The 72,089-nt window shown below is 40.2% G+C and overlaps 1 protein-coding gene across 3 annotated transcripts; it reads right to left on the reverse strand.

Annotated features, from left to right (window-relative positions):
• Positions 1 to 18,048: 18,048 nt before the first annotated feature.
• FAM50B (family with sequence similarity 50 member B) lies at positions 18,049 to 40,884 on the reverse strand. 3 transcript variants are annotated; one of them, XM_039869430.1, is made up of 3 exons: positions 40,567 to 40,884; positions 39,517 to 39,745; positions 18,049 to 19,128 (listed from the first exon to the last, which is right to left on the reverse strand). In XM_039869430.1, the coding sequence occupies exon 3, from the start codon at positions 19,067 to 19,069 to the stop codon at positions 18,059 to 18,061; it is 1,011 nt and encodes a 336-aa protein (XP_039725364.1). In that variant the 5' UTR covers positions 19,070 to 19,128; positions 39,517 to 39,745; positions 40,567 to 40,884; the 3' UTR covers positions 18,049 to 18,058. The 3 variants fall into 3 exon arrangements, with proteins under 3 accessions (XP_039725364.1, XP_039725363.1, XP_039725366.1); XM_039869429.1 differs by having other exon boundaries at positions 39,517 to 39,987; XM_039869432.1 differs by lacking the exons at positions 39,517 to 39,745; positions 40,567 to 40,884 and adding exons at positions 22,437 to 22,438; positions 23,140 to 23,150.
• Between the last annotated feature and the right edge of the window lie 31,205 nt (positions 40,885 to 72,089).

Here is a 72,089-nt window from a genome sequence, read left to right on the forward strand (position 1 = left end):
CCTGGGTATAGGTGGAAGCTGCAATACCTTTTATGACCAAACCCCCAAATTTAGACACTGTCATTTTCACCATATTCTATTGGTCACGCAGAGTAGCCCCAATTCCCTGTGGTAGGGGGTTGCACAAGGGTGTGAATACTGGGAGCCATCTTGGAGATTATTTAACATAGCACCCAAGTCTTCAAAGTGGTCATGTTTGTGTGATAGGACTATGAGTGACTTTCCCTCCCTTTCTGCTTGTTTATATTTTCTGAATTTTCCGGAATAAGAATATACATTTATATCATAATAGATACACATAACTTTTATATAATATAAAATAAACATTAAAAACAATCTATTAACTCTATTTAACAGTGCCTAATGCTTTGTGAGATATTATCCACTGAGAATTGTTGGGTCATTGGCCTCAAATAAATTACAATCTAACTAGAGACCACTGTTTCTTGGAAGCAAAGACTATTTGGGTTCTAACAGCTTACCTTGGTATACATTTTCTCTCTAAATCTTATCTCCCTATTTCGACACTTCAAGTAAGACTAAACTACCAAGCAACACTTATAGAAACTTAGCTGACATTATCCACCTATTCCCTCTTATCTCAAAAGGTTATTCAGACTGTCTTTTGACTCAAAAGATAAATTCTCTTCCTCTTGCAAAGTTGGTTGGTTGTCCATTGGTGGTGCACTGGGTCTTCCCTTCTCTGGGGCCGAGCCTCATTAGTCATCTTCCATGCTCTGGTTATCTTCAACCTCTCCCTCATTGTTGTCTCTTTCATTTCAGCTTATAAATACATTAAATCTTTCCATTCTTTAAAATTAAAAGAAAAAGGTATGCAATATCTTCCATCTCTCCCATATCCACCACTAGCTATTGTTCAATTTCTTTCTAAATTTCTTAAAAGTGATATCTGTATTTACTGCCTCCACTTTTTCAACTCCCAAACTTCTTCTCCTCACCAAGGTCAATAGGCTGCTAAAGGCAAAGATTTTCTGCCCAGTATGTCAGAGACTAGGTCCCACTGATTTGCATTAGAATCATCTGGACTTTTAGAGAACTAAATCTCCTAGGGTAGGGACCTGGCAAGACCCTACAGAGCTTCCTGTCACTCTTGCTCACACAGTCCCAAGCTTGTCCTTCAACATGGGCCTCTTAGCTGAGATGCCTCTCCTTTCCACGAATTGTATTTTAGTACCTCTTTCAAAGGCAGAACTAGGTCTGACTTTTAACAGATTCTCATACAAAATGAGAAAGGAAAAAGGAAGTACAAACACATGTTTTGTCCTAAAGAAAATTTTTAAAGTTTATCTCATTTCCTTCCCCACCTCTGGTCCTGCTAGCTCCTTACAATTGAAATTGAAATTAGTCTTGGTTTTTTTCAGACTTTCAGTATGAAGGTGATGGTGGAGAAGATTTGAATGTCTATTGAATAACACAGATCAGAATGACTTCTCTAAAATTTGGCACAGGGAAAGTGTCGAGAGAGGGAAATGATTATGCAAAAACATAAGTAGAGTTAGAAGATTAAAGTGTATATCTCTAACTCTGTCACTTCATACCCTGCAGCCTCAGATTTTATCAGTGACATTAGGTGGTTGATACAGTTAGAAATGTGCTGTCTTGAAAACCATAACTTCTTTATAAAAGCAAAACTAAACAAATGTGTCAAACCAAACCAACATCCTTACTTGTTAAATATTTGCATTTCTTAAATCTGAAGGTTGTAGACAGAGTCCTGGGCTGCAGTTACCATGGAGACATACAGTGTGCAGGAGCTAGATGGCCAATCAGTATTGAGCCTGAGGTCAGCATCATCAGGAAAACACAGACTATTCTCCAGGAAGGAATTCTTGGTAACTTTGACAGTACTCTCAGGCCGTGTCCCTGTCTAAGTCTCCTGTGATTCTGGGCAGGCAGAATGTTGGTGGTTCTGGGCTCCATTTCCTTCCTCAAACAGTCTTTTCCAATCTATCCCTTTTTCTCCATCAGCCCCCACTCCTGATCCCACAGCCTGGCCCTCTGGTGACAGGAAAGAGGAAAAATCCCTGTATTACAGCTCTAATCAGATACAAACATCCTTTCTGGAGAAGATATTGCTTTGCACTGGCTTTCAAAGGCAGCCCCAGCCCTTGGTTCCTATGCATCCATAAGAACAAGGAGGGAGTTGATCTAGTGTCACCTTTTCTCACCCAGGTAAAAACCCCAAACAGCCCACTTGCTGCCTTGTTGAATACACTCAATCAAAGCCACACAAAGGCCCACTTTGAATGACATTTTGTTCTTCCATGTCAGCCTTCTGATGTGTGCCATAAAAATGTCTCAGAGGATCTTTGTGTCCTTATTTCCTCTTGTTGAAGGGTGCCTCATGATAGAGAGAGCGGGTAAAGCTGCCTTTACATTTGGGGTGGTGTTTAGAGGCATTTAAAAATGGTTGGAGTGATTGGAGGAGAAACATTATGCAGTTTATTATGTCATTAACAATAAAGAATGGAGAGATGCCATTTCTGAGCGGGGAGGTGCTCTGTCCTTTGCAGGTGGACTGGGTACAAGTCTCAGCCATCACACCAGGTTTTGAATCAGCTCTTGGAAAAAAACAAAGGAAGTATGGCAGAGTGGGGGTAGGTTTTAATCCTCTTTAAAGAAATAATCAGAATGACATTGTATGTGCATAAGAGTAAACTGGATAGGAAGGAGAGCAGTTTTATAATTGAAAAAACTTTCCTCCCTTACTGCATCCTTCCACCCCCAAATTGAAATTGATTTCTTTCCCCTCTCCTCAATAAAATTAGTTGAATCCAAAAGAACTTCCATTTCATAGTTATTAGGAAGAGTTCCAGAGCTTTCTGTTTGCAAGTTTAAGACAGCTTTGCCTCAGGGTTGGGTGCACTGTGAGTACAAATGATGTTTTAATAGTTCAAGAGAGAAATTTAACCCCATCATTACTTGATTTGCAGATACTTTGCTACTTTCCCCACTTCTAAAAAAAAATAGTGTTTAGATTAGTAGACCTTCAACTTTTTAAAAAGTAGAAAAAGATTTTAAGCCTTTTCCCAGGATATACAAATGCGCATCTAAATTACCACATACAAATGCATAGAGAGACTATTCCCAAAGAGAGAAACTTTATTTCAAAGCAATCATAAAAAAATTAAAAAGAGATCTGTATTTTCTTTGCTTTGACTCATCATTACTGAGGACACTAATTTTAAAAATCTAGTACACCAAAAAATTGTATCTTCTAAATGTTTATAATAATGTATTTTGAAAACATATAAGGAGTGTACATATAATTTTAAGTGAATAAAAAGGAAGAAATTAAAAGTATTTTGTGGGATGTTTTTAAAGACAACATGGGGAAATGCTTCAATATAATAGTAAATTTAACAAGCAGATTCCAAAATTGCACATACGGTTTATGATTAAAATATATATCAAGTATACATACACACCCACATGCTTGGGAAAGATGACTAAAAGAAAAAAATGTCAAAATAATTATAGTGGTCTTCTCTTATTATGATTGTGAGTTATTTATTTCCTTTTTTTGTATTTAAAAAATTTTTACAATAAGCTTGTATCGCATTTATAATATAAAAGATAGAACAATAAATATCATTTAAAAATTATATACAAGCTCTAGAGAACACAAATGAATACAGGTTAAACAACATTCCAGGACAGTAAGGTTAAAGTTTTTAGATTTTTTTTTCATTAGGTACCCATGACTTCACTAATTTTTCTTGCTCTGTGAATTTACCTAATTTACACTCCAGCAATGCCCCCGCTTTTCTCTGTCCTGCATGGGGCAGCAGGTCCCCAGCAGTCTTGAAGTTATTCAAGCTCCATAAACCCACAAATAAGCATGCCCCATTTGTAACTGTGGATGTTAGACACAGCCCATTAGGAGAAGTAAGATGATGCTATAGCATTTCACCCAGGGAAGAATAAAGAAAGCATAAAAAGCCATGGACTTTTCTAAAATAACAAAGAACATTTGTTCTTTAGATTCACAAGGCTGGGTAGACATTTCTAAGAACAAAGCCTTTTGCCATCCTTTCTGGACCATATTTGTTTCTTCTAGACAGAATCTCTTTTCCAGTGTTGGATAGGAACCCCTTTTCCGACTATGTTCACACCTCTGGACAGAGATCTCTGTAGTGGTCAATCTGCTAGCTATTGGTGTCAGGCGGTGAGGTCATCCAGACTCTGTGAAGTTGGCCTTCTCAGGACAAGTCAAAGGGTTCAGGACAGAGACTCAAGTACAAACTTGAGGGCAGGTATGGAACTAATAGGGTCCTAGAGTACCATGTTGGGTTCCTGAAACCAGTGACTTCCTAAAAACCACACTTTCAGTAGTTCTGCAAGAAAGACTTGTCTGAAAAGAATATAGTCTTTCCTCTGCCATCATCTATTCTTCTTCTGCTTTATATCTGGACAGTCGAGACTCACCGAACTCTGTTTTCTTACTCTACATGTTTACCTCTTTACCTACATCCAGGAGGTGACTCTCCTTTGCAGAGGGTGTCTTCATGTATCCTCCCTATTTATAAAGTCTCACAGAGGAGATATAATGAGTTTGGGCTGTTGATTAATTATAGTACACCTTACTATATTATCTAAAAATGATACTCTAAAAATAATAATATCTAGAGTAAAGCATGTCAACCCTCATTATTCTAGAGAAATAGTGTGTTAGGATATTTTTTTGGTGGGAGGAGCTTGGCATAGGTGACTCTACTCATGTTCCTCAGTGTTGACTTCGAAGTTTGCTTGGGAGCATGTGGGTATATTTGCACAGAAGTCAGAGAGCTTTCTGAAAAGAGAGGGATTGAAATTCTGACCCTGTCATCTTTACGAAACATTTATTTTGAATTCCGCTCTTTTTAAATCTAATCAACTATCAATTGTCTAAATCATAACAATTGACTGGAACCTATATAAAGTTTACAGCCTCACTGCTTTGGGTATTCTTTTTCTCTTTCTCATGTAGCAGAGTGTCTTCTCTTTCAAGGAGGACAAACTGTGGAGAGATAAGTCCTAACCTGACAGTTGGGAAGGTCTATTTATTTAACATAAATGCTCTGGTTCCATTTTGTTTTATTAATTACTCTTCAGTTTGCCAATTTAAAAAATATAGGTGTCCCTTGGTATCTGTGGGGGATTGGTTCCAGTACCCCTGTGGGTATCAAAATTTGATAACTCCAGTCCCTTATATAAAATGGTGTATACCTTCATAGGACCCATACACATCCTCCTGCATAATATAAAGCCTCTCTAGATTACTTATAATACCTAATACAATGTAAGTGCTATGTAAATTGTTGTTATACTGTATTGTTGCAAGAAAAAAGTCTGTACATGTTCAGTACTGACACAACCATGGTAGACCTAACTACATAGTACACATCAGCAACAATGTAACATTTTTTTTCCCAAATATTTTCCATTCTTGATTGGTCAAATCCATGATGCAGAATTCATGGATATAGAAGGCCTACTGTAATCAGACTCTGATGATATATCTTAAAATCTCTAATATCCTCCCTGAATATCAGGTTTTTGTTACTTAAAATACTTCTGCAGTTTTTAAAAAAATACAGTCTAAATTTAATATTTTATATTTTAATAGAAAATATATTTACATGGTTTAAAATTCAAAAGGTATAAGTGGCTATTCTATGAAAAATCTTTTTTCCCACTTTTATCTCCTAGTTGTTCTCTTCTATTCTCCAGAGCCAAACAGTAGTTTCTAGAATATTCAGTATTCTTTCAGAGATATTCTAAGTGCAACATATATGAGCAAATACATGCATTATTGTCCCTCTGTCCTCTCCTACACAAACAGTGACGTACAATACATATTGTTTTTCATCTTGGGATTTTTTCCCCCATTTAAAAACAGATCTTGGAGCAGAACAGCAGTGTAAGCAGCTTGAGGAACCCTCCCCCACCCACCACCACCCAGACACCTATTTGACTGGTCAAAATTATGAAAGACAAACATTCAAATTCTTGGGAAATTGATCAATGTGCTTACAACAAATTGAGAAGCACGTATTTAGCAAAACCCACAGAAACGCAGTAAGAACAGTGGGAGGCTGTGGAATTTGGGCACGGAGCTGCACTAATTACCCCACAGTTCTGTGTTGTAGAAAAGCTACTCCAGTGGGGTTTGGCAGTTCCCATATCCCTCAGCTCCTTGAGGTGAAAGAATTATTCCCAGTGGATTCAGCTTTGGCAAATCACATCTCCCAATTCAGTTCCCAATCCCCAACCCCTTGCTGTGGGCTGTGGAAAATCTATATTGCTCTGTGGTGGAGCTAGACAGTGGCACCAGTTCCCAATTCCCTGCCCCGCTGCAACACACACAGCTCCTGCTCTACTGAGGATCCAGGTGGTACAGCTGGTGAAGAGTGAGTTCCCCATCCCCTTGCCTCTCTGATTCCTGATCAAAAGCACAGATATTCTCCTCATGGAAGGGTTGGAATGAGCCTCAAGACAAGCAATAGGATTGATTAAGGGTTTTACTTTTATGAGATCAGACTGTGGAGCAATTTATGCCTCAGGTCATTATTTTAAAAAATGAAGCAATCAAATAGAAATTAGTGGAGGCTAACAACTGGGTGTGATACAAATAGAGGCAGGCTAGCCAAAAGCTTAATGAGGAGATCAAGGAAAAAGACAGTCAAAGAGAGCCCCACTAAATTCACAGACATCCCTGGTGGTCAGGAGCTCTGTGTGCATTTCCAAAGCTGAGACCTCCAAAGAGTGGATGGAGAGAGAATTTCTGAGCTACTAGTCCCTGGAGAAATGTGGGGACAAATTTATAAACTCCCTCAACAGTGAAAGTAATCTCCAAGTCACTCACAGAACCAATGGTAAAAGATAAAAAGCCTTACTGGTTGAAGAGACTTAAACACAACATCTGACCAATAGGAGGCTGATTGATAAGCTATGCTGACCCAGGAGTGACTCGTAGGAAACCAGTCTTAAAATTGAGGGAAAAAAAGCTTGAGCAGAGATACCAGAGGCTGCACAATGCAAGGAAAATAGACTTCACCGAACTAGTCAAACCAAGTCACTAAACAAATAAACAACAACAATAACAATCCCCAGGAGTGGGGGAATTAGTATCCAGAATTGCTATAATATGTAATCTAAAATGTCTAGTTTTCAACAAAAATTATGAGATGTGTAAAAAAACAAAAAAACTCCCAAAAACCCAAACAGGAAATTGTTATCCATGCATTGATACACAGGAGAAAAAACAGGCAATAAAAACTGCCTTTAAGGGGCCCAGATATTGGACTTTTCAGACAAAAACTTTAATGCAGCTATTATAAATATATTCAAAGAACATGAAAACACTGTCTAAAGAACTAAAGAAAGGTATGACGACAATGTCTCATCAAGTAAAAATAATAAGGAGATAGAAGTTACAAAATAGAACCAAATGGAAATTCTATAGTTGAAAATTATAATAACTAAAAATTTTAAAAATGACTAGAGGGATTCAGTAACAGATTTGGGATGGCAGAAGAAAAAATAAGCAAACTGGAAGTTAAATACATAGAAATTACACCATAGGAAGAACAAAGAGAAAAGAAAATGAAAAAGAAATTGAATCTCAGAGAAATGTAGGACATCATTAGACACATCAATATATACATAATGAGTGTACCAAAAAGAAAGGAGAACAAGAAAAGGACAGAAAAAAAAATTCAAAAAAATAATGGCTAAAACTTTCCAAATTTGTTGAAAAGAATTACTCTATGCATCCAAGCAGCTCAATTAATTCTAAGTAGGATTAAATGTTAGAGAGCCACATCCAGGCACATCATAGTTAAAATGTTGAAAGCCAAAAATGAAGACAATATTGAAAGTTACAAGAGTAAAATGACACTTCATGTGCAAGAGAACCTTGATAAGATTAATTGACTTAATCATCAATAAATTGATTTCTCATCAAAAACAATAGAGGTCGTATCTAATATGATGAAGAAAATACTGTGAATCAAAAATCTTATGTTTAGAAAAACTATCTTTTAAAAATGAAGGTGAAAAAAGACATTCCCAGATAAACTAAAAAGTGAGAGAATTTATTGCTTTGAAAAAGAAGAAAAGTTGGAAGGCATATACTTCTCTATTTCAATACTTACTACGAAGCAACTGTAATGAAGACTGTGTAGTTCTGGTATAACGATAGACATATAGATCAATAGAATAAAATCGAGAGTCCAGAAATAAACCCATATATTTATGATCAAATGATTTTTGTCACTTTGATGCCAAGACTATCAAATGGGAAAAGAATAGTCTTTCAACAAATGGTACCGGGACAACTAGATAGCTACATACAAAAGAATAAAGTTGGGCCCTTACCTCACACCATATGTAAAAATTAACCCAAAACACTGCCCTAACTAAATACACTCAGTACCTTGTGATCCCTGAGGCCTGTGAAAGAGCATTTCAAGTTTCTGCTGGAGGTCTGAATGAATACACACACATACACCATGTACATGTGCACACATACATATACACACATGTATAAAACATAAATGTATGAATATGAATACATATGAATAAAAGTAAATAAATATATATGTTACCTTTTAAAAAGTATGAATTTCCAGCACAGGATCGATTTTTCTTCATCTTTCTCTGCCCCAATACCATCTGTTATAACATTTGGTAACAATACCATCTGTTATAACATTGGTAAAACTATATGGGTCCATATGAAATGCCTTTCCTTGCTGCAGTTCTCCAGGTAGGAATGCAGAAATCCTGTTTCTCATGCTGAGGAATCATGAAAAACACAAATGAGACCCTGGCCCTGAGACCCTCTGTGATGGCTTTCAGTTCAATATAGTGGCACCTGCTTGTGTTAGGCTAGTTGAAGTTCTCTTTTGTTTATCTATCAATATATTCCTAAATGACTCAATTAATTAGGGTTTTTGAAGAAGATGGGAGACCTTTTGATGATCCCCAAGAGCTCATCTGTACAAAGGCTTTCTCCTGTGTGATTTTAAAAAATGGACAGTCTGCACCTTGACTCTATGTAAGAGCATTTTTGCCCTTATTACATGACAATTGTTTTGTCTACTCCAAAATCAACTGAAAATAAACCAAGAGCTTTCCAATTGGCAAAAGGAAGGAACACAATAATCCAATGAGTGAATGCAGGAGGTAGAAGAGAGAAAGCAAGGCTCTTTAAAAGTTATGACTTCAGGCCTAAAACTGATGGACTCCTCTTAGTGTCTAATGTCAATATCAGAGAAACCTTTATCCTCTTGATGTGTTTTCATGGGTCATTAGAGAGCTCACCCAATAATAATGCTGGTAAGTCTAGTGATCTTTATATCACACCGATGCCCTTAAGAGGGTAGGAAGGAGGCCGGGCATCAGAGTTCTTAGGTTCCAATACTGGTTTTGACACTAACTAGCTCTGTGATGGTGGGCAAATCACTTCCCTACTGTGGGCTTCATTCTTACTTTGTAACACTAGAGTTGTATTAGCTCTGGGGTTCCCAGACATTGAGATCCAGGGACAATAGGGACTTCCATAGTGTAATTGATTTTTTATGGTGGCCAAATAAAGCTATTGAAGAAAAAAGCTTAGCATCCACAATGACTATAATTTCATTATAAAGAACATTTGACATACTCCCCATCCCCCAGCCCCCAATTAAAAAAAGTACAATCTCAGTGTAAGTATTCTTTTAAACTAAGTTTAAAACTTAACTCAATGTTTCATTTCTCCACAGACCTTCAAAAACCCCATGGAGCAGCATTTGGAAACTGGAGGCTGGCTTTCCAGGATCCCTTTCACTCTGATATCCTAGGACTTTCTCATAGTATATATATCTGTGGCAATATTGGCACTCAGAACTTTCTGGTACCTTAGGGTCTCCTCAAGCGAGCTGTGCGGAACAAGCCTCAGGAAGCAGCTTGGACAAGGCTGCCTAGCCCTTCCCTCAGGGTGCCATTCCATGCCTGAGCCTCCAGGATTCACTCAGCTGCCAGCTCATACCAGATACGTTATTAATTGGTAATGGTACCAAGCATTACTGTTCCAAGTTTTCCCATTTTATTAGGAAAGTAAGACTCCTTAAAAGTTAAATTGAAGGTAGTTCCAGAAGGTTGAAATACCTAGTCAAGTGCACCTAAAGTGCACTTCTTCCTATTTATATGCCTCACCACCTCTCTGCCCTGCTCGATGCTGTTCAGTGCTAGGCCTCGGGAATAATTTACCACCCCTGGCTTAGAATCCTTCCCTGGGTTCTGTGGCTTAAACCCCCTCAGCCACTGGCCAGTGCTATGGATTGATCTATGTTCATCCTAAAATTCATATGCTGAAGCCCCAACCCCCCACATGATGGTATTTGGAGATTGGACCAATGGGAGATAATTAAGGTTAGATGAGATCATGAGGGTGGAGCCTTCATGATGAGATTAGTGCTCTTGAAAAAGAGACACCAGAATATACTAGCTTTCTAGATTTCTCTTTCTCATTCTCTCCCTCCCTCCTCCTCTCCTTTCTCTTTCCCACTCCACACAGTCAAAGAAGAGGTCATGTGAGGATATAAAAGAGGTAATAGCCACCTAAAGCCAGAAAGAGCTTCTCAACAGGAATCAAATTTGCCAGCACCTTGATCTTGGACTTCCCAGACTCCAGAACTGTGAGAAATAAATGTCTATTGTTTAAACCACCCGGTGTGTGGTGGATGTGACAGCCCAAGCAGACTAAGGTACCCAGGCTCCTTAGAGTTTGTTTTCTGCTTAGCTAACTCCCCAACTCCACCTCCTGCTAATTACCCCTAAGTCAGGTTGCAACGTTCACAACCCCTATGTCTCTCTTCACAACTTTCTCTTCACTGGGCTGACTCTCACACATTGTTCATATTTCTCTTTCAATTTAAAGCCCTCTGGGAAGCCTCCCTGGCTGTCTAAGCTGGGCGTATTGCCTCTCCAGGATGCTCCCATGCACACTGCCTCTCTACTTTGCTCATTAAAGGGCAAGGCCTGCATCTTGCTCAATGTCATTTCAACAAAGTGCCTGGCACATGGGAGGTACTCAGTAGCTACTTGATTATTGAGTGGGTAAATAAATGTGCTAATCTAAGCAAAGCAACGTCTTGTGGTGGGAGTTTGGAGACTTGAAAGAAGGAGCTATGCTATGGCTTGACATTCTTCTCTTTCTTGGCTTGGTGCTCCTCAGATCTCCTTGAGCAGGGATTCTTGGGCTTCCACAAGGTCTGAAAATTGGATCTGTCACATTCTGGGCACCAGTAAGAACTAGGGATTTTGAGCCTGGACAAGAATCTTGAGTGTGTGTGTGTGTGTGTGTGTGTGTGTGTGTGTGAAACCACGACATAATAACTATTTTCAGAAATTCTGAACTTTGCCTTGTAATTGGAGCAGAAATTCTACTTCACAGAAGCCAGAACTTTAAAATAAAAGGGAGGTATTTTATACTCCACCCCCAGAAGGAACAACTTTCTACAACCAGTCTGAGGATTCGAGGTGCATATTAACTGAAACTTGCTGTATGTCAGTGCTTCCTAACGAAGGGCACTGCAGTAGCCACATGAGGAAACTTTGACTCAGGCTGAGTGTCAGCTAGAACTTGCAGGAGAGGCACATCTTAGTGGCTCCCTGGTTGCCCACTAGAACACCAAGATCAAAGTCTAGGACTCAGCACGGGGACATCCAAAACCCTCAAGCAATGTCCCCAGGGACTAGTGTCTCCCTGCTTGTTTCTCAGGCTTTCCTCTGTGTCAGCTTCACGTCAAGATGGCCGTCTCCATGTGAGACCTCTGAAAGCTTTGGACACATCATTCTATAAGTTGTGACCCCAGAAGAGAGTTTCTATTTGCCAGTTATTCCCAGAAAATTCCCAGTTTTCATCTGCTTTCCTTAGCCCAGGTCATTCTCATTCCTGAACCAACTATGATGACCAGGAAGATGACAAAGCAGATTGCTAGGTCCAAGGGATGGTATAGCTGTACCTGAGCCACTCAGAGTAAGAGTAGGAATGACAGAGTGGTCCCCAAAAAGGAAATTGAGGGAATATAATTTTTTCTTTTTTTTGCCTGGCAGGAAAAATAGCATTGCAATGCCAGAGAGTTACTTACAGTCATCAAAATGGTTGAACCACCAACCTAAATCCAGGGCTTTGTACAAAAATGAAGACAGTGGAGTGCAGCGGTTTAAATCCCAACTCAGTTCTTACTAGCTGTATAACTGAGGAAATTAAGCCTCTCTGTTTCTGATCTGTAAAGTGGGAGTAACAGAATCTGTCTACCAGGATCTTTATAAGGATCAAATTAGTTAAAATATCTGAAGAGCTTAGCACAGTTTATGGCATATAGTAAGTGCTTGCTGTTATAATGGGTAGTCTGTTACAAGGTTTTACAATCTGAAAAATGAGCAGTTGGCCAATAATACATAGACTAATAAGAGCGGATGCTAAAATGCAGTGCTTCAGTCAGAACACAGACTTTATCTCGGAGGTGGCACTATGACGAGTGTGACCCTGTAGTGTTAGGTTGGGGTCAGAAGCAAGGTGGAAGGGAGATAGGCTGTGTCTTTTGTTCTGTGGAGCCTTAGTATAACCTGAGGTGGTAATAATTTTCCCCTGAATTCATTTGGATGGGAGTCTCTAAAATGATGGCTCATACATCCTGTCTACTTCAGTCATGAATTCCACCCAGAAAAATGGGCCCAACTGAGGTCTGAGCATGTGTACTTATTATGGTTAGGATATCTTAAATTTCATTTTTGTCCAAGTTAATTAACCAAGCAGTTTCTGTGGTCCAAGCACTCTGGGAAGACAAGAATAATAAAGCCTTGACTCCTGGACTCAGACTTTACAAAGGAAAACATGGAGGTTATAGGGGGGAAAGCATAGTGCAGTACAAAATATATGACAAAAACAAATTGTTCTTGAAACAATTAGGGGGTTGGGGAGAACATATATCTGGGTAACAATCTCATGGAGAGAAGACTGTGAAATTAGATGACTCAACAATGGAGAGGTCTCTCCCTTTGAGAAGGAGCCCTCTTTAATGGGGCAGAGCAGAGCAGCTTGAGCATGAAGAGGAAGTAAGGGATGAGAAGAGGGAGGGAAGCTGGTTTCAGCCACTGTTCTATGGAGGATCTAGGATGGTGTTCCTAGGTTTGATGTGACTACTCCTATGCTTGAGTTTCTGCTAAATGCATTCAGTGTAATAGTCAAGAAAGCAAACTATAAGACTATGAAGCAATGCCTATAACATTTTGACATAAAGTGATTTCCAGCTACCAAACTTTCAATCACATAAAAAGGTAAAATAACAATTTTAGATATTCAAGCTCTAAAAACAAATACTTCTTAAATATCCTTAATAATAAACAATGGGAGGATGTCCTCCATCAAAAAGAGGAAGTAAGAAGACCCCAAATTCAGGAAACATGGACTAACATACAAGGGAGATGGAGAGAATTACCAGAATAATGGTGAAGGAAAATTACAGAAGGTCTCTGTGGTTTCACCACAGAGAGAAACCAACCCATACTGAAGCAGGTTGGAAGGCTGCAAGAGATCTGTTTTCAAGAGGCTGAAATTATTAGGATGCTCAATACTTCTAAATATTGAGGATAGGGGACTTCTGGTTTCTAGTCAGGCATATAAGGAGCTTAGAAGTTGTCACTCCATCCTAACAACAAGTAAAAAGTCAAACAAACTGAAAAATCAACAACTCTTCTTATAATGGTTAGAGAAATAAGCAAACTTCCTCCCTCCAAATTGGAGAGACAGACACTTGGATACAGAGCATCTTAATTTACCACAGCATAAACTCATGAACAGAAATCTCAGAAGGAATCAGTGCTGGGACATGGAAACCTAAATCGTATACATATTGCTGGAGGTTCAGCATGGACAACTCTGAGACATAAAATCTCCAAGAAACCCAGCCATGGTGGGAGCATAATTTTGTGAATTTTACCTCCAGGAACTCGACCAATTTCCCACAGTTAATATCAGAGAAAAAATCCTTTCTTGCTTCCAGAGTGGAGAGGGAATAGAAACCATTTTGAACTCCACCAGTGCACCTTGTTCTGGGGTATTGTCAGTGCCTAACTGACCTGGCAGAAGAAAAATATAGGCATATCTCCTTTTATTGCACTTCACTTTATTGCACTTCACTGCTGTTATGTGTTTTATAAATTGATGGCAAGACTATCCAGCAGCAAGAAGATTACAACTTGCTTTATTACAGAGGTCTGGAACCGAACTCATTTCAGAGGTATGCATGTAATCAACTCCAGTCAGCTGTAGCCTTCCACATGGAGAAGGAACATACCCAACTCCAATCCACTCTAGTCATCCTGTTCCACCTAAGTGGGAAAGTGTAAAAAACTGAGAAACTTCTGAAGTTCACAGTTCAGGGGCACAGTTTCACGAAAAGACATCTACCTGGTGTATCATGTCTGACTATTAAGAAAAAATTACAAGAACACATCAGAACCGGACATGACAAGGATGTTAGAATTATCAAATTGAGAATTTAAATATGCTAAGGGCTCTAAAGGATAAAGTAGACAGCATGTGAGAAGCGATGGTCAATACAAGCAGAGAAATAGAAATCCTAATAAAGAACCCCACAAGAAATTCTAAAAGAAATGAAGAATACCTTTGATAGGCTTACTAGTAGATTGAACACTGCTGAGGAGTAAATCTCTAATCTTGATCTTTATTCTCAATAGAAACCTCCAAAACAGAAAAGCAAAGGGAACAAAGACCAAAATAGCCCAGGACTGTGGGACAACTATAAAAGGTGTAACATATGCATAATGGGAATACCAGAAGAGTAAGAAAGAGAGAAAGGAATGGAAGCAATATTTGACATAGTAATGACTGAGAATTTTCCCAAATTAATGCCAGACACCAAACCACAAATCCAGCAAGAAAGATAAATGCTTAAAAGAAACAAACACACAAAACAACAACAAAAATTCTACTTCTGGGCATGCCATTTTCAAAACACAGAATATCAAAGATTAAAAAGATAAAAAAAAAAAAACCCTGAAACAAGCCAGAGGGAAAAAGCACCATACCTATAGAGGAACAAAGACACAAATTACAGCTGACTTCTCCTCAGAAACCTTGCAATCAAGAAGAGAGTGAAATGTTTAAAGCATTGAGAGAAAAAAACCCTACCAACCCAGAATTCTATACCCTACAAAACCATCCTTAAAGTGAAGAATAAACACCTTCTCAAACAAAAATTGGGGGAATTAGTTGTCAGTAGACCTGCCTTGAAAGAAATGTAAAAAGAAGTTCCTCAGAGGGAAGGAAAATTATACAGAACAGAAACTCAAATCTACACAAAGGAAGAGCATCAAAGAAAAAATAAGTAAAGGTAAAGTTAAAATTTTTATTTTTCTTATTCTTAATTGATGTAACAGATTGTTAGAGTGGATCAAAAAGCACAACCCAATTATTTGTTGTCTACAAGAAACCCACTTTAAATATAAAGACACATACAGATTAAAAGTAAAGGGTTGGAAAAAAATATACCATGCTAATCAATAGAAAGCAGGATTAGCAACATTAATTTCAGACAGAGCAGATTTCAAAGCAAGGAAAGTTATCGGGGATAAAGAATGGCATTATATAATGATAAAAGAGTCAATTCTTCAAGAAGACATAACAATCCTTAACATGTATGCACCAAACAACAGAGCATCAAATAGCTAAGGCAAAAACTGAGAGAACTGCAATAATGAATACATAAATCTACTATCATAGTTGGAATTGCATTTTACGTAGTGTAGTGGTTATCATGCTTGCCTCATTATCATAGTTGGAGATTTCAATACCCCTTTACCATAAAATGAACAGAGCCAGAATGTAGATATTCAGCAAGGACATAGTTTAACTCAAGACTCTGTCTTCAAGCTTTCATTGTAGCAGGGTGTGGCCAAGTAACCAAGTTCTGGAAAAAAAGATGTAAACCAAAGTATTATTTGTTGGTTTACAGGAATCCTGAAGACAAGGACATTTCATTTCTTTTGGACTTTCTCCCATCATGTTCCTTCTGTTTTGTTTGTTTGTTTGTTTGTTTGTTTGTTTTGAGAGGGATGTGGATGTGATAGTTGGAACTGGAGCTATTGCCTTAAATTATGAGGTAACTGGCTATGGAGGCCATTTTGATGAAAGAACAAGATGGAAGTAGCCTGGGCCTTTGATGTTATGCAAATTTATCTCTAGGCTTTAATGAGTGAGAGAAATAGGTTTGCTTAAGCCACTGTCACTTCGGAGTTTTTGTCATGTGTGGTTGAACCTAAGGCTAAGTAACACCAAACCAATTAAGAAATAGATGCAGGAGTTAGATTGTGGTTAGCATGTCAATTTTTAAATTAAAGATGGGTTAGAGAATATGGCTTGGACCTGCAACCAAAGACAGGGGATTCTACTATCGGCACCATGTAAGTCTAGGTCTTGAACTAATATATTAGAAAGGCAGACTATGGAGCAGGTATGTAACCAGCCAGAAGTTTCTTAAATCTTAGTGTGCCTATGAATCACCGGGGGATCTTGTTGGAACACACATTCTGACTCGGAAGGTCTGGGGTGGGACTTGAGATTCTGCTCAGATTCTAATAAGCTGATGCTGTTGGACCCCATTGAAGTAAATCAGAGCCAAGAGATAAGGCCCCTGAACATGTCTTGGACCGTAACTTTGGTTCTGACCTTGCATGGAGTCTTAGGGAAGGAGTTAGTAAGAAGTTGAGAGAAGGCAACCTTAGTACATTTGTTCTCAAACCTGAGTGCACATTGAATATCTGGGGAGCTTCAAAACATGCTGATGGCTTCATCCCACCTTCTGAGATCCTGGTTCTTGGTGTGATCTGGGATTTGGGAGGTTTAAAAGTTTCTCAGATGATTCTAAGGGGCATCCAGGGAAGGTACCCACTGCCCTACAGGGCCAGTACTCAGTGGAAGTTCTCATTTATGGGTCGAAACAGGAACTCTGAGAATATCTTTCCTATGTTCCAAGCTGGGACTTGGGTAAGGTGAGCAAGGCATCTGGCTTGGGTGGTAAGGTAAGGGAGGGTGGGGTGGTAGAATCACTCAAAAATTCAGTAATCAAGATAAACATTTTAATACAATATTTTAAAAATCAAAATTAACACAAGGAAATCTACAGTGAATAAAAAATCAAAATTTTAAATAAGGATAGAATCTGTAATATCACCGTGCAGAACTATATTGGAGCTTGAGGCAAAAGCAAAAGCAGTATCCTGACCTACCCTTACCAACTTTCTGTTCTCCTAACCTCTGGGAGTAAACACCCTTCAATCTCCACTCCCTTGATCCTGGGAAAGTGATGGGCAGGTCAACCTCTGCCCTCAGATAGTTCTGCAATGGGTCATAGCAGTCCTTTAAATAAATTAACCAAGACGACGACAACAACAACAACAACAACAACAGACATTTATTGAGTTCTAAGTGCTTTACAAACATTAACTCATTTAATCCTCACACAATTTTATGAGGTAAGCTATTATTATCCCTATTTACAGGTGAGGAAACTGAGGCACAAAGTTTCCATTAGTTTGCCCAAAATTACACAGCGCGTTAAGAAGCTAGCTGAATTGGAAATCAAACGCAGGCCATCTGGCTCCGAAGTCCATGCTCATGATCGCCAGTTCTAATACTGTGACTTAAGTAGGAAATGTACCTCTTATTTTCATTTTTTGTCCCATACCATACCCAGTCATAGTTTCAATATAGTTCACCAGAGCCATATAATAAATCCACACAGTAACAATAATAATAATAATAATAATAATAATGTTAGCAATACCATAAACAAATTTGAATGAGAAACTTTGGTTTTTATTAAATTTCAGGGAGGAAATTAAGGTCACCAAATTAAACTGACAGTTACAGGACACATTTTCCCATGCTGTCACTGTCCTGGGGTGGACAGGAGAATACCAAAGGGACAGAAGGGCTGCGTGGGGTGGGGAGGGCAGTAGGCAGTGGGGCAAAGGGTGGGCGTCATCGGATTGTGTACTTGTCCCACTTCTTCTCCGGGTCGTAGGGCTCCCAGCGGCTGGCGGGGAAGATGTGCTTGTTCTTCTCGTACCAGCTTCTCAGCACCACCTTGCCGGCGTGTGACTCGTCCTTCTCCATGGTGGCGTCGCTCAGCAGCCGCACGTCGTCATGCACGTCGAAGTTGAAGAGTGGCCCGCTCTTGCCTCGGGCCTTGGTGACGATGAAGTCATAGAAGGTGTGGTAGTGGGGCAGGATCAGGTCCTCCTTGATGTACATGAGCTGTTCCACGCTGGCTGCCCGCAGCTCGCGGAAGTCCTTGCGCAGGCCCTGCAGGGCTTTCTTGAGGAATTGCTGCACGGTGCCGCCCTTGTGGATGCGCACCATGCGCCGGTGCCCTGAGCCGTCCCAGTAGCTGAACGTGACCTCCATCTCCTCGCGCTTCACCTGCTCGCGCTTAGCCTCCCATTCCTGCCGCAGCTCCTCCCGCAGCCGGTTTTCCTCCTCCTCTCGGTCGCGGTCAGGCAGAAAACTCGTGTCCACGTCCGGATTCTTCCCTAGGTTTCTTTTCCTCTTGCCCATCACCTTCGATAACTGGGACTGCTCCTCTGCTGCTGAGCCGTCGGTGCCCTCGTCACCCTCGTCGAGCGTGAAGGACAAGCTAGAGATCTGGCGCTTCTGCTTCTGCTTGCGCTCCCTGTCGCGCAGCGCTTCCAGCTGCTGTCTACGCGCCTCCAGCTGCTCCTTCTTGGCCAGCTGCCTCTCGTGCTCCCTCACCAGGGCCTCCTGCTTGGCCTTCATGTCGTTCAGGGTCACCAGACCCACCGTGCTTGACTTCAGCTCGGCCTCCACAGCGTCGTAATGGGCCGAGAATTTCTTGTCCACCTTCGACTTCATGATGGTCTCCTCGGCGATGCGCTGCTTCAGCACCGCCATCTGCTCCTTCTGCTTTTCCCGTTTCTTGATCAGGTGCATGGCCCGGCCGGCCTCGCGCATGGTGCCCTTGTACTGAGCCATGCCTGCAGCTCCGCACGCCCAAAGCCACGCCTGCGAGTTTTGTGGCTAACTTGTAGATTCTGCATCAATGACGAAAAACACAGGAGTTAGATGGGGACCAAAATAACATCTTGACTAATGGTATAGATCAGTGCGTTCTAAAAAACTTTCTGCAGGGATGGAAATGTCCCGTAGCTATGCTAGCTTGGATGTAGCCATGTGAGGCTATTGAGCGCTTGAAATGTGGTTAGTGCCATCAAGGCACTGATTTAATTTTATTTGAATTAACTTAAATTTGATTAGCTACAGATGACTCGTGGCTCTCATACTGGACAGGGCAAGGCTAAGTTTTGGGAGCTACACATGGAGAGGGTTGGTCGACAGAGCAAACTCTTACCTGTCCAGATACCCCTACCTTGTCAAGCACAGACATGCAAAAGTCAGAGCACCAAGAAAGTAGGCCTGCAGTGAACTCGGGCCTGAATTCCGGTGTGTTGACCACAGGAAAACAGAGTCTGTGAGCGAAATGCACCCCCCTACCCCACAACCACCAAGGCTGGCTCTATCTCCTCAATCAGATACATGGCTCCTCCAAGGGACACAGCAAGTGAGGGGAGAAGAGTCAGACAGAATCATCTTCCAGTACTTCCCTAGAGGATAGTAATGTTAGCGAAGTCTCCATTAATATGTTACCGAGGGGACAGGGCCATGTTAGTGCTGTCCCTATCACTTGTTTAAGAATCATTTCTGTAATGAATACTTGTTGAGTCCATCTTGAACCCAATGCCATAGTGTTTAGAAACAGTGTGGGCACAGCCCTGCTTGCTGTGGGAAACAAGGCATAGCGGGAACTGGAGCGGGCAGAGGAGATCTAAGTACAAAACTGCCTTTTTGGTGTTTCAGCCAAAGCAGAGTGAGGCATCCCCAACCATAATTGTATTGAACTCAGCTTGAGCCAACAGTCCATCTCATGCACTGCAGCTCTGTCATCATCTGGACCTTCATCCCGTGAGTGTCCAACCATCCCCCACCCTCCTAAACTTTTCCACAGTCCTCTGGAATGCAGCACCTCATTAGCATACTCTCCTAAATTCTCAGCCACCTCTCCAAACCTTCCCTTTGCCTTCTTGCCTAACAGTGGAACCTGGCTGTTCCCTGTGGAGATCATTTCTCCCTGCAGCTCCCTGAAGTAGAGGTGGTTTTCCTCTGATGTTTCACATCATCTCAAAGTCTAAAATCTAAACGTGTCATGAGTGTCTTTGCTCTTTCAAAAACATTTCTTCTATTTTCTATAAAACCCCTTTAAAGCTCATGTAGTTCCAGCACCACTGGCCATGTTGTTGCTGTCATCTCTGAAATTCCCTGTTCTCTTGAAACCTTGAGGATTAGCACCTGGCTCAGCTGCCTTCCTCCTCCGTCCTCATCCACACAATCCTGGATGTTGTCAGCATGACCTACCCAACACTTTGACCTCCTCACTTCTGATAATCTCTTCCCTTGCCACACCCTAGTCCTTATCACTAAATGCCCCATCTCCAAAATCTTAACTATCACTTCCTTTTCTTTCCGCTTACTTACCTAGTGCCCCAAACTCCAGCTGTCCTCTGATAGCTTGAGCTCTTGCATTCAAAAACCCCATCTCCTCTCTGTTATCATTACACCTTCATATGCTTACTCTCTCCTGACACATCAGAAATAGCACATATTCATAACTCTCATGCTCCTTTCCTTTCCCAGAAAAACCCGAATCCTGGTTAAATCCAGCCCCCGTCTTCTTCGTTCCTAAACCCAGGCTGCTGAAGGTCGCTGGAGAAAATGGCACAATTGGTTCTGTCTAATCTCACTATAAATTCATGACCTCAAACCTCCAAAAGATATTCAAAACTGCCTGCAAATTCTATTATACTGCCCCAGCAGCAAGTCTGTTGTCCTGCTCTTCAAGACAACTATTTCATAACTCCTTCTGTATCTCCTCACACCTCCAAGACGCTCCTGCCTCTCCCCAAACCAAGTTGGCTGGCAAATATTTGCCAGCACACAACTGAATAGAGTTCTTTCTTCTGATTCCAACACAGATATTCTTGGATAATAGAATCCTACATCCCCCTCCCAAACTTCATAGCATAAAAACTGCATTCAATCTAGTTAGAGCTCTTCTATATAGCAGTTTCCCCCAAATATGTGTTCTGTGAAAAGAGGGTTCTAAATTCAGAAAACTAATTCAGAAACTCTGAGTTAAAGAAAATTTAATAGATTCTTTACTGTGAGTCTTTAATATGCCTGTTTCCACTGTGACTCCTCAAGAAGGGTGTAGCATATTCTGTGTTTCCTAAAAGTTTTGGATTATTAAATGTTCTTTCCGCTACAGAGTCTCTTAACATTTCTTGAAACTGGCTTTGAAATAGATGCCCATCTTTTATGGAAACTACATGCCAAGAAGAAATATCATGGTGTTACCACTCACCAAACTGGCCAAAAAAAGAATCTAGTTTTTTTCTGGACTACTGCCCTTCATCTCTCATTTCTCATCACTCATCTTAATTCAGGAATTGTATATATTTTTTTTATTCACCTAAAACCTCCTCATAGGTGCTCTATCATCAGTATATCTTATTCTTGTCTATCTTCTATACAATATCTTCAGTAATCCTTATAAGAAATAAACCTGATAATGTTATTCTCCTACTGGAAAAGTCTCCAGCTCTCCCTTTTATAATCTAATTGGAATCCTTTGTTCTACAAGGTCTCTAATAATGAAACCCACACACTCATTTCCTGACACTTCACACTATGCAGCACCACGCTGAACTTTTTACTGTTCTTGAATAGAACATATTCTTTCAAAACTGTTACCTTTGAGTATAATTTTCCTAGAGAGTCCTGCTCTCCACTGTGCCAGCCCTCAAGATCAGCTCAAATGCCATCTCCTATAGAAAACCTCTACACCCTCCACTGCCTCTAATACCCATAGATACACAAAGTTACCAGTATCTTCTTCTCTCCAGGCTCCCCATATGATTATCTTTATTAGACATTACATAAATCAGATTGTTTTTTCAACTACATAACCCAACCAGCCACACTTTAACCCAATCAACTATAGTAGGTCCATATCTACTATACTTGCCCTTTCTCCAATCTAATGAGAAGGTGAATGTCAATTTAGTCCCTAAACTTCATCACCCTTCCTTTTATTATCTAGCATTCATCCCCTTAACTCAATCATGGCCTCGAAATACCATAGCCAGCCAGCCTCCAGAATTGAAACGGTTAGTCTGAAACTCTTCAAAAAGGTTGATAAGGAGAACAAATAGCAGAAGAAAGCAGACTTATTCTAAGAGTCTGAAAGCCCAATTTTAAGAATTTTTCCAAGTTCCAAAATGATAACCACTTGTGGCCTCGATTCTCAATGAAAAGTACCCTACCAAGATAAACTACTGCTTTAAACACTTTTAAATTTATAATAATAACAATAACAACAAAAGAGGGGAGGGAGCAGCAGTCTGCTCCAGTCAATCTGAAATGCTGATTAAATAGGAAAATTTTAATTTAAAGAAAATTGAACCTCCCCTAGGCTAAGTTACAAGGCAAAACAAATATGCAAACAAATAGCAGCAATTTTTAAGAGCCCACAAAACTCAAAAGCTACTGCTTTAACTGTTTTAACAGAAAAAAAATCAATTTTCATTGCAAACAAAAACAAATCAAAAAGAACACCTTTTGTCATCATTGGGTTTCACATTACCTACTACCAGTTAGAATTCTGATTAAAATTGATAATATTACAAGTGGTAGATATACTCTCCTCTTTAGTGTCAGCCTTAACAGGAGCAGCTGATGGTGGGCTAGTGTCTTTAAAGGGCCAGCCCTACCCAGTCAGCCCAGATTGGGTCTAGATTATGTCTGCTGATGGCATCATCACTGAAGGATCCCTCCAACAACCAACACTGTATTCTGAACTACTTGTCCAAGCAAAGCAACAAGTTACTCTCACGCCCAACCCAGTGCCCCGCGGCGGCAGCCTCACACACACACACACACACACACACACACACACACACCAGTGCATGACCTCTATAGAATTCTGTAACCAGATCAGAAGTACTTTATAGGACATTTTAAAATAAATGTAATGATGATTTTATTGCATGCTTTCTAATGGAGAGTGGTTAAAAGTGTTTTCAAACATTTTTAACCACCCTCCATTAGAAAGCATGCAATAAAATTAATATTTTGACATGCTTCAGGGTTGAGGGAAGAACCTTCATGTGTTCAGAGAGAGGAAAGTGCAAAATATATTACATGGAAAATGCAACCCATAATTTCCATATGTGTTCACTGGGGAAAAAAAATTAACAGGAGATGTCACGATTTCAAAATAGATTCTGTACCATAAATGTCTCTGAGTTCTGTGAGATCTGTTTTTCTCTAGTTTTTATCCAATACATAAGCATGGATTAAAAAAGTAGTACTAAAAAGATTATTTTTACAAACAAAACAAAACAAAACAAAACAAAACAAAACAAAACAAAAGCAAGCAGTTCCCAGTTTAATTACTGTTATTTTCTAGAGGCAACCACTTTAAATTATTTCAGATGTTCCTTCTCGTTATTTTTCAATAATTCTTATATTGCTATTTTATGACTAATCAATTTTACTTTATCTATTGGCTTCTTCTTATGGTGGATGAAGATTTAATTTCTCCCTACCGTAGACTAAAATGTCTGGCCAACTCAGGTGAAGAAGAAGGTATGGTTATTAGTATTTATGCCAGATAAGAAAAATGCAAGAAATTATATACCAATCTTAATTATAAATATAATGGCAAAAATCCCAAATAAAATATTAGCTAGTTGAATCTAGCAGCCTATCAATATACACATGTGAACTGATGAAGTAGGCTTTATTCAAAGATAATTCGACATGAAATCTCTACCTGTGTAATTTACCACATTAATAAATAACATCTCAATGCTTGCATGTGAAACTAAAAAAAAAATTAGCAAACTTGACCTAGAAAAGAAATTCTTTAAGTTGATAAAAGGTATTTTTTGAGAAAACTTTTTCAAATTTCATATGTAATAGTATATTTTATGTCCTTTACAGTTTTATCAAAAAATAGAAGTATGGGGAATTTTAGCTTGTACTTAAATGGCTACAGGCTGGGTGGAGGTAAACAGGGTCTCATGGGTACTTGGTAAGCGAAGGACAGATAGGAGAGGAAGCTTTGAATCTCTCTCAACAGATGTTCATATTTTTGTTTGAGATTGCAAAGCGTCACCTGAAACATAGCTTTTAGAAGTATAGCCAGAGACATGAGGGACATGACAGAAAACTGGGGTGAGAGAGAGGTGGCAAGGAGTTCATGCCCATAGAAAAAAAGTCCCATAGAAAAGTCAGAGAAAAAGAAAAAGTCAGAGGTCTGCCCAATAAATGAATCAGATTTTAAAAAATTGTCTGTAGCTTCTCTTTGTAATATGAATCTATGGTGGAGACAGGATGTTTTCCCTTTCGTTTTTGAAGTTGATTTCAGGGACTGCAGAAAACAAATGAGAGAGCACCACACAGATGCTTCCCTCTGTCACTGGCTTCAATTTACAGTCTCAATAGACACAGACTCCTTGGCACATGCTGAGACAGTTGCAACACAACTGGCAATCGGTGATGTCAATGGTCAGGATACCAGAGGTAGCCTGCCTTGGGGCTTCCTCATGCATCTTCTCAAGACTTGCACAGGTTGCAATTCTACCAAGAAATCCCAGTCTCAGACACACTGTTCATAAGATGTGATGGTTTGCAAGTATATAACATATAGCCATGCTTTCTTTGTTGCCAAAATTAATTAGCTGAGATCTTTGCTGAGCCAGCGGAATAATTGTCCTAAGGGTTAGAACTGGGTCTTGGTGTCTAATTGATAATGCAGCTTGTCCTACCTAGCAAGACTTACCATGAGTGATATAAAGAATGAAAAGATTCCAGTGGTAGATGAAATATAAGAGGTGAAAGCTTCTACACTTCCTGGCTTTCCAGGATTCTTATCAGACTGCTGTCCACAGGGACTACATCCAAGAGTTGATTACAAGTGAATGTTTTCAGAGGGTCTTCAGAAAATTTTGTGTTTTGCAGTGATGTATAATCCTCTGTACAGGGATTGCCAAGACCAAGGGCCAGGAATCTAATGGGCAAGACCAGATTGGCTGGATAAGGATGTATGACTTAAAATTACTGCTAGGTTATCTACCACTGTGTATTTTCATTTCTCCTGCTCTAGGGCCTGGCATATTATACAGACTCAATAAATTTTTGATGAATGAATGAATGCACAAAAGTCATTGATTATATGACATTGAGACAGTGTTGATATTAGAAATACCAGGGATTACAGTAAAAGTGTTCAGAGCTACATCTTTATTTTTAATTCTCTATTTAGAGTGAAGGTGTTTTTATAAACCCCTGAAACTCTGAATTGCTGCAGCTGGAAATGTGGCAGCCCAAGTGTAGAATGACAAAGTGGAAATCATGCCACAAGAGGAGGGCCGGGTTCTCTGAGGGCCCTACAATTTGTTACAGCCTCAGGGAAAGTCACATAACTTCTCTAAGCTTCAGTTTTGCCATCTGAAAAATTACAAACTGAATTGTCTCATCCTTTTGAGTTAAACAGGTCTAGGATTCACTCAAGAGAACTTTCTCGTAACTCATCTAAGTTGATTACAAGACGTGGATCATGGGAGCCTAAAACTTATTTGCATAATTCCTCTTTGCTCCTTGTTAGCTAGAACTCCAAACTCCAGTTCCTGAGAGTAGGGGTGGGGAGATGTCATCTAAGCCAAAAGCATTAGCTCATAGAATCATATCAGACTTTGGCTGGTTGTAGCAGGGCTGATGTATTATCAAGTTAGTCAAAGGCAAATCCAAATGGCTGGGAAGAGATTAGAATAGAAACTCCTGACTGGTGACAGAGGAGTTGGGGCAGCCTCTGGAATTCACAGCCAGAACCTTGCTTGTTCTGGCTACTTCTGGTACTTATCAAGCAATTCTTAACACTTTACGTAGGAGTTTACTCTAGGAGAGTGAATGTAAGAAAACAAATCACCTGGAGCTGGTTGTGAATTTTTTCCATTCCTAGTTTCCTGATTGGGGAAGTTCTATTTTCTTCTCTCATACTTCCCTGTGAACTTTTTCCCTATTACCTTGTCAGCCCTCCAATCACACTTTTTGAACTACTTTGAGATGGTGGAGTGTTTAGATTTCAAAGCTACCCCCTTTCTCCTTCCTTTCACTCTTCCAAAACATGACAGTCACTATCATCAGCCAGACACTTCATTTGCAGTCAGAAGCCAAGAACGAGAGGGATGCATTTCACTGTCAAAGTGGCCACAGATTATCCAACCCAAATTTCTCTCTGATTTGTGCTTATTTAATTATTTATTTTTAAGTATTTTATACTACATGAATTTTGTAAAAACTGTACATAAAATTTTCTCTATGCAGATCCTATGCCTAAGAGATAACCATTATTAATAGTTGACATTTACTTCCAGACTTTAAATATATACGTAAATATATATTTTAATATAAATGGGATCTTTCTGTACACTGTTTAATAACCTCAAACAATATATCATACTACTTTTCATGCTAACACTTAAAGGCCTACCAGATACTTTTTAATAGCCCCAACATATTTCAATATAGGAATATATCATATTTTAGCAATTTTCTATTATTTGAAATTTAAGTTGTTTCATTTTTTTTTTAACTCTATAATGATCATTCTTATACCTACATCTCTGTGAGAAAATATTTATAGTGCCTGGCATTTATTATATATTAGTTATTATAATTACTAGTAATCTTTTTAAACCTGATTGCCCTTCCCTTTTTTTGATCTTAAGTTTAGCATCTTACGTTCTTTACATTTCAAGATCAAATCTTTTATCTATTTTCCTATTGAGATTTCTTCTTTTCTTATTAATTTATAAGAACTCTTTATATATTAAGAATATCAACCTTTCTCTATCATATAAGCTCCAAATATTACCCCCTAGTTTGTTCTTTGCATTTTAACTTTGTTTATAGTTTTTTTTTGCTATCACATAGCAGTTTTTGTATTTTTAGATAGCCCAACCTGACAGTCTTTATTTTTATGACTTGTGAGTTTAATATGTATTTTAAAATGCATTCGGTTCTCTAGGTTTTCTTTAATTTTTAAAATGTATATATTTAATCTAGTTAGGATCTATTTCTGAACACACTGTAGGCAGTGATTTAATTTTTTTCCAAAAGGAGGTACTAAATTAAAATGAAAAGTTAGGAATTTTTATCAACCTATTCCATGGACCATAGGTATTCTTGCTAACTAGTAGTAATACAAATAATAAAAACTAATATTTTTTTAAAGAGATCTATATAGCACAAAGTTTCTATATATTATATCAGTTGGTAAAATTTCTGTTCCAGGTAAAAGAAAGCCTGACTCAAAATGGCTTAAATAGAAGATTTAATGACACACTTATTTGAAAAGACCAGAGGTCATGTGGGCATTGAATGAGGTTTGATTAAGAAGTTCAGTAATCTCACCGTCCCTTTTTTTCTGCTTAAGCCTAACATTCATTAGGGTCAAAAGAGGATGTCTAGCAATTTCCAGAAGTGTCATGCCGTCTCATTTATATCCAGAGCAAAGAGAAATTGTTCCTTCGATTACTTTCTCAGAAGAATGAAGGAGTTTCTTTCTCAGATATCATAACAAAATTTTCCTTGCTTGTTCCAATCATAGTGTTCAGGAAATGATAAATTATCTTTTTACACTTTTCAGTCAGAGCCCACCCTAGAGCCTACCCTAGAGGGTAGGGCAGAGGGGACATTGTGAAGCATTAGATGCATCAGGAAAAGGTGAATATCCATCCAAACAAAAACTGAGATTGCCTAAATAAGAGGAAGAGAGATGAAAGCCAAACACACTAATTAGCAAATGCCAAATTCTGGTCAAGATGGCAGAGTAGACAAATACTGTACTTGCCTCCTCTCGTGACCACATCAAAATTACAACCAAACTACAGAACAACCATCATTAAGAATCACTTAAAGTCTACCTAAACAGAAGTTATATAACTAAGGACATAGAGAAGAAGCCATGTTGAGACTGATAGAGGGGCGGAGATATGGAACAAGCTGGTTCCACATCCCTGTATGGGTTAAAAATCTGGAGGGATATCTCAGCTGCAGAGGTACCCCCTAAGGAGTGAGAGGTCCCAGCCCCACACAAAGGTCCCCAGCCTAGGGCTCCAGTGCTGGGAAGAGAAGTCTGCACAACTTTTGGATGTGAAAACCAGAGGAGATTGTGGCTGACTGAGATGGAGGACTGCTTAAGTCCCAGGTGTTGCTCTCAAAGGGCCTGCACATGCACTTACTCACTGACAAACTCACTTGCTCTGAGCTCCAGCACTGGGGCACAGCTCAAAGAGTGCCAGGGACATGTGGGGAGGACCTGAATTGTCTGGCTTCAGGGTGAGGGCTGGAGGGGGCACCTTTCTCCCAGACAGAAGTGTTAGCTGAATCCATTATTCCTTTGTTGAGCCCTCCTCCAACCCAGTGTTTAGACACAGATGGCCGCCATATCTCAGTCTTCATCAACCTGGGTAACACTGTTGTTCATCATATCCCAGGGATAACCTGAGACCCCACCCCATCCAACTGGCGGGCCCACCCAAGCTGTTTCCAGTGGCATTGCCATAAAAACAGCCTGTCTTGGCTCATGCTGTGGATTTTCCTGAAATCGCTCAAAGATTCTCAAGCCCCAAACAAGCAGCATCTGGTCTCAGCATGCCCTATACCTCTTGCTAAGCAGCCCCAAGCCTAGCACTAGTGGGAGCCAGCCTTGAATAACAGCTTAGCCTCAACCAGACACCTCCAAGGCTAGTACAAGTGGCAACCATTTGCAGATCACTATGTAGTTCATATCAATTGGTCCTGGGCAGGGCACAAGTAGCAGCTGACCTTGTCCTGCAACACAGCCCCTCCCAAAAGGATCCAGAACCAACACACCCAATGGCAGCTTCAAAACACAACAGAGCATCACCCAACCACCTTCATAAACCACACACCCAAAAGACAGATTGGGGAGGCACCAGACCCCTGCTAAAGTGAAACCTGCTCCATAGCGTCAGCCCCTGCACTGCAGCTCCTCCACTGTCATCATGGCCAGTCCTCAGAAACAGTCAACCTAAGGGTCAGCCTCTCTAACTGATGTGCTGACTGTAATTAAGGCTCAACTACAGCAGAAGGGCATACACAGCCCACAAAAGGGACATTCCTGAAACACCTGGCTCAGGTATCAGGGAGTTATGCCACAAGGCCCCACAGGAAACCTACTAAATAAAGCTACACTACTAAGACATAGCAGCTCTACCTAATACATGGAAACAAACACAGAGAGGCAGCCAAAATGTGGAGACAAAGAAACATGTCTCAAATGAAAGAATAGAACAAACCTCCAGAAAAACAACAAAATGGAGACAAACAATCTATTAGATACAGAGTTCAAACCACTGGTTATAAAAATGCTCAATGATCTTAGTGATGGATTCAACAAAGAGATAGAAAACACAAAAATGGAGAGAGAAAACAAAAAAGAGCGGTCAGAAATGAAGAATGCAATGACTGAAATGAAAAATACATTAGAGGGAATCGACAGTAGATTAGTTGAAGCAGAGGACTGAATCAGCAATTTAGAAGATAAGGTAGCAGGAAACACCCAATCAGAAGATCAACAAGAAAAAAGAATCCAAAAAATATAGGATAATTTCAGGGCCCCCTGGGACAACATTAAGCCTATAGACACTGGCATAATAGAAGTATCAGAAGGAGGAGAGAGAGAGAGCAAGAGATTGAGAAATTATTTGAAGAAACAATGACAGAAAATTTTCCTAACCTGGCAAATGAAGTAGATATATAAGCCCAAGAAGTGCAGAGAATCCCAAACAAGATGAATCCAAACAGGCTCACATCAAGACACATCATAATTAAAATATCAAAAGTTATTTAAAGACAAAGAGAGAATCTTAAAAGCAGCCAGAGAAAGGCAGTTAGTTACCTACAGGAAGCTTTCATAAGACTGTCAGCTGATTTCTAAAGAGAAACTTTGCAAGCCAGAAGGGATTGGCATGAAATATTCAAAGTGATGAAAAGTAAGCACCTACAGCCAAGATTATTCTACCCAGCAAAGCTATCATTTAGAATTACAGGAGGGGTAAAGATTTTTTTAGACAAAAAAAAGCCAAAAGAGTTCATTGCCACCAAGACAGTATTGCAAGAAATGTTAAAAGGAATTTTTTTAAGAAGAAGAAGCACTCACCGTGTGACCTTAGGCAAGTTACTTAACTCCTTTGTGTCATTTTCTCATCTCATCTATAAAATGTGTATAATAATAGTGCTGTGAGGTTCTGGTCAAGACAGCAGAGTAGGTAAACACTGTGCTTGTCTCCTCCCATGACTGCTTTAAAATTACAACTAAATTATAGAATAATCAACCTGGAGAACTACCTGAAGACTAGCTGAACATTATAACTAAGGACATAAAGAAGAGATCACATAGAGACTTATAGGTTGCGGGGAGACATGAACTGGGCTGGCCTTACCCCACCCTCTCGGTAGGAGGCTCTTTTAGCAGCAATCAACAAGCCTCTGTCTGTCTCCAGAGACTCTTTTGGTGGTGAACAACCACTCCCCAGCCAAGCTGAGGGTTCTGCAGGCCCAAGGTGGGCAGCAGCTAACTTCAGTGTTATCTGAGACTTTTGTGAGTGGTCACAGGCTCAGCACTGGCACCAAATCTGAACTGCAGTAACTTGGTGAACACCACTCACGCTTCCCTGCTGACTTCCTTGGACCCAGCCTCACCCAACTTGCATGTGACCTGAGGCTTTTTCAGCTGCTCTGCCTTACAAGCAGCCGGCAAGCAGCTTCAGGACTTGGAGTGCCCTAGGCCTTTCGCTAAGCTGCCCCAGCAAAGTGAGAATAGAGGGAACATACCTAATATAATAAGGCCATATATGACAAACCTACAGCTAACATCTTACTCAATGGGGAAAAGCTAAAAGCATTTTCCTTAAGATCAGGAACAAGACAAGGATGTCCACTTTCACCACTTCTATTCAACATAGTATTGGAAGTTCTAACTATAGCAGTGAGACAAGAAAGAGAAATAAAAGAAATCCAAATTTGAAAGGAAGAAGTAAAACTATCATTATTTGCAGATACTATATAGAGAAAACCCTAAAAATTTCACCAAAAAACTGTTAGAACTGATAAACAAATTCAGTAAAGAAGCAGGATACAACTGAATATTCAGAAGTCAGTTGCATTTTTATACACCAATAATAAACTATCAGAAAGTGATATTAAGAAAACCACCCCACTTACAATTGCAACAAACAATAAATACGTAGGAATAAATTTAACCAAAGAGGTAAAAGACCTATACTCAAAAAATTATAAGAAATTGAAGAAAGAAATGGAAGATGACAAATAAATGGGAGCATATACTATATTCATAGATAGAATTAACATTGTTAAAATGTCCATACTACCCAAAGCAATCTACAGATTCAATGCAATCCTGATCAAAATACCAATGGTATTTTTTGTAGAACTAGGACAAATAATCTAAAAATGTATATGGAATCATGAAAGATCCCGAATTGCCATGGTAATCTTGAAAAAGAACAAAGTTGGAGGTATCATACTAGCTGATATCAAAATAACAAGGCTATAGTAATCAAAACTGCTTGGTACTAACATAAAAACAGAAACATAGGTCAATGGAATGGAATAGAGAGCCCAGAAATAAACTGACACCTGTTTGGCCAATCAACCTATGGCAAAGGAGGCAAGACTATATAATGGGCTAATGTCAGTCTCTTCAATAAATGATGTTGAAAAAACTGGCCAGATATATGCAAAAAAAAAAAGAAGAAGAAGAAGAAGAAAAGAAACTGGACCACCTTTTTCCATCACATATAAGAATAAACTCAAAATGGATTAAAGACTTAAATGTAAGGCCCAAAACCATTAAACTAGAAGAAAACATAGGTATTAAATCTCCTGACATTGCTCTTAGTACTATTTTTCTGATATATTTTTTGGGCAAGGAAAACAAATGAAAAAAATAAACATATGGGACTACATCAAACCAAAAAGTTATTGCACAACAAAAGAAACCATCAACAAAATGAAAGACAACCTATTGAATGGGAGAAGGTATTTGCCAATGATACATCTGATAAGGAGTGAATATCCAAAACTTATAAAGAAGTCATACAACTCAACACCAAAAAGCAAGCAATCCAATTAAAAAATGGGCAAGGGACCGGAATAGGCATTTCTCCAAGGAGGACATACAGATGTCCCATTGACATACGTAAAGATCCTCAACATCACTAATCATCAGAGAAATTCAAATTAAAACCACAATGAGATATCACCTCACACCTGTAAGAATGACCATCATCAATAAATCAACAAATAACAAGCGTTAGTGAGGATGTGGAGTAAAGGGAACTCTCGTGAACTGTTGGTGGGAATGCAGATGGTACAGCCACCAGGGAAAATAGTTTGGAGGTTCCTCAAAAAATTAAAAATAGAACCACCTTATGACCTAGCAACTGCACTTCCAGGTGTTTATCTGAAGAAAACCAAAACACTAATTCAAAAGACATACACAATCCTATGTCCACTGCAGCGCTGTTTACAATAGCCAATATATGGAAGTAACCCGGTGCCCGACAATAGGCAGAGGGATAAAGAAGAGGAGATACATATATACAATGGAATATTACTCAGCCATAAAGAATAAAATATTACCATTTAGAATGACACGGATGCAGCCAGAAGGTATTATGCTAAAATAAGTCAGAAGAGAAAGACAAATGTCATATGATCTCACTTGTATGCAGATATAAAGAACAAAATAAACAAACAAACAAATGAAAACTGACTTAAATACAAAGAACAAACCAATGATTGCCAGATGGAAGGTGGCTTGGGGAGCTGGGTGAAAAATAGGACAGGATTAAGAAGTACAAATTGGTAGTTACAAAATAGTCATGGGAATGTGAAGTACAGCATAGGGAATACGGTCAATATTAATGTAATAATTATCTATTGTGTCAGATGGGTACTAAATTTATTTGAGTGATCACTTCAGAAGTTATAGAAATGTCTAACCATTATTCTGTATTCCTAAAACTAATATAAAATAATATTGAAAAATTGAAAGAAAAAAAAATTAGCAAACGCCCAGTACGCATACATTGTCCTGTTGATACTTATATAAACACTGTGAGTTTGGGAGTTGCTAACTTCCCTATTTTCTAGATGGGTATACTAAAGATTAAAAGAATTATATGATTTGCCTTGATCCCTGACCTAGTAGATAATTCTAAATTCTCTACTTTTCCCATACTGTAAATTACTTCCCTACAGGCTTAAAACAACTGCTTAGTATGTATATAGGACTGTATCAGTTCTACAGACTCATTTTCAAAAGTTATAAGGTCAAAAGGAGATATTAGATATTGGCCATATTGATACTCCTAATGGCGGAAGAACATTATGTGAGGTTTCGTTATGGTGGCTTCAAAAGAACTGAAGTGAAAATCCTGTCCTAGCTTAGCCTGGGTTTCTCCAAAGAAGAATATGGTACAAAGGCTTCTGTATGGTGATTTATTTGGGAATTTTGTCACAGAGTGCAGGAGAGAGTGTGAGGACGAGGTGGGAGGCTGAGGAAGAAAGCCAATACAATCAAGGCAGCCATCCTTATAGACTAACCCCACGAGTACTTTTGGAAGCTTTACAAAATGTATCACTATGGGTTGGAGAGAAAAGGGGAAGCGTTTACCTAGAGTACACATCCTCCGTGGTCTATGATTGCTTCATAAGATGTTAACAACACAGCATTTCTTAGTGAGTGCCCAGTGGGTTTATTGCACATCCCAGCCAGCCACTGAATCAGAGAAAAAGAACTCAAAGGGTGCTCCAGCATGCAGCTAGATGAATAGAACTGCTCACTGCAACCATGGCTGGAAGGAGATGGGACCAGAGGATTTTGAGAGGGCACTAGAGGTTTTCAATACATGATTCAGTATAAGCTAAGAAGGGAGTCGTACACAAACAAGCCTAAATTTCTATTACACTAGTTAGCATTTGATAAGTTCATGCCTGGATTATGACAACCATTTCCTAAAAAGTTCTTCCTAGTTTTTCCTCATTCAACTACTGCAGTAATCTGACTAAAATAAAAATTTTCATTTGGTCAGAAAGATTTTACAGAAAGATTCATTACTCCCTACTACTTGCAGGATTATGTACAAATTCCTTTGCTTGATATTCAATATTCTTCATAATTGGTTTTACTGTAATTAAACATCTGTACCCCCATAACTGCCCCAGCTGGACTCAAGCAGTCTAATTTCCTTACCTTTTGATAAATGAGCCAAGATTATTCCTTTTCTGTTTCTTTGCTAATATTATTCCCTCTAACCAACAGAAATAATATGCAAAATACTTACCAACTGCTCTGGTAGGCACTGACCAATCAGCATCGAGAATGAGCCAATCAGAACTGATGATAAGTGTAACTGACAAAATGGGTTGACCAGCTGACTCAGCTTAGCACTTAGCTTCCATTCTCCTACCTGCTGAAATCCCATCTCTACATCATCTTCCATGAAGTTTTCCTAGGCTGCTCTTGCTTATGCTGGTCTTTTCTTCTTTGCGATTAATTGCTACTTTGTATCCTGAATGTTCTTAAACATGTTCATATGATTATGTAAGTCAAAAATGCCTGCTTTTTTGTGGCAGCATATTCTCTATTGCCTCTTTATGTGATAAAAATTTCATGATATTTTCTACAAAGAGAATAGAAAGATATAATTCAGTCTCTCCTATAACATGGTTGATCAAAAATAATTTTTTATTATTGATGTTTTAGAAAGGCTTCAGCTTCAAAAATTTATGACCGATAATACAGTTTTTAGGCAGTTTTTAGGAAAGCCTCTATTAACTTTTTTTTCATGGATGAGCTATCAAATTTCAGGAAATTTCAAGTTTCCTTGGAATATTCTTTGAATTGACTTTATATATCATATTCCTAGAAGCTGTTCCAACACCAGGGTGGCCAATATCTGTGTGATATTTTCAAACCATGGCCTCCAAATTTTTTGACACTCTTCCCATTGAGAGATGGGATCTATGTCTCTTCCCGCTGAATCTCGGTGTATTTGTATCTTGGTTGTAACCAACAGAAAACTAGATCAGAAAAAGCAGAACAACTACTGCTTTGTTCTCTGAGAGTCTTGCCTTTGGAGGCCTGATCCATCAGGTAAGAAGTCTATTTCCTCTATAACTGCCATCCTTTGAGAAACCCTGGACCACGTTTAGGTTTTACAGTCCACAGCCCAGCTGACAGCCAGTACCAGCCACCAGATGTGATTCTGGCCCCCAGCTATAGAGTCACCATATCATGGAGTCTTCTCAGCTGAGGCCCCAGACATTGTGGAGCAGAGACAAGGTGTGCCTTGTCTGAATTTCTCCTCTTCTGAATCCGTGAGCATAATAAGATGGTGGTTTTATGTTACTAAGTTTTATAGCACTACTAAGTTATGTCACTAAGTTACACAGCAGTGGTGACCAAAACAACTACGGACAAAAGTAACTGCAACCCAGGTACACTCCTAATAATGTGAGGTCCCAGGCTTGAGTACAAACTGAGGTCTATATACCACATGTCTAAATATTTAAAGGTTTTGTAAGTTAACTATTATAAATCATGCTAATAAACTATTAAATAAATATGTCTCCCTTCCTTCAACAATATGCCTTCATAATGACTGGGAAGGCCAAGTTTGGATTTAGAATTCCCAAAGAATTTCAGGCCCTCCCCTTTTTTTACCCACCCCAGGCTCCATTCAGGACCTTGGGGGGCCTCATATATATGCATGCCTGTGTTGCACCCATACTCCTCATGGCTATTCTTGGGCCTACAAGTATACACCCAGCAGCGGAGTTTATCATTCACAAGAGGGTAGATTCAGGTGAAAGGCCCAAGCAGGCCCCAGGTCTTGGTAGGAAATGGCAGTATCCTAAGTATGGTATAGAACCTGGGTCTTGGGCCCTGGGGTGGGTTCAACAACTTGGTCGGTCACCCTATGCCAGTCACTGGTCAGAGTCAGGGCAGACTTACTGTGGCCCTAAGGCATTATGTGTGCTAACCACAAAAAGAAATTCTTCTCAACTCAAGCTAAATGTATCTTCAACTCAACTTCCCCTTTGCATTTCTCAAGAACATTCTTGGCCAGTTCAGTGCCACCGAGATGAGGGAAAGTGTGACTGAGGGGAAGTCAGAATGGAAAGAGAGAGCAGTCCTAGTCAATTGTGGTTGAATTTTCTTACTCTGGAAAACACTACAGCAATAGATAGCCCCAGAGAAGGGACCCAGGCAAGTAGGGGGCCAAGGAGCTACGGCTTTATTGGCTTCATGGAAATCCACCTCTATTTCCATTTCTTGATTCATTTCTCCCCTCTTAATTAACACCCAGGGGAAAGCAAGATGTTCATGAGATGAGGCCTTTGTGATCCAGGAAAGAGTTTCAGCTGGAGCAGAGGTCAAAGTTAATGACTCATAGGCTCCATGTGAACTGCAAATGTGATTTTATTTGGTCTGGGCGGTGTTTAAAAAAAATTTTTTTTTCTGAATAAGTGGCTAGCATTTAAAAGCCGAGAGATTTCGCATTAAAATCTATATCTCTTGCTTGTCATGGTAATTAGAAAGATTTGAAAAATTATGCCTGCATTCCCACAGGGCAACAAGTGGCTACTCTTTAGATAGGACACCACAAGCTCTCTAAGTCTCCATGGCCTCTCCAGTCCTCAGACTCATCTAATTTCTGGGGGTTAGAGCAACAAGACACAGACACAGATACCTGCAGAACATCACAGGGAATGCTGACTGACGGTGCCTACACAGATGACAAAGAGCTTCCTATTGTTGAATCAGTGACTGGAAAAATGAAAGGCTATAGAGAATTTTTAGTAAACAAATGCCAGGAGAACAAAGAGTGAAGCAATGAGCTTATCTGCTTAGGATCTTCTTTAAAGAGTAAATCTAGTAAAGCTTTCTTCTTCTATTACTTATTTTATATTAATATGTTGACTATGTGCTACTAATAATAGACTGTAATTTGACTGGATCTTTAAAGAGAAAGAAGCTCGGAAAACTTCTCAAGAAAGTGGATAAATGAGAAAGAAAAGGCAAAACTGCAGACCCACGAGTGAGTTACTTCAGCTTTATCATTAAACCCAAGTTTATTATGACCTTTTTTTTTTTTTAAATTTTAACCATAGGAATTTGGAAAGTCACCTGCCTATCTTATGTAGATCTTTAAAAAATAAACACATCAGTATGGTAGTTCCCTAAAAACTCAAACACAGAATTACCATATTACCTAGCAACTCCACTTCTAGGTATATACTCAAAAGAACTGAAAACAGAGTCTTAAAAAGATGTGTGTATACCCATGTTCATAGAAGCATTATTCACAATAGGTAAAATGTGGAAGCAATCTAAGTGTGTATCAATAAATAAATGAATAAACAAAATGTGGTATATCTATGAAACAAAACATTATTCAGCCTTTAAAATGACGGAAATTATGACATATGCCAAAACATAGATGAACCTTGAGGACGTTATCCTGAGTAAAGTAAGTCAGTCACAAAAAGATAAATACTGGATGATTCCACTTATATGAGGTACCTAGAGTAGTCAAATTCATAGAGACAGAAAGTAGAGTGGTGGTTGCCAGAGCTGGGGGAAGGGGAATGGGGATTTAGTGTTTAATGGATACAAAGTTTCAGTTTTACAAAATGAAAAGGTTCTGGAGATGGGTGGTGATGATGGTTGCACAACAATGTCAATGTAGTTAATGCCACAGAACTGTAAATTTAAAAAGTTAGATGATAAATTTAATGTTACGTGTATTTAGACACAAAAGATAAACACAAAAGATACACTTGGGATCTGTATCTTTTCATTTACATCAAAATTAAATTCAACTTGCTTTCCTCAAGAGGATGTAGAACAGTTGTCAGTGAGGTGGATGAAATGGGGGAATGAAACACAGAGTTCATGTGGCTAATTGGCCAGTGAGGGGGTCTCGTAGTCCCTTGATTAAAATAAGCTACTGTCTGACCTCTACAGGCCTCCTGGACAATAAACACCTCCTCCTCTAAGACATGTGCTGGGAGAATCAGAATTAAATTATCACAATTTTTTTCAGAATAACTATTTTCCAAAGAAGATGCAGGACAGCCAATTAAATATAGACAAGCCTGGCCTAACCAATATTTTTAGAAAATAATTGGCATTACCTGGTCAAAGTAACATTATGGCCCAAGAGGACCAGTGTGAGAGATTATAACTAGGAATGAAAGATCTTGTTTGCTTTTCACATGCAACACTGCAGTTGCAGAGGTCCATTCTGGAACCAGCCAGAGACTCAGATCTAAGCCTGGGACACAGAGGCTCCTGGAGTGTTAAATAGAAATATTATTTGCATACATGCATATTTACATTGTATATGTACTAAGTTGTATATTTCCACACCACATCACTGTGGCTCTAGTGAACAAATGTCAAATCTCATTGTACCAAATATTATTGTATTAAAATGTACACGGAATTTCTGAAATATGCACATACATTTTAAAAACTAGTATTCTTATTTATAATATTATACTCGTATTACATGGCACATATACACCCACAAGTATTCAGAATCCTCACCATTAACCCAGGCTCTGACATTTGCTAGCCATGTGACCTTAGCAAGATACTTTCTAGTGCCTCAATTTCCTCATCTGTAAAATGGCAACAACAATTGTATTTATCTCGTAGATTTGTGAATCTGAAATGAGCCATGCAAGTAAAACCTTTAGGGCTGGTCCTGACACATATCAAGTGTTCAACAAATTTAGTATTATGTGTTTGTGAGCTGGTAAGCCTACTTTCCAGGTAGCTAAGTATCTGGATAACTCCTGCCTCTGATTCACTTTAGACCTTCCTCATATTTACAGATCGTTGATATTTTAGTTTCAAACTCATGTATCTAAATTCTTTGTTAGACTTTCTCTTTCCTGGCAACACTTTTACCCAAGGTCAGGGATACTGAGATGCAAAGAGAAAGGCACAGGGGAGAAATGTTGCCAGGGAGAATTACTAAACATGATCGCAGATTGCATCTGTGTTTGTAAACGTCTTAAACCCTCAGCTGGGGTTACTTCATGAAAGCTCTCTGTATAATGCACATGTTCTGTGAGTGTCAAGAGTGGACACGCACAAGGGCCCCACTGCCACCTTGGCTGGGACCTCACCCGCCTCTGGCACAGTTAGCATTCAGCTTTTCAGATGAACTCACCACTGTCTGACCCAAGGAGCAGAGTGCTTGGCCAGAAAACTCCAAATTAAGCCAGATGGTGTGCTTCCTTTCAAGACAGGAGAACATGTGTTCCAGTTTTGCAAGGAAAAAGCAACTTGGGACTTCATGTTTTCATTACACTTGGCTCTCACTTCCTATAAGTCCAAACGTTTGTAGAACAGGGAAATGAGCTTGGAGTCAAATGATAAAGCCGATATGATTCATGAACCTGTCAGGAGGGAAGAAACAGGAAACCAAGGGGCTGGCTGCTGGGGCCATGACATCATCACTCTGGCATTCTGTCTTGGTCCTGGAAAAATGCAGTTTGCACCGCCTTGAGGATTTTAAGACACAGGAGACAGAAGCTATTTGATTGCTTGGCCAGCTCCTGAGTGCAATGAACTTGAAAGTTTTATCCACGAGAGTGAGTAAAGGGTGAAATGTCGGTATGTAGACTGTTGCCAAGAATTGCTAGGAGAAATGGAAGAAGAAACAAAACCCTTCATTTAAAACTCCAGTGGAAAAACACTTCTTAAAAACAAACATTGAGAAGCACAATGTGCTTTTATTGTGCCCGAAATTTTTTTAAACGGGCTTTGGAAAAATATTCTCTTGATGTTTATAAAGTTCTTGCTTAATAAAGGGCTACTCCAGGGCAATTGAGAATTTGGCCTCATGGCCTGGGAACTAGAGACTCCTAGACTTATTTCTTAGTGAAGAGGGAAAGCAGGGGTATGGGGGTGCTGATGAAGGAAGAGAGGAGGAAAATGGCTGATGTGAGGCTTCACCCTCTGACTAGGAGGGGACGGCGTTTATCTCCTTTCACAGAGGAAGAACAAGGTTTACAGGGGTTCATGCCTTGCCCAAAGTTAGACAACTAGTAAAAGCTGAATTGAAGCCCAGACATATTGCTATGCACACAAATCTGGGAGATAGACAGAGGAAATCTTGCTTTTCTTTCTTCGCAAGCTAATGACGCCCAACAGCATTCATATCAGCACATAAAGAGGTCTGTCAGAGTGGACAGTGAAGCTGCTTGGTAATACTTACCGGGATGCATAGCAGGGGTGTGAAAATTACAGCCTGTAGGCTAATGTGGCCCGCTGTTGGCTTTTGTAAATGCTGGTCCACTAGAACACAGGCACGCCATTCGGTGACCTATGTCTGAAACTGCTTTCCTGCTGTAGGCTGAGTTGAGCGCTTACAACAGAGACTTCAGGGCCCACAAAGGTAAAAGTATTTACCATCTGGTCCTTTACAGAAAAAGTTTACTGAACCCTGGTCTAAAGCAAGAGAGCTGCCAGGGGAGGAAAGTCCCCTCTCACCTCAGTGCCCCCTTCACAGAACCAGGCAGCAAGAGCCTTCCACCCTCCCACAGTGTGGCCACCCTGCCAGCTCCTCCCCTTGGCAGAACATAACATCTGACTGATGGCAGTGACAAGGGAAGTCTGGCTAAATAATGCATCGGCAGGCCTGCCTCTGTTCTCAGTTTTCCTGCAGCCTTTGCTGGGCCATGCAGCCAGGCTGGATTTTAGCTTGGACCCATAGGACCACACTGTTATGCAGGTCCCACATCCCTTGCATGTGAGCTCTGTGAGAGACAGGTAAGGTGAACCCATTCATGCATTCCTGATACATACCATATAATAGGGACTCAATAAATTTGATTTTAATTTATAAATAAGTGTGTAATGGATTACTTTTTTTAAATGAATAAATGAGCAAGTGCCTTAGTCCCAACTGTTGAGACCCTTATTCCAGGCAGAGCATCCAGAACCTCAGTTTAGCAAGACTAGACCGAGACATGAGGGTTTCTGGGTAGTTACAAATTTAGCACCACTTCAAGCCAATATCCTTTTAATATTTATTCCACATTTATTTTGAGAAAAACAGATTTTCTATTGGTAAAAATTGTATATATCTTTCTTTCCATCTAGGGATTTATTAGATACATTGACTATAATGTAGCATATAAACTTAACTGTATTTGGACTTGCCTTTCCTTTTAGTGTTTTCATGACATGTGACTGGATTACAATTAGTCATTCACAGACTCGAAGAATCAAAATAACACAGTCTTATTCGAAATTTAAAAATTATTTTTCCTGGCTTTCATTACCCCCAAAACATTTTTTTAAAAATTTTTCTGGAGTCCTTATTACCGCTTAGGTTTTCTTTTGTACTTTTCCAAACATGCCTCTTGGATACATACTAAACAGTCTAAGATTTATGCAATAAAACAAATCACTCAGTCCCAGGAAACATCCCAATACAGTGCATTATTTGGTTCCAGAACCTCAGTTGACTGTGTAGTTAACTTCAGCTAAAGAGACCAATGACTGCACCTTCAATATTCACTCAACTAAGGAAGATGAGCATATTCAAGGAGCATTGTCTCACTTTCCACTAGAAGCAATGGACCACTTTGGTGGGTATAGGACCAATTTATGTTTAGCCATTTATCTAAAGAGTCAGACATGGACACCTGAATTAATCCTCTCTTTGTGATCAATTCCAATAAGACTTGAGCATATCTATAAGCCTGGTGTCTAAAGAAGTTGCTCGGGTATCTTGTCTATTAATCCAACTCGGCCACGTTGCTTAATTCCATCACAAAGTTAAAATCAGTTTATAGCATTACAGTGATAGATAGACATGAAATAATAATGATAATGATAATAACTGCCACCAGAACGTGAGCTCCATCAAGGCAGGCATGTTGTTCACTACTGTTGCACTGCCAGCTCCCAGGGCCATGTCCAACACCATTTATAGCAGAGGCAAGTAGGGTGTGGCTGAGCAATGCACCAGGATGCAATAAACAGGAGCTCAACAGATATTTGTTGAATGAGTGAATTTGCTGAAAGATTACTATGGGTAAAACATTAAGTCCATTTAACAGGTACGAAAATTAAGGTTCAGAAGTTAATTGGCTTGCCCGGATATATGCATAGAGCTGGCAAAAGAGAAAGCTGAACTGAGGCCTGTTTAATTTCAAGATCTTTGCTTTCTCAACAATTCTACTTGGTCCCTAGGGCCATGGAGTTGGTTCAATCAGAGAACCAATCATAGTATTCTGACTGGTAAGGCACAAAGAACACACATCAGAGTATTTGCTTACCACAAAATTTTAATTACCATGGGGAATAGGTTAAAGGATATTTGTAAGGCAGCAGAAAGCCCTATCTATTTCCAACTGCAGATAAAGACCAGCCAGAACTTCTAGCATGTCACTGGCAATGAGGTGTGGCTTTATTTGACTCTGTGTGGGCAGTTTTTGTGAGACAGAGAGCACAAAGTCTGGTACTGCAGAAAGCAATTTATGAACATGTTCTAAACCTCTTAATTTGTCTTATAAATTACTGTTTTTTTAAACAGATGGGGGTCTTGGCTCATGGCTTCGTGGGCAGGCAGGGAGAACTATATATGTGGTATAGAACTGGGTCTGTGTGTCTGCGTTTTGTGCCTGTTTTCCATGTCACAGAGCACACATACATTTCTGTAAGCTTGTGTGTACATAGATAAATGTGAAAGGGCACACACCAAGCTTCTGACAGCGGTCAGCCTAGTTAGCTCGAAGCAAAATTCAGTGGCCACTAGCCTCAAAATTATTAGGATGGGCCCAGGAGCTTGCTAAAAGTGAAAATTCACAGATCCGCTCCAGATCTGGTAAATCAGACCCTCTGAGGGCGAGTGCTGGGAAATGTGCTTTTTAATTTGTTCCCTAGGTGGTCCTTATCCATAGTAAAATATGAGAATCACTGTTCAGGAATTCACTTTTTACTTTTAGATGTATGCAGTATTTAATACTTTTGTAATGTTTAAAAAAAATACAAATATGAGCAGGAAAAGACAGTATAGCGAGGAAGGGAGGGCGCCTAGGTATAGGAACCTCATCTCCCAGTTTAAAATCCTCTGTCTCATTGTCCCCTTCGACCCACTTTTCCTTGCTGTTCTCTTTTAGATATGGCCATCACTGACAAGTAAACACCACCGCACTAATACCCCCATTCAAAAACAAATCAGCTTCCAAATAGCGTCAGTAAGATCCCCAGTGCTGGATTTGTCTTGGTCGAGAGACAGTCGTTTGTATTTCATGAGCAGTAAATCAAAGCCAAACCTCACAAGAATTGTTTACGAAGTTGCCTTTTTTAACATGAACAAATAAATCCACCATCTCCAAGTTTACCATTGCTGTGGAATTTATTCCACACACTACATTATATAATGAAGGTTGTTTTATTTTGTTTTTTAAAATGAGGTTCTTTCACCTCAAAACACAGAACAAGTCTGTTCCAAAGAGGACCTTAAATTCTAAAATATTTAGTTTTTCACAGTTGGAGTCTTTAAAATGAAGTCATTCAATTCCTGGCTTCCGGGCAGGGCAGAACTATGTAATACACTAAACTGATCTCAGATAATGAAAGGACCTGGCATCTATGAGGAGGGATCTCTTCCCATCAGGGTATTTCATACTGGCAAATGTTGATCCCAGCTATCAGCCCTTCTCAACTTTCCTGCCCCCTCACCCCACCCCCTTGTGGTTCAGGCCTCATGCTGCTGTTCATGAATGGAGTCCCTCACCAAGCTGGGTACTTGGCATATGTTGCACCTAATCAGTCTTTCACCCCTACAGAGGTGGTTGGAGATTCTCTTTACATGTGAAGAGTGAAGCTGAGAGAGGCTCAGCACTCTAAGGTCACTCAACTGTGCCCGGCACATGTGTGCTTTGAGCTGAAGCCCTTCATTTAGAGCATGTGCTTTGATCATTACAGCCAGCTGTCCCCAGCAGCCTTCTGGCTGATTCCAACTACACCAAAAGGGGTAAATGTAACGCCTTTGTTGGTGGGGGTGGGGGAGGGGGTCAGTCTTCACAGAAATGGCAAGAGCCGACTGCATGGGTGCAGAACCCTTTGCAAAGTGCCAGCGCCATTGGTCCTCAACCTGAGCTGCACATTGGAATCACCAGGGAATACTTGGAAATCCAGTCCCAGGCTACACCACGGCCCTATTAAGTCAGAATACCCGGGGACTGGGCCAAGGTATTCTGTGAAGTAACGCAGCATTTTGTGAAGTAACGCAGGTGATTCCAACATGCAGCAGAGGCAGAATCCCCCTGGTTCCGACCCTCGCTGCTCCAAGTGTTGGTTATGGACCTGCAGCACTGGCTTCACCTGCGGCCTGTTAGAAAGGAAGCCTCTCAGGTCCAGCCCAGATTCTCGGTGGGAATTTGCATTTTAATGAGGTCCGTGGATGATTTGGTTGTACATTAAAGTTCCAACGGCAAGACTTTACCCGACTGCTTCCATATGCTCCAGAGTTTGAGAATCATGGCAAATGCCCACACTTCCAGACCTGGGGAGAGTCATGCCTTAAGCCCTCGTCAGCAATGTCTTGAGAAACCGAAGTACAGAATAAAGGGATGACTCCCTCTAAGGCTCCCCTGCTCTCCTGCATCCACAGGTATGGGAACAGGGCCTAAGTGAAATCATACCTGACAACAATATCACAGTTCTTTGCATTTTCTGAAAATAGATTACCACTGTGATAACAGGGATTATTTTTCTTTTATCTTAATGATCTTTTCTCATGAAACAAAGCATATTAACTTAGTTGCTTAAATAAAAACTGTTTGCTCAAATAACAACTAGTTATTGCTCAAATAAATAACAACTATTTGTTTGCTCAAATTCAACAGTTTATTTGAATCCCGAGGTTCAGTGATTTGGGCTTAGATCAGTTTCTACTAAGGGTATCGCCTGGGGTCACTGTTGCAGCTGTGGCCATCTGGTGGGTAAAATAGACCTGTGTGGTGTTAGACGGCCTCATTCACATGCCTAGTGGTTAGCTGCAGTGCTAGTCAGGAAGCCTTGATTCACCTGCATGTGGCCAGGTGAGCCTGGGTTTCTTACATGGCGGCAGCAGCAGCAGCAGCAGCAGCAGCCACATTCCACGAGAACCGGAGTGGAAGCTGCAAGATCTCTTATAGCCAGAAGTTGCACAATGTTGCCTCTAGCACATTCTATTAATTAAAGCACTTGGGGGAGGGGGGAAACTACCGCTCTGCATTCGCATTGTTTGCATTCACTCAAGATTCCAAATAACTTCATTTGGGGAGAGAAGAGGAGCCTCGCCTAACTTTTTGGCGGTTGACAATGCTTTGGGGTCCTTTATTTGGCAGAAAGAGTTGGTAAAGTGAATGATATGGCATTTTTGGAAGATAAGCAACTGCCCTTTAGAGCAAATCAAAGGAGAACAGGAGGATAGAAATGCATAGCCCCAGAATTGTACCTCAGGCATAGCCCCAGAATTGTACCTCAAGAACCAGTAGAATAACAGAGTGTTCCACTGACTGTTGAAATTTATAAGGAATTGCAGAAGGCAACTGAGTATGAGCATATCTTTTAAGACAGTATGGTCCTTGGACCTGGGTGGCCCAGAAACCTTTTCAGAATGCCTGTGAGGTGAAAACTTGTCACAGAGAAATTAAGATACTACCATTCTTGAGTAAACTGGGTTTTCTAACTATATAACTGACTGAGGCAAGTAGGGCATGAATGAATAGAAGCAGAAGCCCATGAGAACCTGGATGTATTTTACTAAAGAAATCCATTTCTAATGTATTTATGAATTATAATGAAGATGGCCACACACACACACACACACACACACAAGCAGGTCACAAGGCCAGGCCAGATTCTAGGAGAGGGGAAATAAGCTTCATCTCCTGATGGGAAGAACTGCAAAGAATTTGTGGCTATTTTCAATTCACCCTAATCTACCCTTCGAGCACAATAATTTACATCATTCCCACATGCAATGCTCTCACCCAGTTCAAGACCCCTAAAGTCTGGCCCCACATGGCACTGGGCCCAGATCTTATCGTCTCATGCTCTGGGGCAGGTCCACATGTTGGTGAGGTTCCTTGGAGGCAATAACTCATTGCAGTTTCTCTTGATCTGGAAACTTGTAAATTAAAAAAGACAAATTTCCTAACCCCCACAACCCAGCATATAATGGGAAAATAAGGAACCTGCATTGAAAAGGGGAGGAACAAGAGGCACAAACAGTCATGGACACAGCAATTCTCAAGTCCAGCTGCACACGGCAGGTAGGCGAGGGATGAGTCAGGGATGTTCCTGATGAGGACTTAGTTCTGGACCCCAGAGTGGCTCTCAGGTCCACTTTTCCCTGGGCTCTTTATTATTCTCTGCAGTTGCAGTTTAGTCCCTGTCTCAATTGACTACCTGCCCATAGACATTTGGGGGCCTAAAGAGCTCTTCGGTTTGATCCATCTTGGCCACTGTCAGTCTGAGCTGGTGGTGCTTTTGCCAGGATAACTCTCTTAAATACTCCGTGGGCATCCCATGAATCTGGTAGGGTCTGTCCCCTGTTTCCTGGCTATATCTATATGTTCATTTTGAGACATATCCTTCTACTTAGCCGTGTCAGACTGCCCTGGGACAATGCCCTTTTGTTTAGTTGAATTTTACTTTCCAATCTAGTAAGTCCTGAGCCCTCTATGTTTCCTTAAGTCCTGCTTGCAAGAAGTCCAGCTTCTTGTTAATTCACCTCTCTTTGGCAGTATCTTATCATATGTAACTAAAAACATTCAACTGACCCTCCACATTCTATGCAGAGATGCTCTTACCCAGAGCTACAAGTTCATTAACACTTTCTATTTTCTAAGTTGCCATTAGTGACATTTCCCCCATGTCCCACCACTATGTAACATGCCTTGCCTTTTATCCAGCCTTAGGTAAGAACTTCTTCACTGGTTCTCCAGCCTCTGCTAATAGTCTGACTGCCATTCCTCCAAGCTTTGCAGACAGCCTCCTCATTGTTTTTCCAGACTCAGTCTGCCTTATCTCGAATTTGATGCCACATTCTTGCAGTTTTTTATTGTACTGTACCTCACTCCTGGTAACAATTTCTCTATTATCTATCATTGCTGCATAACACTCCATGCAATATTTATTTAGTAACATAAAGCAACTTGCAATCATTTATTTGCTCAAGATTCTGCCATTTGGTCTGGGATTAGCTGGGTGGTTCTTCTACTCGTCAGGTCAGGAGTCATTCCTGTGGTTACGACCATCAGGAGGGTCTACTGGGGCTGGTCTAGGATACCCTCACATCCATGTCTGCTAGTTAGCTAAGGCTGTTCATTGGTTCTCCAGCAGAACAGCCTGGGGTTTTTATAGTGACATCAGTTTTCCAAGAAAGCAGAGTAGAAACTATAAAGCCTTTTGCAGTCTTGTCTGAAAATTGCACAAGATCACTTCCACCATATTCTACTGATCAAATCAAGTCATTAATTCAAGGGATGGAGAAAAAATTGGGGGCCATTTTACCACATCTTGGAAAAAGAATTATTTTTTAATAAACATAATTTGGCACACAAAATATTTCAAATTGTGGGGTATGTGAGGGTAAATAATGTTAAGCAGGTGCTTGGTCATGAATGTTAAGAGCTACAGAGACTTACAGAGAGGGAGCACAAGGTTCCTCATGAGAGGAAGGGGTAGGGTAGGAGAAGACAGGGCACCAACATGGAAGATTTTGAAATATAAAACCAAGATTTTGAAATATTAAAATTAAAACCAACTCTTCTGTGACCTCATATAATCGAAAGTCTAATTTGTTTAGGATTTTGGAATGCAGAGGTGTATATATTATTGTTTATGAAAAAACTCATTCACTCAATAGGTATTTATTAAACAGAGACTAAAACATTAGTTCAGTACTCAAAACCAGGGCCCACTCATGTACAACGTACTTAATAATTTAGGACATCATCATGAAACCATCTGGATATTTGTGTATGTGTGTGACCAAAATAGTGAAATATAAAATAGCTCTGTGCATTGTATTCTGTGACCCGGGAGAAATCGTGCCAAATTCCTGGTACTCAGCACCATCCAGCTCTGAGATTCTGTGATTCTTGAAAATTGACTTTTAGTTTTGGGCTTTTGGCTTTAGTAATCTATCAGCCAGTTTTGGGTTTCCATCTGTGGGGCTGCTGTGAGCCTGTCCTGAAGCCAGAATTCAGACCAATTCACATAGGAACTGCTGGCCTGACAAGCAGTTGGGTTAATTCCTTGTTTGCTTTAATTTTGAGCATAGCCTCAGGCTTCCTGCACACTGGAAATGGAAAGGCAGAGCACTGGCATGCAGCAGTGGGCGGCTTCAGCTGCCTTCCACAGCTGAATGCTTAGGAAAGTTCCTGAGGGCAGTGCTAGCAGTGAACACAAGGTCATAAAATTGTGTTGAGTCTCTCTCTCTCTTTTGCTTTCTTTTATCCCTTACCCTCTTTTTGACATAGCAGTTTGCACCTATCATCCATTCATTTATCTATCAATATCTGTCTGTCATATCATATCTATCTATCTATCTATCTATCTATCTATCTATCTATCTATCTATCATCTATCTATCTCCTCTTCTTCCTGCCCTTTCTCTCTGTTCATCTGTTCATTTCCTGCCTGAAAAAAATTTACCACAGAAATGTATAATAAAATAATGGCAAAAAAAAAAAATGAGTCATTAAATCATGAAAGAGGAAACAGAAATGAACGAGTAGAAAGTCAGCGATTCTCCTCAGTTTTCAGCACTACTGTAGTTTCTATCAGGACATAATATGAGCTCCTGCCCCTGGTGGGCACGGCCATATCAAGGTCCTCAACAGACTCAAGTGTGGGGCAACAGGAAAGAGCACTTCTGGGTGGGCAGTTAGGGCGCCGGAGGGCACGTGTCTGCCTCACTCATGCTGCTGGCCCCGGAGAGGCCGAGTGAATCCCTGAGGCACCCCTGGCCCTGGCCCTTCCTTGGTACCCCTACCTCCGCATTACCGAATGCACATGTGTTAGCTTGAATGCTCTGCATCTTCACAAGCTACTGTTAGGGCCTGTATTTCAAGTAAGCAGACATGAAGACTCAGGATTGGTCCCTTCTATCACTCTGGCCCTGCGCCCTGAGGCTGCCTGCCTCTCCCCATGATGGCCCCCGCCACAGACTTCTCAGCACCTAGGAGTGAGACACCAGTTCTGAAGAGGACATCAGGCTGGCTTGGTCTTAGTTATAATTAAAATAGGCAAAACTCTGATCCCACCTCATAGTCCTGTGCCCACTACTTGGACATCATAGTCCTAGCAGTCTTGGGTGTAGACTGTCCCTATTTCAAACTGTTTTGAGCATGTATGGTTTCCCATCAGACAGAAGCTCCTTAGCAACAGAAACTATGTTGTTGTTTTTTTTCTATAGTCACAATATTCAACATATTTGACACATGACTAAGGACTAATTCTTATTATACATAGAAAGGTGTGTGTTTTAGGTGACTGAGAATCCTGTGCATGTGTCAGAACCTGCCTGGAGCTCCAGCCCAGCGCTCGATAGTCTGGGAGAAGGAGCACTGGTCACAAGCACCAATGAGATGAGGCAGAGCCGTGAATTCCTTGAGACTTCAGCAACCCACAGCCACTGTTCAACATGAATATTCATATTCAGTGACTTCAAGTTTACACTAAATTCAAAAGAGAATATCAGAACAACCTAACAAAAGCATATGTAATATTCAGGGACATTTGTGGCAGTTGACTTTGACCTTAATCAGTGCCTCACGCCCTCACCGCACAGCAGGAGTGAGGATTCTTGCTCTTTCACAGCAGTGTGAGTAAATGCATAGCAATACAAGCCACTTTGGTTACTCTAAGTTTAATCCATTTGTGGATTTATCTAGACTTTGTACATGTCTGAAATGTAAGCCCAAGATTCCTTTTCCCTACTTAGCATGGAATAGATGTAGGAAGTAGGAGAGATTAAAGTCCAGGAAGCAAATTAGGCAGTGATTCATTGACCCTAGGTTTCTAATAGAAAAACAAAGCAACTTTAGCTCAATTCTACCATCCCCAGGTCATCAAATAATCCTTCCTTGGTAAAGGCTGACAAGTAAAAGGCAAAGTATTTGTGAGCACCAATTATGAGCAAAGTAAGATGTTTGGTGCTCTGATCCCTTCCTTCTAGGATGTACATCTACTTTGTAGTGAAGCAATCACATTAACATGTAAGGAGTTTTGCAAGCAGTGCTTCTTGGAGTCTTGAGACTTGATCAGGGTCAGGGCAGCTTCTCTGGAGAAAGCAAGCCATCAGCAAGGAGACGTGTGAGAAAGCTTCATGGTGTCAGTGTGAGATTGCAGCTAGGTCATAAGTGATGGAAAGGACTTAAATGAGGGCTCCAGCTTGGAGAAGTACAGGAAGAAGAGGTGGCAGGGAATGAGACCGGGGGGCAGGGATTTCAAACTGAAACATATAGGAGGAAAAGAAAGGAGACTAATATTAACTGATGGATCTTCCACTATGAGCCGAGGTCTTTGCATCTGTTTTAGTTATTAGTTGCTGCATAACAAAGTTAATGGCTTAGAAGAACCCCATTCATTATCTCACTATTTTGTGGGTTGGTTGGGTTCAGTTGAGTGGATCTCCTGTGACATGTGGTGCCGGCTGTGACTGCAGACATCTAGAGGATCCTCTGGTGCTGGGGGCCTACAGTGGCCCATTCATGTAGCCAAGGTTGACACTGGCTGTTGGCTGGGGCTTAGCCACAGCTGTATTCCCCAGGTGCCTCGGTTCTCCTCCATGTGGCCTCTCCACATATGCTGGCTTCTCACAGCAGGTGTGCTGGGTTATTCTTTATGACTGAGTAATATTCTCTTGTATATATGTACCTCCTCTTCTTTATCCCACTGCCTATTGTGGGGCACTTGGGTTACTTCCATATCTTAGCTATTGTAAACAGCGCTGCAGTGGTCATAGGGGTGCATATATCTTTTGAATTAGTGTTTTGGTTTTCTTCGGATAAACACCTGGAAGTGCAGTTGCTAGGTCATAAGGTGGTTCTATTTATAATTTTTTGAGGAACCTCCAAACTATTTTCCATGGTGGCTGTACCATTTGCATTCCCAGCAACAGTCCATGAGGGTTCCCTTTACTCCACATCCTCACAAACACTTGTTGTTTGTTGATGATGGTCATTCTTACAGGTGTGAGGTGATATCTCATTGTGGTTTGAATTTCTTTGATGATTAGTGATGTTGAATATCTTTTCATATGTCTATTGGCCATCTATATGTCCTTTTTGGAGAAATGCCTATTCAGGTACTCTGCTCATTTTTTAAATGCTTTGTTTGTTTTTCTGAGTTTTTAAAAGCATAAATAAAATCATTCTATATTTTTCTGCATTTACTTTATCCTTTAAAAAGATATCTTGGAGAGTTTCTGTGTCTATTGATATAGATATCTACATCGTTCTCCTGAGAATTTTTAATTTTGTGCTTTTATTTCAATAATGATAAACAAAATATTTTACCAGATTTTAAGAAAGAACTTCTCCCTTGGAATAATAATAATTAGAAGTTGAAATACATTTTTATAGAATAAGACTTTAGCATAGACTAAAAGTCTATATTCTTGGGGACCATGTGTGTGGCTTTTTTTCCCTTTAAAAAGGGTCCACTACTACTCAAGTTCAAGGCATGCTGACTCAATAGGAAAAGGAACTCCTCAGCAGAGAGGCCAAAGATGGAGTATGAGATCTGTGGTGGAGACTCTTTATCTCTTAGGGTTTCCTTTCTTTCATCCATAACTGGAAAAGAACCAACCAGCAGCATGAGCATCACCCCAGAGCTTGTCAGAAATACAGAACTTCAGTCCCCAGCTTGGACTTACTAAATCAGAATCTATCTTTTAGCAAGTTCTCCGGAGTACCCTGATCTCGATGATTTCTCAGGCATTTTACCACAGAAAGTTTATATCAGCCTAAAACATAGGTAGGTAGAGTGCCCAACTGGCTGGAAGCTGAAAACACCTTTTGAGAGCACTGTGTATGAGGCACCAACAAAGGATGCGTCTCCCACAGTCGGGCTTTCCCCAGCACTTCTTCACTCCAGGGCTACAATTTCAGGAGCTCTCTCTTTTGCTGTGTCCCCAAAGGAAATGAGCCAGGGGCAGAAGCATCACATCTTGTAGGATCTGAGACCAGCAGAGGGTGGGTGACTTGTGGAGAAGGGGAAAAGACAGAGAGCCTTGCCTACCCTCTTCACACAAAGGTAGAGGCACCATCATAAAACCCTGTGTTTGGGTCTGTTCAACAGGAAATAATTAGTGCCTTCCCATTCCTCTACATCTGGTTTCTGGAAGTTGCCAAATGATACAAGATGAGAAAGAATTGATTTATCCTTCCATCTAAGTATAAGCAAATAAAAATACATGTCCTGCTTTCCCCTCTTTCATACGCAGAAGTCACACACTGTGTGCACCATTCTGCATCTCTACGTCTTCACTTAATGATAAATGCTGGAGACCACTCCACAGCAGCACATAATGGGATTCTTTATTTCTTTTTACAGTCACATGGTATCTGTTACGTTTGTTTATCAAGTTTAACTTGCTTATTTAACTAGTCCTCTATTAATGAATACTTTTTTTATATCTAATGAATCTAAGTTTTAGGGTGCTATGTTCACTTCCTGATAGATCAGAGAAGGAAGCTAACATCTGAGTGTCCACTACAGTTGAGGGACTATCTCTTTAACCCTCACAACAGCCCTTAAGGTTGACATCTATTATGAACTGAATGTTTATGTCCCCTCAAAGTTAACATGTTCAAGCTTCAAGCCCCAACATGGTATTATTTGGAGATGGAAACTTTGAGAGGTAATTAGGGTTAGATGAGGTCATGGAGGTGAGACCCTCATGATAGGATTAGTGCGACTGAAAGACTCTCTCTCTCTCTCTCTCTCTCTCTCTCTCTCTCTCTCTCTCTGCCTCTCTCTCATCACATTTGCATGCCAATGAAAGGCCAAGGACATAGTGAGAGGTCGCCATCTGCAAGCCAAGAAAAAAGAACTCTCACTGGAACTCAATCATGCTGGCACCCTGATCTCACAATTCCAGGCTTCAGAATAGTGAGAAATTAAATTTTTGTTGTTTAAGCTACCCATTCTGTGGCATTTTGTTATGGCAGCCTGAACAGACTAATACAACATCATTTTCTCCAATTTACAGGTGGGGAAATGGAAGCTCCCAGAAGCTCAGTAACTTGACTAAACTCACACATATGGAAAGAAACCTGGTCCTTAATCTGGGTTTGTCCTCTCATTCACACACCCTTCAGCACATCAGAGAGCCTCTAGTCACAGCAGGGGCAGCTGCTTTGTAACCACTTTAAATTCTGACCACTCCTCCATGATGCACATTAAAAATCTAATATGAGGAGACTGGGCAGAATGGCGTAGATGATAGAAGCTTCATTTGTCTCCTCTTGCGACCACATCAAAGTTGTGATGGAAACATGGAGCAAACAGCAAGCGGAGTCACCTGGGTCTCCAGATAAACAGAAGCCCTAAACTAGGGAGAGAAATCACCCTCAAAGGTTAGAGGTAGGCGGGTGTGAAGACACGAGGCTGCCCGTCCTGAGTGGCTAAGTGGGACAGAAGCTATGGCGGCTACAGATGCCTCTTAAGGGGGCCATATATGTGACCAGATTTTTGCAGTGACAAATCTGCTTGCTGTGAGCACCAGCACCCAGTTGGTTGCTCAGGGGGGCCACCAGGGACTTATAAGGGGACACTGAGTTGGCAGAGTGAAGGCGGGAGGTGAGGCTTTCTCTTGGGCAGAAGTGCTGGTGAAATCCATTGTTCTTCTGTTAAGCCTTCCTCTTTCCAGTGTGTGAGCTCAGCACTGCCAGAGCTGAAATGTCAAACTGGATAACAGGTCACTCTGCCCAGAGGACTTCCTAAAACTCTGCCTCCTTCAACTCGCAGCCCTACCGAAGCCACATCTAGTTGTGTCCTTGGCGAGTCCTGTGCCACTTGCTGAGTAGCAGCAAGACTCGCACTTGTGGCAGCTGACCTCGGTTTCTGGCGTGGCTACTTGAAGCAACTATAAGCAATTATGCTTGATGAATTTTAACAGACAGACCCAGAGAGGCACAGGTCGGGGCTAAATTTGGCCTTCAGCTGAACGATTCTCAGGACTGTGGATACCTACTACACTAAGCTATGCTAATAAGACCGGGAGACTTAAGAGCTTTGATTAGTGCATAGAAACAGACACAGAAAGGCAGCCAAAATGGGAAGACAAAGAAGCAGAAATCATATGAGAGAATAGAACAGCGATCCAGATATAATGGAGTCAAGCAATCTAACAGATGCAGAGTTCAAAACTCTAGTTATAAAGATGCTCAATGAAATTAAGGGACATGTAGATGAACTCAGTGAGAATTTTAACAAAGAAATAGAAAACATAAAAATGGAAATGGAAATTATAAAAGAGAACCAGTCAGAAATGAATACTTTATCTGAGATGAAGAGTATATTAGAGGGAATCAACAGAGTGGATCAAGAAGATCGAACCACTGATATAGAGTATGGGGAAGCCAAGGACACCCAATTAGATTGACAAGAATAAAGTAACCAAGAATATAATAATAATTTAAGGAGCCTATGGGACAAAATTAAGGGTAACAATATCCATGTCATAGGGGTATCTGAAGCGGGAGAACAAAAAGTTAAATATATTTTTGAAGAAATAATGATGGAAAACTTCCCTAACCTGGTGAAGGAAATAGGCATACAACCCCAGGAAGCTCAGAGAGTCCCAAACAAGATGAACCCAAAGAGGCCCACACCAAGACACATCATAATTAAAATGCCAAAGCTTAAAGACAAAGAGAGAATCTTAAAAGCAACAAGAGAAAAGCAGTTAGTTACCTACAAGGAAGCTCTCAAAAGACTGGCAGCCGATTTCTCAACAGAAACTTTGCAGGACAGAAGGATTTGGCACAAAATATTGAACGTGATGAAAACCCAGGATCTACAACCAAGAATATTTTATCCAGCAAAGCTATTATTTAGAGTTGAAGGACAGGTAAAGAGCTTCCCAGACAAAAATAAGCTAAAGGAATTTATCACCACCAAGCCAATATTACAGGAAATGTTGGAGGGACTTCTTAAAGAAGAAAAAAACATGTAGCAAAAACATGAATAAAGAATAATTACTTCATTCCTATCAACAAGTACCTCAAATGGAAAAGAATTAAGTGCTCCAACCAAAATATAGGGAAATTGAATAAATAAGAAAACAAGACCCCTATGTATGCTGCCTACAAGAAACTCATTTCAGATTAAAAGACACACGCAGACTAAAAAGAGGGGAATAGAAAAAAATATTGCCTTGCTGGACCTAGAGGATATTGTGCTGAATGAAATGGGCCAATAGAGAAATACAAATATTGCATGATTTCACTTTTCAATAAGTCACATGTGAAATCTAAAGAACAAAATAAACAACAACAACAGCAAAAGTGGAAATAAACTCATAGATACAGAGAATATTTTGAAGGCTACTAGATGGCCAGGGTGGGAAAGGGGGGGATGGTGGAAAAGGGCAAAGGGATTAAGAAGTACAAATGGATAGAAACAAAATAGTCATGGAGATATAAAGTGTAGCATAAAGAAAATAGTCAACGATGTTGTAAAAAATATGTAAAGGAGAAGAGGGATACTAGATTTAGTGGGGTGACCACTTTCTGAGTTATATATATCTCTCATCACTATGCTGTACTACTGAAACTAATATATTTTTGTATGCCAACTATAATTGAAAAAACTCATTGAATTGTACAATGTAAATATAAGCAACTAATTGTCTATTATACTTCAATAAAGCTGGGGAAAAAATTTATTATGAAAGTAAAGACACAGATTAAGAAGTGGTGAGGGTGGAGAAATTATTTCATGCCCTGAACTCAACACTGATATTCTTACTTAAATCACATATGTATACTCCTGGGTGTAGGAGGCATCTTAGTCACTCCTCAACTCCAAAGGGAGGGGCAACAGTCAGGGATAAGGCATACCTCCTGGTCCCTTTGTGCTCCTCATCTCTGTTTTGGATCTTCTGAAATTCCTTTCCCGAAATCATTTCTTGGTTTCTACCTAAACCTTCCTGGTTAAGGGAAAGGAAGAACCCTAAAGCCCACTCCATGAAAACATAAACAAAGCTCTTGTGTTTTAATAATCACCTCTCAGATGTATTTAAAGAGAGGTAGTCACTGGAGGAGAAAGAAAAACAAAGGGCAAAAGCAATCCAGAAGTACAAATAAGGATTTTCATTGATAGCCTGAGGCCCAAAAGTTGGCAGTGATATTCAAAATGAACCACTGCCTATCTATTTAGTATCAACCTAAGGGTCTTCTATGGAAATTTTCACTTAAAATTGTATATTCCCCAGACGTATTTTTGAAATACAATGATGTGCTTTTGTTCTACAGATACTTGAAGTCCCCGTGGTGGGCCCTGTATCATCTGCCTCAGTGTGTGGAAGAGCGGCTTTGGGGCTTCCAGGGTTTAAGGCTATTGATTGAGGCTGGGGAACAAATGTTCTACTGGCCAAAATAAGATGTTGCGACCAGCAAGAAAAAATTTTAAAAGCTAAGCTTTGTTAGGTGAAGAAAGTGTTTTCATGAAGCGGGTCTGGCAAACATTTTTTAAGAGGGTGGGGTGAGGAGAGAGGTAGGGGATGGAGTAGGATTTATCATGTTGGTGGCTTAGTCCCTGAGCTTCTAGTCTGTGACTCCTGAAACTGCCCCCAGCCTTGGTCAAGACCTTAGGCTCAAAACCTGCATCGGGGGGAGGGGGTCAAAGCAGCTGTGGTGTAGAGGGGCTGAGGGACACAAGCAGGGGTGTCAGTTAAGAAAGGGGGTCTTCCCTCCTTCCCTATAGCCCCATGAAAATAGGCTGCTCAGCTTCAGGGGAGGATGATATGACTTTGTCTGCTTGGCCTGGTGCAGTGCACTGGAGTTCTTTTGGGAACAGATATATAGCAATGCATAGGAACTGGCTGGATGGTACTGGTGATGATGACACAGGTATAGTTCCTTGGCCACGCTGTGCAGGTTGAGAAGCCTGGAGAAGCTCTCCTGTGATGCTACAGACATTCCCCCTCAGCTCTCCCCCACGTCCAAGTTTTCCAGTGAGCAGACTGATGAATGGGACACTTTTCTGTACACTGAGTGCGGCTTGCCCTGCAAGTAGAGAATCTGATCATTGCTGTCAGCATCTGCGCAGAGGCATGCCCATCTCACACAGTCTTCCCTGCTTACTCACCAGTGGTCATACTCTGCTTGGCACTTCTAGAGCCCCCAGGACCCAAACATGGGAAATCATGTGCAGACCACTCTGGCTCCTCAGGCGACCAATTCACGGGCTGAGGATCTGGCAAAAACAAACAAGCACTATAGTGAGTAACTGTGAGAAAGCACGTGCACTCACACACACACACAAACACATGCACATATACACATACACCGAGACACTCACAAATCACTTCTGGCAGGCATGGGGGTAACGTCATGCTGCTCTGTCTGCCAGAGCTGCCTGGAAAGGCCTCTTCCACGACTGCCAATCCTACAGCAGTCCCTTCCTTTCTCGTGACTGTACTAAATGACTTGGGTTTAGGAGTTATGTCCTGACTTTGCAGCCAGAACAGGCAAACAATACCTCCTCAAAACACTTAAATGCATCAGGCATGTGGTCAGTCCTGACCTTTCTGCTCACTGACACAGAATCTAGGACTGAAAGGGCCCCAGGAGTGGCCCAACTCTTCTTTTACCATAAAGAAAACTGGGTCCCAGGATGCAAAGTGACTGACGCGTTTTATTTATTCCTTTGAAAATAACAGATCACACTTTCTAACACAGAAAGACGACGTTAATAAAAACTGGCTGAGCCTACTGGGATGTGACACTTCACTCATTCCTGTGAAACTACCTCAGCATTTTGGGAAGTCCTAGACTCAGGAGTCCCTGCTCCATGCCCCTCTTGTTACCTGACACATTTGCCATCAGTTGTCTTCTACGTACGCCCTCCTCATCCACCTGACATTCTGCTCTGAAGAAAAGCCTTTCCTTTACTAGTCACTCCCTAGAAAGTGCTGCTGTTTCCGGACTTTATAATTTTTGTAAACAATTTGAGATTGTAATTTCATCAAAATTTTGGCAAACTTTAGGGATTTTCCTTATGGTAATTTCTTCTGTTAAGAAAGATCTGCTCTCACCAAAAACAAAAAACAAACAAACAAAAAAACGTATCTGAATAAGAAAGAAGTTCAAGTATTATTTTTTTTTCTTTTGAAAATTTGTCCTGCCATTGGTGGGGGAGAGGGAAGGGAAGCGATGAGAGAGGAAGTGGTGCCTGTGAGGTGGGATTTGAAGAGCAGGAGAAAGGCTCTTCCCCTCCAAGGGTCTACAGGCCCTGAAACACCACTCTTAAAATAGTGATGTGAAGTCCTGAGGTTGATTATGTTTAAAAGTTTGTTAGAAAGCAATTGTTTGGAATTGAAAAAGCACTTCTCTGTAGAAACAGTATCATTAGAGGAGGATTAGCTATTTAAATAAATCCGCAGAAATGTATTTAATCTATCTATCTGTTGTACCATATAGGGTATTAGTTGATGTCTGTCTCAGTTTCCTCTGTAAAATTGGAATATACCTGTCTCTCAGGGTTATTGAAAGGATTACTTAGAACAATGTAAAGTACTTAGAACAATGACTGGCACATAATTAGAGTTCCATTTCTTGTCATTTTTTTTATTTATAGTACAACTATAATATCCTTAGCTTCTCTGTCTCTGGACCCCCACTAAGTCTCAGGAGGGGCTCAGAAGCCCCTTTATGGTGGGGGTTCTCTTGGAGAATGAGAGCTGAGGGCCGGAGCTTCAGATCTTAGGCTCTCAGTGCAGCAACTGGGGAGGAGGCTGTAGCACAGAAGACGTGAAATTGAAATGGCTGCTCTGCCATTGACCATTTGTCAGCCACACCTCTAGGGCGAGTCCGCCTAACTCCCAGGGGAAGACAGCCTTTGGGTGGAACCCTGTAGAACAAGATGCTCCATTATAGAAGGGTACTGGGTAACATGAAAGCCAGTGTTTGCCAGGTGTAAGCATGGAATGCATCTGGAAGGAAGAGGGAGCACCTGACAGGGGACTCAAAAGGCAAGGACTGTCCCCTGCGCACATTGCCCAGGGCTGTCCTAGCCCTGCTTTACACAGCCCCGAGGTTAAAGGTTTTGTCCAACACACCAGTGCGAAAGTCCTTTATCTATGTGGTGACTTTGTTGCAGACAGATTTACCCAAGGCCAGCTAAGAATTACTGAACAAAGGCAAAGCCTTCCCGGTTCTCTGAGTCTCTTGATCGCCACCCTACCTTCTCCTTTTGAGTTAAAGAGCATAAAGGAGACAGGCAGGAAAAGAGAGAAGGTATGAGCTGGCTTCCTGGATGAGGGCCAAATGTGCTCTGCACAGGCAACGTGGGGAGCGGCAGCTCTGTCAGCAGTGGAATTCGCCTCTCAGAACCAGAACCTAGGGAACAACATGTAGGGTGGACTCCACAGTGGCATGGTGGTTGGAAAACAGAAAGTGACCACTGGGAGCATGACCACTGGGTCTTCAGTCAGTCCCTCTGTCAGGAGGATCCAATTCATGAATTTGTGGAGCCTCTTGAACCACCTTGTCTATACCACAGGTCCTCTTCTCAGGATGTCCTTTCTATTTTCCAGATAATTTTTCTCTGGGCGCTATCTTAGCCATCACCTTAGGCTTCACATTTTTAGCTAACTTTCTCTTCATTATTTTCTCAGGTGGTTTACAAAGGTGAGCATTGTTGAATTATTTCTAAATATTTATATGTGTTCTGACTAATCCTTTTTTATACTCTTTCACACACTCTTGCACTCACACACACGCACACACATTTCTCCTTTCTTCTGCATATATAGCAATTCATACTCAGAAACATTAGTTCCACAACATTTCAGAAATGGAGTTGGAGTCATTTCAAGTGTTTTGAATAATAAAGGGTAAAGATTTTCCTCAAAACTCCTCCTGGCAAAATTATTTATTTCATCCAAAAAGTATTTATTGAGCACCTACTATGTACCTGTCACCATTCTGAATGCTGGCGATAGTGTGGTGAACAGACAGATGCCATTCCCAATTTCATGGAACTAGGCCTTATTTCCAATAAAGTGACATTTCCAAAATTAAACAATCTAGTATTTTACCTTTTCTTTGCCTTTGCTTCCAGCACTGTTAGGTTTTGTTTGCTGCAGGTACTAGTAGAGATCGGCAATTAATATTCACAGTTTAAAATAGATATTTCTCATTTCCCTGTACGTCTAGTTCTCATCCACTTCCTAAAGTCAAACTGACTTGCATGGTAGCAATCATTCATCATCATGATAATGATTCAGATGTCTAACTCGGCACAAGGCCAAATGAAATTATGTGGGAGACTTGTTATGAGATCAGTTGTATCTCCCTAAAAGATATGTTGAAGTCCTAACCAATATGGGATGTTTGATTTAAATCAGGATTTTTCAATTTGGCAATATCGACGTTTTGAACCACATACATCTTTGCTGTGGGGACTGTCCGGCATATTGTAGGATATTTAGCAGCATCCCCAGCTTCTACCCACTAGATGCCAGTGGCACCACTCCTCAGTCATGACAACCAAAAATGTCTCCAGATAGTGCTAACTGCCCCCTGCGGGAAAAAACTTCCCCCAGATGAGAACTAATGATTTACATACTCAATTAGGAAGTTGATACTTGATGTGTGTTTATAATAAAGCTTTTGGCTATGAACAGAGACCGTGAAAAGTTGGCTTAACCTAGACAAAGAAAGCAGTCACCATGGGTTGAATTGTGTCCTCCCAAAAGATAGGTTGAAGTCCTAATCTGAGTATCTGTGAGTGTGAACTTATCTGGAAATAGGGTCTTTGCAGATGTAATTAAGATGAGGTTGTACTGGAGGAGAGTGGGCCCCTAATCTAATATGACTGATGTCATTACAAACTAATGCATGAATCCGGGAGAAAGCAGCTCTGTACTGAAACAGCCCACCTGAAGGCTGACACTCAAAAGTGTAAAACTCCCAGGTTACTCATCCCAGGCAATGACAGCACAAGCCTGGTAAGGCCAATGATTCACAGCCAAGATTGGAGCAGCTTTTGCATGTGTGAGTTTCATGCCTCAGAACTGAGTTGTAATGAGTGTGGCAGTGAGTCCAGAAAATTCTGCAACCCCTTCTTCACCACACCAAGGATTGGTGCTATACTAGTTATATAAATAACTAAAAACCCATATACATATAAAGAAATCAGCCTTATACAAAGATATAAGAACACATATATCCAAGATGTAAGTAGACACTGTGATACTGATACATTAGCAAAGGAGCAAATGTGTGGAATTTCTCTATCTACATGAGAACTGTTCTTCAAAGGAGTTGTCTTGTGAGGCTGTCCACTTAACCTGTTGATAGTTCAGAGCGATTCTGGAGCCTCCTCCTTCTGAAATTGCTTTTAGAAGCAGTTTATGGAATTTTCAAGAAATATGGTCATATTACTCACATAGCATTCTACAGCTTGCTTGTCTCCTCATTTCTGAGACATAGCTCCACATGAGTTTTGATTTCTTAATAATAAAATCTACCTTCCAAGAGTAATGATTTGTCATTCTTGAGGAGAATCAAAAGAATATGCCACTAAGTATGTCAAGAGCGCCAAGAATGTTCATAGGTCTATATAAGGGCACTGATGCTGTAAGACTTATTTATGACCAGGAAAGAGTAGAAGCTCAAATTCTCCCCAAATGGGGACTGTTAAGTAACTTTTGGTGCATCCATATGATGAAATACTCCTAAAGCATTAAAATATGTTTTAAAAAAAGATTATAAAACATTGACAGTGTAATCCCAATTCTTTTGTAACATGTACTGAAAGATATGTCTCAATACTATGAGTGATTCTAATGTTCTTCTTTGTTTTTTTTTGTATCTTATAAGATTTCTACAATGAATATATATATTTTTGTCATTAAAAATAGAATGAATCAAGTTTATTAAGGTATACACAAAAATTTAACCCATTTCACTATTTTTTGAGCAGAACTGTATCTTTTTTTATTTTTTTATTTTATTTATTTATTTATTTGGTGACATTAGTTAATGAAATCCAGTTTCGGGTGTACCATTTAACAGTAAGGTGTATATATATATACATACACATATATATAGTATTGTGAAATTTAACACATTTTAACTGTACAGTTCTATGAGTTTTAACAAATGTAGACAGTAATGTAATCACCTCTATAATCAAGATATAGAATGTTTCTATCACTCCCAAAAGTTGCCTTGTGACCCTTTGCAGTTAATCCCTTACCCTTATTCCATCCCCTGGCAACCACTGCCCTGTTTTCTGTTGCTATAGTTTTACTGTTTCTAGAAAATCATATAAGGGGAATTACATAAAATGTAGTCTTTTGTGTGCAGCTTTTTTTTTTTTTATCTTAGCATGATTTTGAGATTCAGCTATTGGCCTCTGTTCTTTTATTCCTTGCAACTGGCAATACTCTTACCCGATACATAAATGGACATTACTTTTGAAATTCTACTTATTCTTCAAAATCCTCCTTAATGCACTTCCTCCAAGGAGTTTTCATGATAGTTCTGCTCCTAAACAATGATTATTTCTCTTTTTTGAAACCTTGTAGTATTTTATGCCCCAATAAAGCATTCACATTCTTCTTTGAAATATAGTTAATTTCAAAGAAGTGTGTCCCGATTTAATCCATCTCAACACTTCCAATCAACTAGATATTAGGCTTTCTCAAGCCAAGAGCTATCTTATTCCTCCATAATACCCCATTATTTACAGGTACCTCATTTGTCCATCTAATTTGTGTTCCCATTACTTTTCCAGAATGTTACCTTCTCTACTCTGGTCATCTGGCTTCCTCACTGTCCTTCACATGTTCCAGGCTCACTCCACCCCTGTGTCCTCACAGATTATAGCATGCCACAATGTTTTTAGGCATCATGGGTAGCATATTTGTAATGGGTAAGGTGGGCTCTGCTTGGCAAGACAGGCTGGCTCAAAACATACTTCTTGGAAGAGGTGGCCAAAAACCTTGTGTGAATTCTAATCTTTATCCATGACCTCTCCAAACTTTGTTTTTGGTCTGGACCCCCTTAAGAAAACAGACAATTCAACCCATGTCATGTGTAGCTATTACATATAAAAGTGAGTCTGAAGTCGTCCCTCCTTTCCAATGAATCTTTGCTGCAGGACTTCTCAGAACCTTTGGAAAGTTATGTGCTTTGTCAATCTGCTATAAAAGGATACGGTGCCTGGCATTAGTCAAAGGTATTTAACCACAGATCCTGCCCTATTTTAAAAACATTTATTTTGAAATGATTACAGGCTCTGTAAAGTTGCAAAAATAGTACAGAGAAGTCTTGTTTGCTCCCTGTTTTTGTTTTTTATTGTAGCAATTTGTAGGGCTCTGAGACTTTTAGAAACTACCTTCAAAATTATGCACTACTTTGTATTAAGATCTCCTGCTTAAACAAAGATGATCACCTACTGTGAGAAACCTGAGACACCTTCACATTTAGCAATGGACTACATTCATTTGCGAATAGCACACAAAACTGCACTTTTTAAGTTTAGTGTCCATATTTCAAGGGCCAGACCCATAATATATATATATGTATATTATATATATACATATATATATATTATATATGTATATATATAATCATTAGTAGCAGCCACAGGCAAATTAAAACACAATCATAATACTGTATTTCAAGGTAGAGTGCATGTTAAATGGCTAATTTCTCCCAAATAAATCATCACTGACACTGGCAATCAGGCACAGGAAAGCAAGCCCTAATTACAGAGAGACCAAAAAGCAAGAGGTCTGTAATGAGAGAGGAGAACCAGCCAAACCTGGCATTCATATCTCCAGTGCTGCCCTACAGATTGCCATGTGCTTGAGGGTAATTTCTACTCAAGGCCAGGCTGAAAGGCTAGCACTCCTGACCCCAGATTTTAGGAACTCCTCACCAGCATTTAAAGCTCATTATAAACATTCTGTACCCCACCTTACCCCCCACCTCCCCTCACTGTTCCCACTCCCATCCCTGCCTTTGAGTTGTTTCACTTTTTCCTCATCATCTGGACCAGTAACTCATGTATTCAATCACATCAGCCCTGGTTGTTTCTCAGCCATAGCCTGCCGTACACTTTGCACATGCCCTAACCACTGCCCGCTGTGTCCTTCCCTCACCTGTCATCTGTCAAGCCTTCCCTAGTGCCCCAGTTAGAATCAACCACTCCATCTCCTTTGTTTTCTTGGTCACATTTTTATCGGGCAAAAAAAAAATTTTTTTTTCCAAGGGCCAGAAACCCAATACAGACTAACTTATGAAAAAATGAGCAGTTTACTGGTTTCAAAGTCAAACTGTGGAAAGGGCATGGGTACCAGGAAGTAGAGATTTGATTGAAGTCACAGTTTTCCTGGCTTCTCTGAGGGTCATCGGCCTCAGTGTCTCAAACTTCGTTCATGGGAAGAGCATGTGGCAGCCATGCTTCAACTCTAGCCTACAGCCTCACATCCAGAGAGGAATCATTTTGCCCTCCCGGCAACAGCTTAGCAAGACCAAGAAGGACTCTTGGACCTCTCTCACTGTGGCTGGGAGCAGGAGGTGCAGGATTGGGCCAGGGCCAGAGCCAGGGTGTTCTCTATTTGGAAGCTTTCACTCAAACCATGGGGCAAGATGAGAGTCATGCTATTGGTAGAAGAGTTGAGAAGGTGTGATGGGAAGGTAGAACACTAGCTGCCAATGACAGGATGATTCTACCTCTAACAAGAGATCACATTTAACTTATTCAGACACACACTGAACCTTTGTTTTGCCACACTTAATTGAGAGCACCTGGTCATTCTGATCTTTCTGCCACTCCAGAACAGGGCATAGCCATCCCTTACACCCAGCAAATCCCAATAATGTTTGTTGAGTTGAATGATCATTAATAAGGTTATTTTGCACTGATGGACTTAACGTGGCATGATTCATGAAATTTGTAAGATTTAGGATCTTTGCACATTCTCACTTATCCTTGGGGATTACAGGGGATGCTGACAGTGAACCTCAAGGTCATCTTTCCACCATAGAAGATTTATTTACCTGTTTTGAATCTATCATTAATTCTCTAATTAAGATAAAGAAATAAAGCAAAGATTTGCTGTCACCTGGCTGCTACTTTGTCAAATTTTTTATCTACTAAAGATTAGATTATCTGATAGTGCTTTATTTTGGATTAGTACGGTCATTATAATGATTATGAAAAACACTTTTAAGATTTTAACTTGCCAAACTCAATATTGCTATATTTTATATATGACTGGCTTCCTTTTGATTCCCATGGAAACATTAGATAAAGCAGTTAACAATATTCCAACAAACTCTTAACTCAAAAAAGAGATGCTCATTTCAGACATATTTTCTCAAGCTCTCTGGAACAAAAAGTCATTCACAATAATATAGGGGTGTTTTTAAAAACATATAGTTTGCCCAGTAGGGCACCAGGAAATGCTAGACATGGCATATGCTCAAGGCCTATGGGGCGGGGGAAAGAGAAGGCTTGGAAGCAGAGGTCCCTCCCTTCAGGCTCCATCGATAACTTGGGTGTTATTCTTAAACCTACTCCCTGCTCTGTCTGCCCTATATCCTGCCTTACAGATCAATTTCATCTCAATTTAATCAGGCTCTGCCTCCTCATCTTTATTCCCATTGTCAGCAGCTTAGTCTGGGCCTGCGTTCTCTCTTCCTAAACCAGGGATTGGCAAACTTTTTTAATAAAGGGCCAAACGGAAAATATTTTAGGCTTTGTGGACATACAGTCTCTGTCCCAACTACTCAGCGTTGTCATAGTAGAAGCAGCCATAGACAGTGTGCTAATGAATGAATGTGGCTATGTTCCAATGAGCCCCCAGGCTGTAGGCTGGGTTTGGTCAACCCTTGCAAAGCATCCTTTAACTACCTCATCCAGAGGTCAGTGGCCTGTGTGTTTCTCTTCTTTATACCCCCAGGACCTTACACAATGTCTGGCACCTAGGAAACATTCAATAAAAGTTTGTTGAAAGAATAAATGAGTTCCCTAGACTAAGCATGCATACCTATGATGTCATTCTATTTCTGAGCTGCCAAATATTATTTTCAATTTCATTAGCCTAAGATAAAAGATTTGGAACTCTTCTTAGATTTACTAAAAATTAAAAATCCATTCCCCTTTTAACAACATAATCTACAATTTATTGTTCTATGTACACTTGTTACAGAAATATAGACTCCAGCAGCTCTTATTATAAGTGTTTTAAAACACATTCCTCTTGGTAGTAAGTTTGATCAGAGCTGAAACAAGAGGAGTTTTAGTTTTTGTTTAAACAAGAGCATCTCAAACATAGGTAAATGTTGAAAAGATCTGCTAGCTGGCAGGAAGAATATCATATCATTAAATTTTGCGTTTGATCAGAACTGGTTTGCATATCTTTACGGTTATTCTTTCTTGGAAGAAATTCTTTGCCTTGTTACTCTAAGTGGCAGCAAAAAAGCTTTGCTTTAACTGTTTTTATGAAGAAGGGTTGCCATGGGTCACACAACTTCCCTTTGCCTAAATATAGTTCCATGCTGAGTGCGTATGTGCCCCCTCGGGACTGGCATGAAGCTCATGTGTCCTCTGATGAGTGAGCACAGCCACGACCAGAATGAACTTCTGTGTCAGAGTAAGATCTGGGCAAATTATTCACCAGCTCCATTAGCAAACTCTTCCAGGGCATTGTACTTTTGAGAAAATATTAGAAGAGCACAGAACCAAAATACCACCCAAACAGTCATGGACGTTTTTGGGGCTAGAACCCTGTGCATTCCCGTGGAGCCAGTGAGATGCCGAAGCCAATTGAGCACCTCTCTTCTCAGTGCCTTCATAAGGGCAGCTTGAAATCAGCCGAGGTGGGAATGCCTGCACAATGGATACAGGCAAACAATACAGATCAGGTCTCTGTTCCTGGGAGGTCCTGCTGTTTAACCTTTTCTGGTGCACCACTGACTAACTCCCTGGTAAAGTGAAATTTTTCTCATCCTCCTACATTGGGATATATTAAAAGACAGAGCCACTGACCACCTCAGTGCATTATTTCTAACACTGCAGGTTTTAGAATGATCAATATTACTTAGTTCCTGCCATCAAGGAGTCTGTCTGGGAGTTAAAACATAGTCATATGAAAAGATAACTAATAATATCAACTTCTCAAAGTGACCTGGTGTAAGTTTCTTAACTTCTCTGCATCTTGGTTTTCTCATCTATAAAATGGAGATAAAAATACCTTGCAGAGAAGATAGGATTAAATTAAATAATGTATATAAAGCATCTACATGTAGCAAGGCTGATAGTGTATGCTTAATAAAAACTGGCTATTATTATTACTTTTTACATTGTTATTGATTAACTGAAAAAGAAAGAGGTTGAAGATGAGGAAAGTCACAGGAAATTAAGAGGTAGGTCAGCTGTGGCAGTAATTTCAGTTCAGAGACCACTAAACAGTTAAAGAGTCAGTGTCAGGCATCGAGGGCCCAAGTAGCATAAGAATCTGAAAAATGGGAGGCTTGGATCTGCTCTTGGCTCTTCCATCACTTTTGCCTGTGGCTTTAGGCTTCACACTGAGCCTTACCTATCACAGAACTCAAAATAGAATCAAGAGAGAAACAGCTGTTACCAAAACTTACTCAGCTCACCCCACACCAAGGTCCCAGGAACCTCCACAGCATAGGTTTGTGTAAAGAAAGAAGGCAACAATACATGGAGCTGACAATGAAATCGGTGTCTAAGGAAGCAGGAAAGACTCATGTTTGTTGGAAGGGTTCGGAGTTGACTGCCCCTCTGCTGTGCTTTGAAAAGGAAGCTCTCACTTCAGTAAGTGAGTCACTGTGGATATTCTAAGCAATCACAAAGGAGAGATGAGCTAAGCTCTTGTTTCCTTCCAGGATGTAGAAAATACTAATTCATGTGTGTTTTTGGAGGATTATTTTAACAATTTAATTGAATTTTATGCCTCCCTCGCCATTGAAAACCAATTATGTAAAAGGAAAAATGTTTTGATTTTTTTTATACAGTAGGACTTAGAGATATATCTTAGAGATATATCTATATGATCAAAAGACATGATGAGTGGGCAGATTGCTAACAATGGACTACTTTTAGATAGTATTACCCATAGTTACCACTGTATGTGCATTATTGTAGCAGTCAATATTCTTAGTTGTAAGTAACAGAAACCACTTTTGCAATTTTAAGTAAAATAGGAATTGATTAAAATGTTATTGAGAAGCTCAAAAACTCTTTTGGAAGGATGGAAAGCCAGACTTGGAAGCTATGAAGCCAGGAACTCCCTTCCCCTACCCATTCCAAATAATGACGCTGCTGCAGCAGAGACACTTCTGACGTTGGACATCACTGGGTCCCAGAGGCTGCTGTCACCAGAGCCACTGCAACTGCCACTTGTAGACACTGGACGCAGCTCCTTCCCCCTCAACCCCCACTAGTATGGATTCTGCACCATCTCTATTTCTTCACACCACTTTCTGACTCAAGGTTTGCCATGGATGCATATGATTGGTGGAGCCTAGGTGAGATGCCCATTCTGAACTGTGCAGCAATCTGGGAAAGTGAGCAATTGGCATATTAAGCTTTTATACTGAGAGGTGAGCTCTGCCACTTAAGGTAGGAGATGTGAAGAAAGTAAGAAAAAGGTTCAGATTAGTAAGATTAGTATATCCAACTAAAAGTGGCTTAAACAAGGGCTTATTTTCTTATGTGGTAAGAAGCCCAGAGCTAAGTGGTTCCTAGTTTGGTAAATCCAGCCACAAAGAAAGCTATTAAAGCCCCAGGTGCTTTCCATTTTTCTGCTCCACCATCCACAGAGCACTGGTTCATTTTTAGACTTGGCCCCTGGTACTTACAATATGATAGCCATAGCCCTAGACATTACATCTTCAACACAAACAAATTTCAAGTACAAAGAGTTGTGTTTCTCTCTGCATATCTCTATCAGAGAGAAAAACATTCATGAGAAGTTATACAAAAGGCATCCTCTCATATCTCAATGGCCAGAATTAGGACATATTCCTATATCCTTGTGGCAGAAGAGGCTGAGAAACAGAGTATCTGATGTTTTCAGCCTCTATAATGCAATGTAGACCCCGCCATGAAAGAGGAGAGTAGGGGAATAACTGTTAGGTAGACAACCAACAAGGTCTGCCATTGCCACCATTCATAGATATGTTGGATGGCTACTAGGCTGATACTATTAAGTGAGATTACCATTGAACCTCTCCCTGCATAAAAACTCCAATCTCCCAACAGCATATACCATGCGTACTTTGTTGAGAAGGATTCTGAAGTTCTGTCTGAGCTCAGCAGGAAAGAGTGATATCAGCAGTTATAGATGTCTACTGTGGGAATGGGAGAAGGAAGTGTCAAAATATGGGCCACAATTCGCCATACCCATTCTGGAAAGGGACCAGCCTATTTTAGCAACTGTCATAATTTCCTTGCAAAGCGTTGCAATCTGCTTTTGGAGAGCCAGGCACACCAACGTCATTCCAGTGGCAGACACTTAGCCTTTTTGGCTTTGCACTTACTGTGCAAAGTCCTGAGTATGAGATTTTCTGATATGTAAGGAGCCATCTTGCTTCCAAACACAGGTGAAATTGTTGGCTCAGACTTGATATTTACAGTGGTGAACTTCTGTGGTATCTCAAGCATACACCATCTGGTTGCTCTCTTCCTGATGTCCAGTCTATTTCTTTGCCACACTTTTCCAGCTGAAATGATTGGAGTGAATCCTTGGCCCAGGAATAAATGCTGGTTGGTACCAGTACTAGCTGGGGGAGATCAACTGTGTTTTGGATATAATCTAATGTTTTCTTCTTTATATGTTTATTTCACCTGTGGTAGCTACTCTGAGTGAATTTGCTCTTATCTCATATGGTGTAAATTTTGTTCCTGATATCCAGGGATATTTGGTTCAAATCTCTGTACTCTAAGGTAAGAAGTGGCTGACTTCTTTGGCCTTTCTTAGTGCATAACTACAAAGAAAAGTATTAATAATAAACATTACTCCAATCACAACTATTATCACTACTAATGATAAGTAATACAACAGAGTAAACTTTGTAGTTTACAAAACCCCTTCCACACATGTTATTGTTTTAAGTTTCAAGAGTGACAACAGTCTTGTGAGTTAGTCAGTGCGGGTAATAACAGTAGCTAACTTTTATTGAGTTCTAACCTTCTAATCACTGTGCCAAATGTTTACCTGCATATATTCATTTATTAACTTAATCCTTGACACAATATTTTAAGAGAGGTACTACTGTTTTTCCTACTTGTCAGATGAGGAAGCCTTAAGAATTTAGCTAACCTCAAAATCACACAAGTGGTAGACCCTGGATTCAAATACCTGTCTGCTCCACTCTAAAATCTAAGCTTCTACTCTTCTTTTTCTATTATTATTTTTACTTTAGCATCATTTTTATTTCCACATTTGGGCTGAGGAAACTGATGTCTAATGATGATTGGTAGTGGTTCATCCAACGCCACTCAGCTGGTAAGGGGCTACTTAATCTATTAGCTCAGAGGCTGAAGACAGATGATTGCTGCTACTAATAGGTAGGTAGGGTGACAGCATTTAGAGAAGTTGAAGATTGGGATATCATTATTTAATTGCCTAATACATCACATGTTACCACTTTGTCCAAGCTTCCAAACAGAATTCTACATAGCACACCTGAAAGACAACAGGCTAGAGGGCAGATCTACCTGGATTAAAATCTTGCTCAATTGCTTAACCTCGCTGTCCAGTAAATGCTGATGTTGGATATTTCAGACATATGGATGGATGGTCACAAATTCCTCAAAATGGAGATAATGTTGGGTAGAGACTCCCAGGCCTTAAGACAACACAGGTGCAAAAATTGGTGCTGCTTCCTCTGGGTTTTTGGCAGAAACTTTCCCTCTCACATCGTTTTAGTGCACACGTAAAAAGAAAAACTGTATAAAAGGAAGTGAGCTTCTTGGATGACATCAATCTTGGCCAGCCACAACCAGAGGAGGGACTATTTCTAGCTCCAGGGCTAGCTACAGCCATAATGACAACAATGCCACTTCACCTTCATACCCACAGTCTCCAGTCCTGGGATTAAAAAGGAAGTGATACCAGAAGTCAAAAAACCTATTTTAGATTTTTTTTGATTGTACGAGATGAATAAACATAAAATAAAATTTCCCTCAATTCTACAACGGCCTTGGGCAGTTAGTAATAACTTCATTTCAAAATCCTACAGACTTCATATAAAGCTGGCACAGTTATGTTTTGTAACAATTTGTAGGGCAGACAAAAGCAACCATTTGCAAAGGATCTACTGTGCTCCAAGCACAATGCAAAATGGCTTCGCGATTATTTTTCCCTACCATTACAACATTAAGACTTAGGGATGTTGCATAACTTAATCAAATTTGTAAAGTAACAAAGTTAAGATTTGAGTCCAGATCTAAAATAAAATATTAGGTTTAAATAAGAAATCTTCAGGTGAGATAAGAAGA

This window comes from Pteropus medius, unplaced genomic scaffold (assembly GCF_902729225.1).
Source record: "Pteropus medius unplaced genomic scaffold, Ma_sr-lr_union100, whole genome shotgun sequence".
Lineage (NCBI taxonomy): Eukaryota > Metazoa > Chordata > Mammalia > Chiroptera > Pteropodidae > Pteropus > Pteropus medius.

What these genes read in the sequence shown, in the direction of transcription:
- FAM50B (XM_039869430.1), bottom strand. Translation starts at nt 19,069, where the DNA reads ATGGCTCAGTACAAGGGCACCATGCGCGAGGCCGGCCGGGCCATGCAC.